The sequence below is a fragment of the Anabrus simplex genome, chromosome 3 (assembly GCF_040414725.1).
Source record: "Anabrus simplex isolate iqAnaSimp1 chromosome 3, ASM4041472v1, whole genome shotgun sequence".
NCBI lineage: Eukaryota > Metazoa > Arthropoda > Insecta > Orthoptera > Tettigoniidae > Anabrus > Anabrus simplex.
This window is the reverse complement of record NC_090267.1, coordinates 129256529-129328617: the sequence shown is the minus strand read 5'-3', so window position 1 is coordinate 129328617 and position 72089 is coordinate 129256529. Positions and strand designations below refer to the sequence as shown.

General features: G+C 42.3%; 1 long non-coding RNA gene across 1 annotated transcript; it reads right to left on the bottom strand.

Annotated features, from left to right (window-relative positions):
* Positions 1–20164: 20164 nt before the first annotated feature.
* On the bottom strand, positions 20165–40144 carry LOC136866056 (uncharacterized). Its single transcript, XR_010859483.2, has 3 exons — positions 39986–40144; positions 23211–23318; positions 20165–20331 (listed from the first exon to the last, which is right to left on the bottom strand). It is a non-coding gene; the product is annotated as an uncharacterized lncRNA (long non-coding RNA).
* Between the last annotated feature and the right edge of the window lie 31945 nt (positions 40145–72089).

Genomic DNA, 72089 nt, shown 5'->3' with positions numbered 1-72089 from the left:
CTGCCGGGAATTTAGGACTAGGGGAAGACGATTATCTTCGGTGGGAAATTTCCCACACCCCCCACCCCTCAGCGCCCCTGAAAAGTGCTGGAAGAAATGTTACTTTCTCTCGTCAACAATCAATTAGCTGAACTTAACAGCGTGGTGCTTCCTGTACTGCGTACGATATGTTTGTAGTGGAAAGTTCCGAACCATGGGGCTGAATCAGCAGGTGACAAATCCAGCCAAATGACGAATAAGAGGATGTGGTCCTGCCTAGAATCGTTAAACAAAAGGAACCGGATACGGAAACCCGTCTAACTGCTTCAGAGGAACAAGGAATTAGGTAGATTTTCTGGAATGAATGTGGATGACAGAATAAATCTGAAATATCAAAGACCTGACTGCGTCTTATATGTCTACAGTATAACACAACGCCTCAGAAATACTTAACTCTGGTTTCTGTGGCTAAAGACGGCATCAAACTACGTCAATCGGGGAACAACAACAACTACTACTAATTTGCTTTACGTCGCACCAACATAGATGGGTCATACGGCTACAATGGGATAGAGCAGGGCTAAGGAGTGGGAAGGAAGCGGCCCTGGCCTTAATTAAGATACAGTCACAGTATTTTCCCGGTGTGAAAATGGGAAACTATAGAAAACTATCTTCAGGGCTGACGACAGTGAGGTTCGAACTCCCTATCTCCCGAATGCAAGCTGTCAGCTACGTGACCTACACCATGTAGCCACTCGCATTATTATTATTATTATTATTATTATTATTATTATTATTATTATTATTATTATTATTATATCATTTAAGAAAAGGCTAGGAAAACATTAGATAGGGAATCTGCCACCTCGGCGACTACCCTAAATGCAGATCAAGATTGATTGATTGATTGATTGATTGATTGATTGATTGATTGATTGATTGATTGATCATTACCTCTGATTGCCTACCCGACGAGATGTTCGGTTCACCCGGAAGAACGTGGGTTCGATTCCCTGTCAGGAAGTCGAAAGAAACATTAGAAACGACACTTTCACTTCTGGAGAAGTTCATGGTCCTGCGAGTCACTATGCCTACAACGGAAATGAGTAGCAAGTGAACTCCTGCGGTAAAAGACGGCCGGCACTGAGATAACCATTCCATCTTATTTAATGCCGAGGTTACGGAAAATGGAATTCTTTGCCTTTCACTCTTCCAAGGACCTTCATGGCCTTCTTCTTCTTATTCCAAATTCGATCCCGATTTAAGTCGATGACATTAATGCGTCGTTAAATTTTTATTTGACACCATTTAGGTTGCTTTCTTTTCTTTCTTTCTTTCTTTCTTTCTTTCTTTCTTTCTTTCTTTCTTCTTCTTTATCAGTTTACCTTCCAGGGTCGGTTTTTCCCTCGGACTCAGTGAGGGATCCCACCTCTATCGCCTCAAGGGCAGTGTCCTGGAGCTTCAGATTCTGGGTCAGGGATACAACTGGGGAGCATGATCAGTACCTCGCCCAAGCGGTCTCACCTGCTATGCTGAACAGGGGCCTTGTGGGAATGGAAAGATTGGAACGGATAGGCAAGGAGGAGGGAAGGAAGCGGCCACCGCCTTAAGTTAGGTACAATCCCGGTATTGCCTGGAGAAGAAGTGGGAAACCAAGGAAAGACACTTCGGGGATGGCTGAGGTGGGAATCGAACCCCCTCTACTCAGTTGACCTCCCGAGGCCTCAGCCATTTAGCCATGGAGCCGGACTCGGCTAATGACTTTGACCATCATATATTTGCTTGCTGACAAGAAGTTCAACAGATTGTACAGGTACTGTACACCCAGTCCAATGTTCAACAGACAGCGGTAAACAAGAAAGTTTTGACTCCGAAGGTTATGAACTGGGTCAACATGTATTATCTGGCGGTGTAGTGCTCTCAAATCAAGTAAAGATAAACGTAATACCGGTTAAAAAGGAAGGAAGGAAGGAAGAAAGGAAGGAAGGAAGGAAGGAAGGAAAGAAGGAAGCTTGTACAGGGTCATTCATATAAACCTTTACAATTTTAATTACGTATAACTTTTGAATCAATAATAGCAAACGTAAGGGCCTCCGTGGCTCAGGCGGCAGCGCGCTGGCCTCTCACCGCTGGGTTGCGTGGTTCAAAACCCGGTCCCTCCGTGTGACATGTGTGCTGGACAAAGCGGAGGCGGGGCAGAAAAATTGGTACGGACAATGATACGGCAAATCCACTCCCAATTGTAAAATACGGTGGTGCGTGTGTAATGCTTTGGGGCTGTATGTAAGCCAGAGGTGTGGGTAACATAATATGTATTACACAAAGTGGGCAGTGATGCAGACTTTTCGTCAGTAGGCCTAGTCCTATTTTTGGATGAATCACGCTACGTAACATCCAGCAACAAAAGTACCTTTTAGGGCCAAATAAAACTCATTCTTTAGAAATGAGTAGATAAGCGCCCCTCTCATGCCCTTAGTATATGACAGTGAAGAAAACTGCCCTGTCTAGGATGTGAATCAGCTTCGACGCGGCCTGTTTTCTTAACTCTATAGGTGCATGCTTTTTACCGTCATAGCTAAGGCGAGGTTTGATGATGCTTGTTGTTTAAAGGGGCCTAACATCTAGGTCACCTGCCCCATGGCGAGGTTTAGCCGTCAATAGGAAGTTCACAGTCTATATTATGGTATCTGTTCATCGGGTAGCTCAGGTAGTAGAGCGCTGGCCTGCTGAGCTCACGTCGACGGATTCGATCCAGACTCAGTCCGTTGGTATATAAAGGGGCTCAAATACGCCAGCCTCGTGTCAGCAGATTTACCAGCACGTTAAAGAACTTTTGCGAGACAACATTCCGGCACCTCGGCGTCTTCGAAAACCATAAAAGTAGTTAATGGGACGTACAACCATTATTATTATTATTATTATTATTATTATTATTATTATTATTATTATTATTATTATTATTATTGTTACCGTGGTTTGGTGGATTAGCAGAGGTGAAAGAAGGTGCTGGGGTGAACGGGTCTCAACTTACGAAATTAAAGTTAAGATAAAATTTAACAAGGTTATATTTTCTTTGCAAAATCAAGAAATAACAAGAATGGCAGGTACATAGTAGCAAAGCAACCAATCGAGAATGTACAATTACAGTGTTACAGGATTTGGGCTCCGAGAGCCAGACACATAATTCTTGAGCAATGAGCCCAACTTTACTTATACATAAGGTTTAACAAAGGGGCCGAAAACCCCAATCATGCCCAGGAGCACTCGCTCCCTATTACTCAGAAAAGCCTGCTCGAGGCACACAGAAACCAAATTTTAAGAAAGAGCAACACGCTCTCAAAGTTCAAGCCTATCAAAAGCCACACCAAATTCTACTTTCAAGCTGTCCTCCAAGTACATGAAAACAGGAGTAAAAATACCCAACCTACTGAGGCCTATTAAGTAAAGAAACAGGTCAATTATATGGCCTCCAAAATACCAACTTGAGAGGAGGCGTCCTTGCACTCCTAATACACTTTATTTTAAACCTACTTGGCACTAGGCCGTTAATGCAAGGGCTAATCCCATCCTAAAGAGGTGACTTATATGAGAAAACGATTTACATTACATTGGAAGGGAAGGAACGGTTGTGAAAATAAGTTCACCTCAAAGCAATATGAGTGGGAGCTCGAGAGGGTTAAGCACTCTCTATCCCAATTTGTAGTTTAAAAAGATAGAATAGATACCAAGTGTCTTTACATTTTAGAGGAAAGTTACATGGTAAAAGGCTTCGGACCTTCCCCGAGAGTTAAACTGCTCAGCTAGCAAGAAAAGAAGTTATTAAAAGGCCATTACCTGGTGGTTGAACTGCTGCCCGCAGAAAGAGGCGCTTCCCGCCCCCTGCTACATACTTTACACAATGATAGATGTTACTGAAGTGGGGCGGAGACCCGAAAATCAGCAGTTTATATACCCTCGTGGAAAGTTCGAGGCGTTTCGTGAAAGATAACACCCGCCCACAAGCATTTTATTGGATAATGGCAAAAACTACTACACTAGACGAAGAAGAAACACCTTATTGGTGGAAAATTAATTACAGAAATTCCTTATTGGTCAAAGTCAAAACTGGCGGAAAGAAAGGGTTAATATTGCCAACTTAAACAATGACTGAAAGAAATTTAACAAAGAACAAACTTATGAACCCAAAATTTCTCCAAAAACACAGTTCGTTCACTTCGCACTAGGGTGCATAATTGTAGTCCTTCAGTAGTGCCATCTAGACGAGAATGTCCACACTTCTTATTACAGGCAAAACAAAAATACATCGAAAACAACACAGTTCAGAAAACTTCAAAATTTCCAAGTAGTGACATCTTCTGAGAAACTTGAGAATTAACACTGTAGTTAAAGTTCAGGCTTCCTCCAGTAGAGGAGTTTCAACAGGCGCAATGTTTGAATTAGCGGAGCGGAGGTGTACCGCCCGGTACAATTATTATTATTATTATTATTATTATTATTATTATTATTATTATTATTATTATTATTATTATTATAGGTTTAATGTACGGTCCCTGTTCTAACACAAGTGTTATTCGCAGCTGTGGTAAGACATACTGCACTACAGAGATCATTCTGGCGTTGTCCTGTGTATTTAATTCACAATCAATCAATCAATCAGTGCAAATAAGTTCTTTTCAGTGGTTTCTTTACCATCAAATGGATACCCTACATAAGACCACAGTCACTTCCTTCCCAGTCTTAGCTCCAGTTAAATGCATACCAGAAGGCATTACAGTAAAGTATGTTATCAGTCTGCACATTAATCGGAGCTGTTGACGAAAATACATCAAGCTCCCAAAAATAAACAAAGGCAACTACAGAACTGATGTTATTTAGTAGATGACATCCAATCCAATCCTCCAATTCTCGTAGCCGACTGGAGGAAAGATATGTATTTGGTTTCCAGGAATGGCCGAGGTAAAAGAGCGACGTCAGAAGGAAAACCAAATAACTTCACAAGAATTGTACACTACACCTTGGCATTGCCAAATATCGTGAAGGAATGGGATACTCCATTACTTTGTGACCTTCACCGTAACCTGCCTCCTACAGTCGTTACCTGATTCATAAAAAGGTCGTTCCGTGAGTCATAGGAAGGTCGAATGACGAATACAATCTGTTGTATGATGCTGACACTTTTTTTTTTTACTAATGGACTGTCACACCTAATGTCACTTTAGTGATATTCTAAAGTAGATAATATAGTTTATCTATAACGCACTTGATGCCTGCATTTCACCATTACAGTTTACCATAGACGTGCTGTTCAAATAGAAATCCTGATTTGTATTTAAGGAATGTTATCCGAGTAGTCAGTCCTAAAGAATGAGCGAGATCAGTAGGGCGCCTGAAGAAAAGTTGGGAGAAAAGGCAAGATCAAGTAACAATCAGTTGATAACTTATGAGATACTAGACGCGACTGATGAACGGTGGAGATACAAGAATGCGAAAAATGGGAAGTACAATTGGTGATGGTGATGATTGTTTTAAGAGGAGGTACAACTGTGAGGAGGGTGAAGGGAAATATGAAAACCTACAACCTGTTTTCCAGTCAGTGACCGGGTCAGGGGTGGAATGAATGAAGCCGTCGCACTCCTCTGGGGCAATGATTAATGACTGACAGACGAAATGTAATGATATTGGAGAGTGATGCTGCAAAGAAAAACCAGTCCCGCCTCCGCTTTGTCCAGCACAAATCTCGCATGGAGTGACCGGAATTTGAACCACGGAACCCAGCGGTGAGAGGCCGGCGCGCTACCGCCTGATCCACTGAAGCTCGGTGAAGAGAAATACTGACAAATAAAAGATGAAATAGGTAGAAGGTGCAAGACAGCCAAGAAGAATCTCGTTACAGTATCCTTTTTTATTTTCTTAGTGATAATAGGCATTGAGGCATTGCTCATTTAAGAGGAGGGGGGAGGTGCTCCTTCCGCTATTTTTTATTTATTTTTATTTATTATTTTTTGGGGGGTGGGGTGAAGAAAAATCTTATCACGCGGGTCGTATGGGGGGAATGTATTCGAAAGTCGGTGTTACGATTTTGCTTATACCACACAAATGTCAATAAAACTATAATGCATGTACAAATAAGCAATATACGATTTAAAAGAGCAAAGATGGTAAAATGTTACATGACACTGAACGTGTGACATAACACTCCTTTGTTTACATATTTACATCACGCTATACTGCCAACAACCATAGAAACACGCAGTAGTGAATACATTCCTCCATATACCGCATCCGGCGGTAGAATAGCGCCAAGTCTACGTGTGCGTCACAGTTTGCACTCTCTACTCTCATAGAGTATAGGAAAAACAATGGAAGAACACTGGATCTTCATAAAGTAATTTAATTAATAAACTTAGGTAATCGCATCTCGAACAATGGCAAAGGGAAAGAGTTTGCATGTAGAGCGACGTAATACGGCAGACAATAGAACGTCACAGTAACTATGCAGGTACACACACCTTGACATTGCCAAATATCGTGAAGGAATGGAATACTCCATTACCAGGTAACCTTCACCGTAACCTACCACCCGCAGTCGTTTCCCATTTCGTTAAGAAGGTCGTTCCGTGAGTCATAGTGCGGTCGAGTGGCGAATGGTCTTCATTGCATCATGTCGCCGCCTTTCTCTACTTATTTAGACCGTTACACCCAATGTTGCCAATTTAGTGATCTAGTTCTAGTGTTTCTATAGTTAACTTAATTTCTACATTTCCGAACTGTGACTCATTGTAATATTCTAAGTCAATTAAAAGCTCTGATTAGTAATGGAAATAATTTGTCTGCAATCATTCCCTAGTAAAAATGAAATGGCGTATGGCTTTTAATACCGGGAGTGCCCGAGGACATGTTCGGCTCGCCAGGTGCAGGTCTTTCGATTTGACTCCCGGAGGCGACTTGCGCGTCGTGATGAGGATGAAATGATGATGTAGACGACACCTACACCCAGCCCCCGTGCCAGCGAAATTAACCAATGATGGTTAAAATTCCCGACCCTGCCGGGAATCGAACCCGGGACCCCTGTGACCAAAGGCCAGCACGCTAACCATTTAGCCATGGAGCCGGACCACTCCCTAGTGGTGGCGATTATCAAGAGGAAGTACAACTACTGTATATAGTGGAAGTGGATTGTTGGTGGGCAAGCTGAACATTGATCGCTCGTGACGTAAACAACTGTATATAGTCAACCATCCACTAGTAACACTAATTAGAGGGAAAATGGAAGGGGTCCGACACTTCAAAAAATGAAGGTATCGGCCATAGAAAGGCTAGGGCCACGAATGACGTGAAAATGAAGGACTCTCTAGGCTTCGGGAAGAGTTGACCAAGAGGGGTCGGATAGGATAAATGAATGCGAGGAGCCTGTCACAAGTGGAAGTCATGCCAGGACTCAGCTACGGGCCCCATCATCGCCAACCCATACTCCCCCAAGGTAAGAGCCCCTGGGGCCCCTTTTAGTCGCCTCTCACGACAGGCAGGGGATACCGTAGTTGCTATTCTACCACCCACACCCCTAGGCGGAAATCACTTCGTAGTGGCCGGCTTTGATTAACCTCGAGAGATTTAGCAAAAACCAAGCCTTCTTCGTACCAGGCTAGGAAGCACACACCCACCTTTTGACATAAATATGTCTTATGGCTGGGGTCATTTGAACATTTGCTTTACGGAAGTTAGCGTGACGGAAGTGTAACCCTAGCAGCTGTGCAGGCTGTGATGTAAGGTATGAATGGATGGTCAGACAGTGTTACCTAGCAACCGTGCAGGCTGGTAGTCATTTGAGAGTAGCAGCCGTTGATGGATTGCCGTGAGTGAGAGACATATAATCATTCTGATTTTCGCAAAGAGAAAAGTGCTTTCTTGTTTTCTTTGTTTCTTTTTGGCCCGTCATGTAACTTCGCACTAACTCAGGTTTTCGATGACGATAACACCGGAAAGAGTTAGCATCGGGAGAGAAGCAGCTGTAGAATTAAGGCACAGCCCCACTGTTCTCCTATGGAAAACCATCTTCAGGGCTTCCGATGGTAGACTAGGGTTGAAACCCGACATCTCTCCAATGCATGATTCCAGCTACGAGGGCCGTATCAAGCAGCCAACTTGCACGGTATGGCGACACTTGGAAGAGTGGAAGGTTTTTCACACCGACTTTTCTGTTTGAAGGTGACCTGGGGACCCTCCACCCACACTCCCAAATTCAGAGCCCCTCGGCACCCTCTTATGAGAGGGAATACCGAGGGTGTATTCTACCACCCCCACCCACAGGGAGTTCTTAAAAGAGTACTCAAATAGCTTTCAAGGTCAGGTGGTGCCATAATGAGCGGTGTGGGCATCCACCATTTTATGGTAAAATCGGAGCTCGGATCATTAAGCGGTCACAGCTGGTCCATTGTCCTATAGCTCTGCAGTCCGATCGACCAACCGAGCAGAAGTGGGGAGGCCACGACTCTACCATGGCTCTATGCCCCTATATTCGGGAGACAGGGAGGGGCTAGTCCCCACCGTCCGCTGTCCTGAGAATGATTTTCCGTGGTTTTCCATTCTCCTGTACTAAGACGAATGCCGAGACATTTCCTGGTATGTGCCACAGCCGCCAACCCCCTCACCTTCTCCGAATATCTCCTTCACCATAACAAATCTCCTGGCTTGAGATCATCATCGAAAAATTGTCATTCCCCTACCTGAAGGGGAGGGGCGGGCTACCTAGTAGGAAGCCTGATAGACGGCGTCCCCGTCTAAGAGGCCCGCCTCCCTCTTCAGGGAAGGAATGGAAACATTGAGTAGTAGTAACTTACGACTGCGTCCAACTCGTTGGCTGAATCGTCAGCGTACTGGCCTTCGGTTCAGAGGGTCCCGGGTTCGATTCCTGGCCGGGTCGGGGATTTTAACCTTCATTGGTTACTTCCAGTGGCCCGGGGGCTGGGTGTTTGTGCTGTCCCCAACATCCATGCAACTCCCACACCACACATAACACTATCCTCCACCATAATAACATGCAGTTACATTCACATGGCAGATGCCGCCGACCCTCATTGGAGGGTCTGCCTTAGAAGGGCTGCACTCGGCTAGAAATAGCCACGCGAAATTCTTATTATTACTTAGGACTGCGACGTGATGGCAAGTGCCGCGATATGTCGTTCGTTTCGTCTAAGCAAGATGTATCAATATCTGTAGTAAATATATTCGTGAGAATACTTGAATATGTTTGTGAAAAATTGTGAGTGAATTGTGAACTTCGTATACATTTCCGAGATGTTTCATTATCTAAATTTGACGTTGGTTTAGGTCTGCCGAAATCGGAAACAAGTTGACAGAATGAGTCAAAAGGAATCTAACAAGCCCAAAACATTTTAGGCTTGGCGTCAGGAAGTCTAGACACAAGATAAGAAAGTCGTACGTTTACGCTTCCGTTTAGTCTACGGAAGAAGACACCCATGAAGAATCGAGAAGATGTAACGGAACTGATGAAAGATTAGACACAGTGTAGTGGTGGTGGTGGCGATTATTGTTTTAAGAGGAAGTAGAACTGGAAGCCATCCTCTCCTAACACTAGTTAGAGCCCGCCTGGGTGGCCATAATCATTAGGACGTCAAGTCCATATGGTCTGACACCGTGGTTAACCGGTTCCAGTTCCAGTTCTATATGGTCTGACACCGTGGTTAACCGGTTCCAGTTCTATATGGTCTGATACCGTGGTTAACCGGTTCCAGTTCTAGTTCTATATGGTCTGACGCCGTGGTTAACCGGTTCCATTCCCGCTGGTAGGAAAAAAAAGAAATCACCAACAGAATGTTGACCAGCAGGGATGGAGAGATGGTGGTATAGTAGTCCTAATCACTCGATTGCGCGCCAAAAGCCTGGATTCAGTTCCAAACCTCACCTCAGTGCGGGTATATGACGCTGTTGATGCTGATTCGTCCGTTGGATGAAGACGTTAAACTTTGAACAGACTCCTTGGTGCTATTCGACAGGAGTTGGCTATGTGCCGGCACCGGGATTCAGCCTCTCCCTTCCTACTACAATTTCATCTAGAGGTGGATGTTAGGAAGGGCATTCGGTCGTAAAACCTCCCTACGAAGATTCATCTCGTTTCATATCCGACCCAGTAGAGAAACAGGCAAGTGATGGATACACACAGAGGATAAAGGGAAGAGGTCCGACACTTCTAAAAATGAAGGTATCGTCAAAAGAAAGTGAAGAGCCACGAAGAGCGTGAAAATGAAAGACTCCCTTGGCCTCCATAAGGGGTCAGAAAACAACAAGAGTTGACCAAAGGAGATCCGATAGGAGAGATGAAAATGAGAAGCCTGGCACAAGTAAGTGGACTCAGTGAGATGGCAGACTCAGCTAGGGGACACGTGTTTGCTAAGCCGCGGTCCAAAGATGGAAGCCCCCGGGTCCCCTTTTAGTTACAACTGACGACAGGCAGGGGATTCTGTCGTGGATGTATCTATCGGCTCCACCCACAGGGGTGGAAATTGTGTGGTCTGACAACATTTGCGATAGGAAGGTAAGGAGTATTCTGCCCGAAAGCAGGTCCGAACCTCCGCAGAGGTGTTCCTGAGCAGGAGTTTACGCGCGGTAGGGTGGCCAGTTCCTTTCCGCTCCTCCATTCCCTTACCCCCCACCAACAGCGCGTGGCAACCCATCCAACTCCTGACCACGCCCAATGTTGCTTAACTTCAGAGATCTCACGGGATCCGGTGTTTCAACACGACTACGGCCGTTGGCTTGCGAAAGGAGAGCCAAGGCAAAAAGAGAATTTAAAAAAATCTAAATTCTGCGCATTCAGTTATTTTTAACACTCATATAACACCCACGCGATGTATTCTACGCCCAAAAGACCTGCGGCCGTGGCTGCGACGCAGCCCCTGGATATTTTATTTTATATCTTTAAAGATGTGCCGCTTTTAGTGCCGGAATGTGTCTGAGGACGAGGACTTCGGATCGCCAGGTGTAGGTTTTTTTATCATCATCAGTCCCCGTGGCAGGGGAATCAACCAATTATGGTTAAAATTCCCGACCCTGTCGGGAATCGAATCCGGAACCCCTGTGACCAAAGGCCAGCACGCTAACCATTTAGCCATGGGCCCGGACAAAGATGTGCGGTGATGATATACTTTATAAGTCACAGCTTTGCAGGCAATTTCACAAATTATTTGATGGTGTACATAAATGCATATATTTCGGGAGGGGGTGGGGGTAAATGACGTATTTTAAATTTGATTGCAAAAATGCGTATGCTACTAGTAATTAGTTATTGTCGTATCAAATTATTACTTGTCCCTTTTCCATCATCCGCAAATTACATTAATTAATTGATAAAAATCTTCTCGATAGCTGCAGTCGCTTAAGTGCGGCCAGTATCCAGTATTCGGGAGATAGTAGGTTCGAACCGCACTGTCGGCAGCCCTGAAGATGGTTTTCCGTGGTTTCCCATTTTCACACCAGGCAAATGCTGGGGCTGTACCTAAATTAAGGCCACGCCCGCTTCCTTCCCACTCCTAGACCTTTCCTGTCCCATCGTCGCCATAAGACCTATCTGTGTCGGTGCGACGTAAAGCAACTAGCAAAGAAAAAAGAAAAATCTTTGTAGTAAACTGGCTATAAAACAAAAGCAATTAGAAAACCTAGCGTGTAATGTGCGAGTCTTTTTCCTTTTGCCACGGTTTAGTGTCACACTTGATAAGGATTTCCGTGCGATGGAACAGGGAAAGAAGCGGCCTTGGCTTTAATTGAGGCACAGTCCCAGCATTTGCTTGGTGTAAACATGGGGAAACCACGAAAACCATCTTTAGAGCTGTCGATGGTCGGATTTGAGCTCACATCTCTCGAATGCAAGTTCACAGCTACGCAGCTCGTACCACGCAGCTAACTCGCCCGGTACTCATGGATGTTCTTAAACTGTTAAGATTCGGGGCGAAATTACGGAATCTCCACGAGCTGTCATACAGTCATAGAAAATCCAATCAGTACAAGGCAGGGTGATCTTCCTATGTAATGTAGCAGCCATGGTTAAAGTAGGTTTTCCCACAAGGTGACGTGCATAATCTTTGGACATTGTTGGTCCATATTTGAATGCATATTTAACTATTTGATTGTGTATACTAATCCAGGCTCTGATGATATCCGTGCAGTTTGACCACAAGTGTTTCATTTTGCGTCAGTGTAACCGTCTAGTAATTTCTAATAATTTTAAAGAGAAACAAGGCCAAAAAATAAAAAGGAAATTAAAACAGATTTTACTCGTCGATATCGATTAAAACAATAATTCCTCAATTTGGGTAGTTCTGCAGTTCAGGTGCTGGGTTGATCTACTCTGCGGTATTCTGCCACCGTGCCAATTTACTGCAGAGAATTTTCCAGTAATAATAAGGACAGCATTTTTACACACCTCTTTTTTTTTGTTCTTAAACAAGCATGCACAATAAGGAATGAATTCACCATGTCGGTTTTAAGACTATTTCTGTGGGAGGTTCTCACATTGTTGAGCTTATGAAAGGCAACGTAATTCATAATCATTTCTGCCAGAAAATCCATTATCTAACAAAATAATCTTTTCCCGCCGTTTACGTAGAAATTCTGTCAAGTTGTCAATTCTGGCGCACGCTGTGTAATCGTCTTTTGTTTTTCCATTACTGTACATCATGGGAGTTTTCTGCTGCGTAGTATGCCAATGCCAAGCTTGGGGGCAGCACAGGACGAGACTGTCGAGTTGCTGTAGAGTATCGTAACTTACTGTACAATCGAAATCACGCTGGAGATAGCGCTCAGAGCTTAAGGTTATCGTGTTTGGTTCAGTAATCCGAGCATAGGATAGGAGGGGAAAAACATGCTGGGTTGAGCTAGGAACAACAAGATTACAGAAGGCTAGATGAGGAACAGACCAAAGCATGAAATGAGCAATAGGTCATGTAAATAAGATATTATATCTGCAAGAGAACGGGCAGCAAGATCATCCAGAATGAAGAAGTTTTGGGAAAGGAAAAAGTTGTCAAGTGTTAAAAGCTGAACGTATTCTTTGAAGACCTTGTTGTATAAGGTTTGATTTTGGTGCTTCAATGTGGGTGTAAACAGTATAAATAAATAAATAAATAAATAAATAAATAAATAAATAAATAAATAAATAAATAAATAAATAAATAAATAAATAAATAAATAAATAAAAATCCTTGGCCCGGCCAGGAATAAAACTCGGGACCCTCTGAACCGAAGGCCAGTGCGCTGACCACTAAGCCAAGGAGCCGGACAAGAAGCATCTTAATTGAAATTCAAAATTTTACAATACCTTCCATTAGAAAAGGAACTCCGTAAAGTTTCGCTGTGTATAAATTGCCGACATTTACAGTACATCTTCTGACCTTAAACTGTCCGGCTCCATGGCTAAATGGTTAGCGTGCTGGTCTTTGGTCACAGGGCTCCCGGGTTTGATTCCTGGCAGGGTCGGGGATTTTATCCATAATTGGTTAATTCCCCTGGCACGCGGTCTGGGTATGTGTCGTCATCATCATCATTTCATCCTCATCACGACGCGCAGGTTGCCTACGGGAGTCAAATCAAAAGACCTGCACCTGGCGAGCCGAAGTCCTCGGACACATCCTGGCATACGCCATTTCATTTTACCTAAAACTGAACGGACTGTTGTACGGAAGAATCAATGTCAAATTTGCTATACCGGGTCTAATGCTATGCTGTATGGTAGTAAAATGTGTCTGCTTATTGTTGCATTTTCTTGATGGGTGCATTAGACTGTCTTTGCATCTGTCTCTTGGCATAGGGCAGAGCCACATGTAACTTCCACTGAAGTCGCTCTCTCAAGGCTAACAAATGATACTGGATATGGTGGTCTTTTAGGAAATAATAATAATAATTTCCGTGTTGTGTTTGTTGTTTAGGTCATCATCCATAGACTGGTTTGATGCAGCTTCCATGCCACCCTGTAAGATTTCCTTTCTACGTAACTACCACATCCTACATCTGTTTTTCATATCCATGCCTTGGCCAACAATCACCAATCTTGCCACCTAGAGTTCCCTAAAAACCTAACTGAACAAGTTCTGGGTGTCCTATCATTCTATCTCTTCTTCTAGTCAAATTTCGTAAAATCTTTCTCCTCTCGCCAATTCAATTCAATATCACTTCATTCGTGATTCAATCTATCCATTGGGGTACACGAAAGGAGCCTCCCCGAAGATTGCGATGATTTGTGATCAAGATAATAAAAGCAATCGGGCGTACCCTGGGCAACGTCAGAGAATGAATAACCTGACGGCTGATCCTTTCACAACAGAAACATCCACACCTGAGCCCTTTTCAGGGCCACAGTTAACGATTATCTCTGTTAACATAGAAGGCATTACACCAGCCAAAGAATAACTGCTACAAGAACTATGCAGGAAGCACCAGTGCCACATACTGTGCATACAGGAGACACATAGAGGTTGTGATATTCGCAGGCCAAAAATAGATGGAATGCGTCTCGCCATTGAAAGACCTCATGATAAATATGGAAGTGCTATTTTTGTTCATCCAGATATCCAGATTTCATCCACAGCATTCACAGAGGAAAACAACATTGAAATCCTTACTGTAGAAACAGCTAATTGCACCATTTCATCCCTTTATAAACCACCTGGTGTTCAATTCACTGTAAACCTACCATCCAATTTCGGAAACAAGCATGTGCAAATTGTGATCGGTGACTTCAACAGCCATAGTCCTCTCTGGGGCTATGACCATGAAGATGAGAACGGGACAGCAGTACAAGAATGGGCAGAAATAAGCCAACTGACTTTAATCCATGATGCAAAACTACCTGCATCCTTTAACAGTGGCAGGTGGAGAAGAGCTTACAATCCTGACCTCATATTTGGCAGCAGCAATATCAACCAACAATGTGTAAAATCTGTCTGTTCCCCAATACCCAATACACAGCATAGACCAATAATGTGCCAAGTATTTGCTGCTATAAGACCTCAGATGGTATCCTTTCGGAGAAGGTTTAATTTTAAGAAGGCAGACTGGTCAAGATTTGCGGAATTACTGGACGCTGAAATATCTGCTATAGAACCAGTACCCAGTTACATTCACCACAGCTGTAAAGAGATGCTCAAGGATGTCTATCCCCCGTGGCTGTCGAACATCTTATATCCCCGGGCTTACTTCAGATCAAGCCACACTACTTGCAGAATACAGCAACTTATTTGAAGAAAATCCTTTCAATGAAGCAACCGTGGAAGCAGGGAACAAGCTTATTTCCTCTATTAGAGAGACCAAAAGGGATCAGTCGATACAAACTATTGAAAACTTGGACCTGAAAAGAGACAGTCATAAAGCTTGGAGACTTCTGAGACGTCTAAGCAATGATCCAACCAAGACCACCGCACATCATAATATCACTGCTAACCAAATAGCACATCAGTTACTGCTGAACGGGAAGGCAACCCACAAATCACAAAAACCGAAACTGCAAAGAGAAGAGCATGAGGAGAGCGACGACCTAACATCATCACTCAGCATGGAAGAATTAGAGAAGGCTATCAAACAGAGTAAAAATGGAAAATCAGCTGGCTTGGATGATATACGAACTGAGCAAATTAAACACTTTGGCTTAATGACAAAGAAATGGATTCTCTAACTCTTCAATAACTGTTTGAACAGAAACCAAATTCCAAAGATATGGCGGAAGAGCCGAATGATTGCCTTGCTGAAACCTGGCAAAGAAGGGAATGATCCAAAGAATTTTAGACCAATTGCGCTACTATGTCACCTTTACAAACTGCTGGAAAGATTGATCTTAAATCGCCTATTACCTGTAATTGACCCATTACTTATACCTCAGCAATCTGGATTTCGTTCTGGTAAAAGCTGTACTGGACAGTTATTAAACCTCACACAGTTTATAGAAGATGGGTTTGAGGCTTGTAAGGTGACAGGAGTGGTATTTGTTGACTTATCAGCAGCGTACGACACTGTCAACCACCAGCTACTATTAGTGAAGGTCTACAATCTAACCAAGGACTTTAACCTAACAAGACTTATCGCCACTCTTTTGCAGAATCGCAGGTTCTTCGTTGATTTCCAAGAACAGCGTAGTCGATGGAGACTACAGAAAACCGGTCTTCCGCAAGGAAGTGTGCTGGCTCTAATTCTGTTCAATATATACACAAACGACCAACCCATATCCCCCAATTGCAGTAGCTTCTTGTATGCTGATGACCTCGCTCTAGCCACTCAGAGAAGAGATTTTGAAACAATGGAGATCACCCTCACGGATGCCCTTAATGATCTTTCTAGATATTACAGCACAAACCAGCTTAAACCGAACCCCTCAAAGACACAAGTGTGTGCTTTACATCTGAGAAACAGGGAAGCTACTCGCAAGTTAAAGATAGTATGGTCAGGAGTCGAACTGGAACACTGCGAGTCTCCAAAATATCTTGGAGTGACACTTGATAGATCTCTTACTTTCAAGAAGCACTGCATGAACTGCAAATCGAAAGTCTCCACCAGGAACAATCTTTTACGGAAACTGGCCGGATCACAGTGGGGTAGCCAACCTGAAACCATCCGAACTTCTGCAATGGCACTATACTATTCTGCGGCAGAGTATGCGTGTCCTGTCTGGTATAATTCAACATATGCCAAACAGGTGGATATAGCTCTCAATGAAACTTGCAGAATTATAACAGGTTGTTTGAAATCCACTCCAGTTGAATGGCTCTACCACCTTGCAGGAATAGCACCTCCTTCTGTTCGAAGAGAAATAGCTGCGAACAAGGAAAGAAAGACAGTGGAACAGGAAAGGACCCATCCTCTATATGGGCAAGAACCGCATCTGCAACGTTTAAAGTCAAGGAAGAGTTTTCTCAGAACTTCAAAGGAACTTAGAACCACTATTGAAAAAGCCAGGTTGCAATTATGGAGGGCTACATCCTACCTTCCTCCTGGCTGGATAAGATTTTCTGAAACTCTACCTCCTGGCTACGATGAATGGATGACCTGGAAGTCCCTGAATAGACTGAGATCTGGAGTTGGCAGATCCAAGGTTAATTTGGCAAGATGGGGCTACATAGATCAAGAAAAAATCCAAAGTGACTGCGGAGAAGACTAGACCGTCCAACATATGCTCCAGTGTCGTCTATGTCCAGCCTCCTGCACAGAAGATGAACTATATCAAGCATCAAAAAATGCATTCGAAGTGGCCAAGTTTTGGGCAAATGTAATATAGTAATTATAACTGTGTACAACATGTATGTTTCTGATACGAGAATAATAATAAACCTTCAGCATTCTCCTGTAACACAACATTTCAAAAGCTTCTATTCTCTTTCTTTCTGAGCTAGTTATTATTCATGTTTCACTTCCATACAATGGCACACTCCAGTGGTTTCCTACTTCTCCTCCAGGCAAATGCCGGGATGGTACCTAACTCAAAGCCACGGCCACTTCCTTCCCTCTTCCTTGTCGATCCCTTCCAATTTTCCCATCCACCCACAAGGCCCCTTTTCAGCATAGCAGTTGAGGCTGCCTGGGCGAGGTACTGGTTCTCTTCTCCAGTTGTATCCCCGACCCAAATATTATTACTTGGGTAGTAAAAGAATGATGGCAGAAGTAAGGACGAAATAAAATGCAGACTAGCACAAGCAAGTAAGACCTTTCTTAAGAAAAGATATTAGTTCACTTCGAAATATGAGAATAAGAAAGATGTTTTTGAAGATTCTCATCTGGAGTGTGCCATTGTATGGAAGTGAAACATGAATAATAACTAGCTCAGAAAGAAAGAGAATAGAAGCTTTTGAAATGTTGTGTTACAGGAGAATGCTGAAGGTTTATTATTATTCTCGTATCAGAAACATACATGTTGGATGGCTGAGGTGGGAATCAAACCCACCTCTACTCAGTTGACTCCCCCAGTTGATGAATTGACCCCGTTTCAGCCCATGTACCACTTTTCAAATTTTGTGGCAGAGCCGGGAATCGATCGCGGGCTTCCAGGGGTGGCAGCTAATCACACTAACCACTACACAACAGAGGCAGACTTCACCTTCTTCTCAGATTTTAATTCTTTTATTCTGTCAAAGCTTATAAATTACTTTCTTATATCTACCAATTGACTTCGTCAGCAAATAGATTTCCTTCTGTTTCTATTGTATTTAGCTCTTCGGGATGCTTTAAGAGTTGGGATGGATACTAGAATTGCTACTTTTGTCATTGAGGAGTTTCCCCCGCAGGTGAAGCTGCGATCGATTGAATTCTTTCTATTTTAGACGAATCTAATCTGTGGTCGATTCTCTTCTGCGTTTGGCATATATTTGTTTATGAGTGGGGTAAACACTAAATATGGATGCTATTTTATTTGGAAGAAGCCTCTTCTTTGTTTCTTTGTGGAACTATCACTAAAATCAGATTCAAGGAAATGCTTGCTATACACTTTCGACGGTCTGGTAACCATTAAAAAAAAAAAAAAAAAAAAAAAAAAAAAAAAAAACTAAACTTAGTTCCTTGCCTTACCTCGAAATGGCAATTTTCCACTTCTCTAGTAAGGTTGGATAAGTAAGAAACAGATGGAACATCACTTTTTTCTTTGCATTTTTTGAAGTACAACTTGGAACACAGCAATACACCATTTTTAATACTTTACTCACATTCCCATAGCGTGCACGAAATGTACATTACATGACTTGGCCCTACAGTAATTACCATATTATTGACAGTAATACCACACTACTCGTCGCTGCTGTAATACAACTAAGGTAATCTTGCCGGGCTGAGTGGCTCAGATGGTTGAGGTGCTGGACTTCTGACCGCAACTTGGCAGGTTCGATCCTGACCCAGTCCGGTGGTATTTGAAGATGTTAAAATACGTGTCGGTAGATTTACTGGCACGTAAAAGAACTCCTGCGGGACTAAATTCTGGCACCTCGGCGTCTCCGAAAACCGTAATAGTTAAGTGGGACGTAAAGACAATAATATTCATTTAAAGGTAGTTTTTGTGTTTTGGTATAGAAGTAGTCGAAGAAACAATCTATACATTTTTACTACTATCTTACATTTACATTTTGTAGCCTGATGAAGTAAGGCGGACCTCCTAGAAGGATACACATTTTCTCAGGCCAGGGAGATTTAAAGCCGTGATTTACGGTTCGGAGGTCAGGGGGTGGCGTCTGTGGCCTATAAAAAGAATGTCCCGAAATTTGTCTTAGTGCAGGAGGATGGAAATCCACGAAAAACCATTCTCAGGTTAGCTGACGGTGGGAACTCCGCCTGCCGATTGCAGAGCTGAAAGGCTAGCAAAACTAGCCGCTGTTGAGCTGAATGCCACTCTTCTTAGCCAATATAAATTATATAAACTACACAAAGTAGGGGCCGATGACCTAGATGTTAGAGCCTCTGAACAACAAGCGTCATCATCATTAAACTACAAAATAACCTAGCAGACGGAAACTAACTTACAGACGAAGAAAGATGTAACATTATTAAAGTTGTAATTACGAAAATCATTAATAAACTGCAAACATATCATACATGTAATGCGAATCTTATACCAAGTTACGGATCGAATTCACTGACAACTGACAGCAGCCCATAACCCTGGCATCTATCGGTAAGGCTACGAACCTAAAGTGTCCCGCTATTCTGGCGGAAAATCGACCGTTCTTCCAGGTCTTTGTATATTACGTAGGCAACGGCTTAAAATATGCAGCAGTTTGAAAATCAACGCCGAAGAGAGAAGGGAAATACACCTACTCCACCTGGTGACGGAACGGGTTCATAATTTAACAAAAAAAGCTCCAAACTGCTACGGGACAGTCCATGGCCAACTTGATAGGTAGTTCCAGCCTTCTACACTTGACAGAGACACAGAAATGTCTTACGGCGACGATGGGGCTGGGAAGGGTTAGGAGTGGGAAGGGAGCCTTAAGGTACAGTCCCAGCATTTGTCTGGTGCGAAAATGGGAAACCACGTAAATCCCTCTACAGGACTGCGAAGGTGAAGTTCGAAGTTCCCGAATGCAAGCGGATAGCTACTTGGGCCAAATAGCGCAGCCACTTGCTCGGTATTTTTTCTCTGAAGTTATTCGCAGAATGTTGCTAAAAAATAAAGTTTCGGGATTTTTGGGAAAAGAAATATACACATTAATTAAGTAATTAAATTAATTTATTGGAATATTATGAATTCAACTGATGCTATGTCAGAGGATTTCAAGCGAACAGTCGAGATGAAGGGAGAAATCATGATAAAGATGACAGCGAAGAATGAAGAGTGAAGAGTGAAGTACTATCCTCCATAGGGCATCGAGGACGAACCTGAAACAAAAATAAAAATGTTACAGTATTTACATGAAAAGTATTCTGAACTTCAGCTCTATCGTTAAACATGTATAATACTGGTAGTTAGCTGAGAAACGCAAGCCAAGATCGACGGCATTCCACTGTAAATTGCGTACTGAAACGCCCGTCGAGCGGCAGCGTGAAAGGCCGTCGAGATTTAGTAACAGCCCCAAAGCTCGAACTTTATCAATTATGCATGAGAAGAATTCATAATTAACAAAATGTCAGAACCGGATCTCTTCATTCTGCACTGACTACAATATTCTGAAAATGAATACTCTTTTATTTATTTATAAATATATTTTTATTGCTTACATTCCCCACCTGGGGTGAGACGGGCCATCCAGAGGCCAACACCCTCTCTCAGGCCAGGAGAGTGGGCGTGGTACAGGAAGAGAGAATGGATGGAAAGGTATTGGAATAAATTTGAGGTAATTATTTATGCTGTTATTTATTTGTTTGTTGACAATTGGTGGTGGTGATGGTTTTCATTTCTTCATCATTTTTTTTCATATATAGGCCTATATGATAGGACATATTGCAGTACAATGAATACTCATAAATAGGAATGGAAAATAACATAACGATTAGTCGACCTCAGTGGAGTAGGTGGTTAGCAGTTTTCCTTCTGTTTCCAAAATAGCGGTTTCTGTTCCAGCTGATGGAGGCATTTCACGGCATTTAAAATCCATAACAATGAATGGGCTGTTGAACATAATATTAATAATAATAATAATAATAATAATAATAATAATAATAATAATACAGTAATGCAGTAATAATAACAGCAAGTGCTCAGTGCTAATGCCAGTGAAAGGCACTTTTATAAAATAAATCGCCACCAACAACATAACAAATAAAATTGGTCTGCTTTTAACGTACCGGTATTTTTAACTAGTGTTGAAAAGCTTGAGATTACCCAATGTGCCGGAATTTTGCCGTGAAAATGTACCTTATAAAGTGTTAAATAATATGCAATACTGGCATACACAACCCACAGTCCACGGTATTGCAATATGAACGACCTACTGCGACTCTCGCCGTGGGGCAGCGTGAAAGGCCATGGATATTTAATAGCAGCCCCAAAGCTGGAGTTTTTTTAATGAACTAAACACCCTGAAATGCCGATTACTACAGACAACAGAGGTCCCAGTTCAGTACAGCATGGATTCTGCTTATTTAGCTTCCTCAGTTGTTCAGTGGTAGTGTCCCGATTCATGATCTCAAGTTCCCGGGTTCGATCCTGCGAGAGGTAGTCTATTTTTCAAGGATAGTCGATACTCTTAGTCCGACTCTTTGGCTGAATGGTCAGCGTTGAGGCCTTCTGTTCAGAGGATACCGGGTTCGATTCCCGGCCGGGTCGGGGACTTTAATCGCGTGTGATTAATTCTTCTGGCTCGGGGACTGGTTGTTTGTGTTTGTCCCAACACCGTCCTTTTCATATTCACACAACACACCACGCTACCAACCACCACAGGAACTTAGTGATTACATATCTCCACATAGGGTTGGCGTCAGGAAGGGCATCCGGCCGTAAAACACGGCCAAATTCACATGTGCTACACGATTTGCACGAAGAAGAAGAAGAAGAAGGAGGAGGTCGATACTCTTAGCATACCATTTCGCTAGAAGTCAATTTGCACCAGGTTCCTGTATATCATCTTTGCCATCTGACCTCTGAACTCATGTTCCTTCATTTCTTAGTTTTCGAGGTGTAGGGAGTATTTTGTTTCCCCCTTCCATGGCCTTTTCTTTTAGTCGTTATTTTCAGTTAAGAAAGGCTGATAATCCCACTATAATATGTAATCCATTAACAACCACCACTACCACTCATCAAGTATTGTGGATATTTGTTACTTGATTTCGTGCATAATGATTTGCATTTATTCTCAGATGTAGAGTTCTTTTTTCATTTACTATTTAGGCCTAATTTTATTTCTGTCGGTAAGTATATTTTTTGTTTTTTACTTTATGTCGCACCGACACAGATATGTCTTATGGCGACGATGGGATAGGAAATGCCTAGGAATGGGAAGGAAGCGGCCGTGGTCTTAATTAAGATACAGTCCCAGCATTTGCCTGGTGTGAAAATGGGAAACCACGGAAAACCATCTTCAGGGCTGCCGACAATGGGGCTCGAACCCACTATCTTCCGATTACTGGATACTGGCCGCACCTAGGCGACTGCAACTATCGAGCTCGGTATGCTATTGTTAGGGTGCGATTGTTTGTAATATGACTCTTCAAGACTCTTAGAGAGTTTGATTATACTCTTTGAATTTAAACACATTTAACAATCGAGGGAGGGCGTGCTTAGCACAAGTGCTCAACAGCTGCCCTTCCACCCGAACGTTTCATAAAATCGAAAGGTAACCGGTACAGATTTGGACAACGCTAATCAGACAGGAACCAACCATTACAGAGTACATTCTGGGAAAACTTAAAAAGTTAAATCAAATCCTTTGTGTTGACATTACATAGATAAAGATCGCTCATGTGCTGACATTACATAGATAAAAATCGCTCATGTGCTGACATTACATAGACAAAGATCGCTCATATAAAGGAACACTGACTAGTGGTTGAACATAAAAGTGTCTATACAAACACCGGCATTTCTTCCTCCTGAAATGGAAATTGTATTTAATATGAATAAAAATTTCTAACAAGAATAATATTTAAATAATGAATAGATTTAGGACTGGTTTCTTTTGCTTAAAATAGGCAGTGGTAAACCACACTAAAAATGCAACGAATTATTAAAAAAAAAAAAATTACGGGTTGGTTCATTCCTGCTTAATACCGTCCATTTGTGAAGAAATGGGCAGCAGATTGGAAAGTTCATCGCTGCTTACCAGTGTGGATGAGTTACTTCTTGGTCTGGTCAGAAGTGCCCTTGCTGCCGGAACATGAGCAGTTGGTGCAGTTGCAGTTGGAACCGCACTTGCAGCCGCTGCCACAGTCTGAAAATTGACAACAAAAAATCTTAAATGTTTTGGGCATGAAAATACATACACTAACTTGTGGAAGGAGGACCACAGCCATGCTCAGAACATATATTTTCATGTTGCCTCAGAAAGTCTAGTCGAGGCGGTAGAATGTTGGACATGGGTTGGATTCACGGTCAAGTAGTCAGAATATTTAGAAAATGATAGGATTATGCCCTTGAGATTTACTAACAAGGAGACCTTGCCAACGTGCCCCGATCGATTTAATCAATTTACAATATAAGTGCAGGCCATAGCTTCAATTATAAGATCAACACACATGTAATTCCGATGAAATTAAATTTGAATAGCCTTTTTCGAGAGCGTTTCACACGACCAGCATGCGACATATTCTCACAACGGGCGCGGAGCAAGGACTCCGCTTCACAAGCTCATGATCCTCCGTAGTGTTTACATTGGATTTTTTTTTCAATTTGCTTTACGTCGCACCGACACAGACAAGTCTGATGGCGAAGATAGGATAGGAAAGGACTAAGATTGGGAAGGAAGCGACCCGTGGCCTTAATTAAGGTACAGCCCCAACATTTGCCTGCTATGAAAATGGGAAACCACGGAAAACCATCTTCAGGGCTGCCGACATTGGGGTTCGAACCCAGTATCTCCCGAATGCGAGCTCACAGCTGCCCGACCCTAACCGCACGGCCACTTGTTCGGTTGTGGACTTCTCGTCAACGTTCAGTTTTGTGTTATGTTGATTACAAGCACAATCAAGATATGTGCAGCAATATTCATGTAATAATATGTATGTATGTATGTTTGTTTGTTTGTTTGTTTGTTGGGTATTCAGCCCGAAGGCTGGTTGGATCCTCAACAGGTTCACCATTAGCTGTCATAGATGGCCTAGGTGTCACTGAAGAGGCGTACTAGGGAAATGAGGAGTGAGGTAGTTTCCCGTTGCTTTCCTCACTGAGCCAAGTTGCTATTGCACATCAGTCTGCCAAGCCCACTGAAATGCGTGCACCAACCGACCCTATGAGATACATTTTCACACCATTCATAGCAGGGACTGGCTGCATAAAGAATGGCATTACTAGCGTCACTCATACCTCAGTCACTTTCATTTTGTCAAAGCCAAGGATGAGACTGAGACAGGTCAATGAAAGTAACAAATTTGATATAGCCCATACCAGAACACATAGTGCACTGTAAACACTACATCTTGCCAGCAAAGGCCTTATAATAATATTGGTTGACTAATGTGCTTATTGCCAACTGCTCCTCTGTGGAAAAATGGATGTTATGTGTAACAATACGGTAGGCTGAACGTTCAGGGCACATTCCTCACACATCATCATCATCATCATCATAGGTTCTTCTGCCATCCGGCAGGTCCAATCATGGCTGTGACCTCCATATCTCTCGATCTTGTGCCCTTTTCTTCACTTATGCATAATCTTCCTTTCTTTTTCTAATGCTGTCTAATAACTGATTTCGTCTCCTTCCTCGTTTTCCTTTTATCATCCCTTCCATTGCTACTCGTAGTAAAGTGTTGTGTCTTAGATTATGCCCTATCCAAATTTTCTTCCTATTTTGGATTACGGTCATCATTCTCCTCACTTCTCCCACTCTCTTCAGAACTTCCTCATTCGATATTCTATCTTCCCAGCTTACTCCTTCAATTCGTCTCCAAATCCATATCTCAAATGCCTCTATTCTTCTTTGTTCTTCCTTAATGTCCATGTTTCAGCGCCATATAGAGCTGTACTCCATACGTAACACCTTGCAAGTTTCTTCCTCAGATCTTTCTTTAGCGGGCCACAAAACATTTTTTTTCTTTTTTTTTCTTGTTGAACCTTTCCTTGGCTAAGGCAATTCCAACTTCTATGTCTGTTATAGAATGAAGGTCTTCAGTCACAATTCTTTCAAGATACTTAAAATTCACCTGTTGAATAATTTATCCCCCTATCTTGATTGTCGCTTTTTCACCTTTACCTCCAAGTATCATGAATTTAGTGGCCATGCGATTTAGGGACGCATTGCCGGCAGCCCTGAAGATGGCTTTCCGTGGTTTCCAATTTTCACACCAGGCAAATGCTGGAGCTGTACCTTAAATAAGGCCACGGCCACCTCCTTCCCACTCCTAGCCCTTCCCTATCCCATCATCGTCATAAGACCTATCTGTGTCGGTGCGACGTAAAGCCAAATGTAAAAAAAAAAAAAGTTTTTTGTTTATGTTCATTCGATACTATTCACACTTTTTGTTTAATTCACTCACATAAAAGAGGAAAATATGTTATATGTACATGGGTCCGGAATCGCTTTCTTTCTACATCAGAACTCATTTCCAACAAATCTGTACAGTACTTCAGTCATGGGAAAAACACAAGAACAGAACATGCCAGCATACCACATAGAACTCTTATGTGGAATGTTCAAAATGCCCTCAACATTTCATGTAAGGAAGAGTTCCATGTGGTGAAGTGAAATGGCGTATGGCTTTTAGTGCCCGGGTGTCCGAGGACATGTTCGGCTCGCCAGGTGCAGGTCTTTCGATTTGACGCCGTTAGGCGACCTGCACGTCATGTTGAGGATGAAATGATGATGAAGACGACGCATACACCCAGCCCCGTACCAGAGAAATTAACCAATGGTGGTTAAAATTCCCGACCCTGCCGGGAATTGAACCCGGGACCCTGTGACCAACGGCCAGCACGCTAACCATTTAGCCATGGAGCCGGACTTTCATGTGTGTATCTTAATGTAAAAATTTGTACGGTATTGCAATCTGAATATCAGCATAATTCACCTGTATCAGTTCCTTATATTGACACCACACACTCAGCTTCATTATGTTCTATCAGCATTTTGTAACTATAACACTTCCACAATCGGCCGATCCTGGCTACGCTACTGACGCCTACCGATACCATTTTGGTATCAACATCAGGCTGAGTAGCTCAAACAGTAGAGCGCTGGATTTCTGAACCCACGTTGACGGATTCGTTCCCGGCGTAGTACAGTCACAGTGGCATTTGAAGGTGCTCAGATTTACTAAGACAACATTCCGGGCCGGGCTGAGTGGCTCAGAAGGTTGAGGCACTGGCCTTCTGACCCCAACTTGACAGGTTCGATCCTGGCTCAGTCCGGTCGTATTGAAAGGTGCTCAAATACGTCAGCCTCGTGGCGGTAGATTTACTGACACATGAAACAACTCTTGCGAAACTAAATTCCGGCAACTCGGCGTCTGCGAAAACGGTAAAAGTAGTTAGTGGGACGTAAAGCCAATAACATTATCCATATTAATAAATGGAAGTTCGTTTGGTGCGATCTATATATACTCTCTCTCTATATATATAAATGTATATAAATTAAGGCATAAAAATCAAAACAGACGTGAATTAATGAGACCATTATAGGCATCCTGGAAACTTGAAACTTGGTAGCATACAAGCTGATGATTTCAGGATGCCTAGAAAAGTATAAAATTTTCAAAATTCTCTGAGGGGGATACGCTGGGAGTTTCAAATAGGCATAAGAACACAGTCGGTGATATTTATCCAGAACAATAACCTATAGGTTTCATGGGTTTAAAAGTTTCCTAAAGTCTTAATTTTAATCCCCTCACCCATATCAAGATGGAGGTGAACATGCATATACTTCCGTATGTCGATCTACATTTATTCAAGTCGATTTGTAGCGATCTAGAAGGGGTGTGTCTGACATTGTAATTAATAATTTTACAAATCAATAATACAATCAGTACTTCCTACATCGACTTTAACTGGTAGTAGGAATGGGGTCCTCCTCCAATGCCTGTGTACCATTGCAATTAATAATTCCCTTCTTGATTTGACTAGCAGAAGGCAAGGGAGCGTGCATTTTTTTTCAAAACTCTTTTACCTGATACTCTTTATCATTAGGTATAGGTGCCCCCTTGCAAGGATGCCACCGGTTATAAAAAAAAATTACTTATCAAAATGTGACTGACGTTACGCATAGTGAATTGTGGTGGGCAAGTGGACTTGTCGTTATCATCACAACTCCGCAACTCGCACTTTACATTGGAAACAACGACTACGGACCTTCTTATGCTTTTCCTCAGATAACGCCAACATACATGCAATTTAAAAATTCATGTACAGTAATTTACTTCGATATCCGTATACAATGTATGATACCGTAGCGAAGCGTGGGTACATTTGCTAGTTTATTACAAAATTCCAGCACCGCGACATTCCCGAAATACATAGTAAGTAATTAGTGAGGTGTAAAACCAATAATACTATGATTTACTGTACATAATTCTCTTTGGATTTTGAAGTTAATGCCTGGCTGATGTCAGGACAACATACCTAAATGAAATTACTGTGACTCGTTCATCACGATCTGTAACAAGAAGATACAATTCAATAGCTATGTCGCGGAAATTTATTTTAGACCTCGGGGTTATCTTCGTTAGCAATTACGAGGATGAGTGGTCAAGTCAAGGTCAAAACAAGCCAGTAGTACGAAGACGTATCTGTAGAAAGCTGACGACCCATGCGATGAACAAAGAAGTTGTCAGTAGTCTGGCATCCCATGCCCTTGTGACCAGAGATAAATTACATTAGTGGCATACGCAACGGAGCCCGATATGCATTAAAGAACGTTTTTAGATAAATTATAACATATTTATGAGTTTCTCAAACTGTAGAGCAAGCCCACGCTGAATCATTTATTCATATTTTAAATTCAGAAAGGCTGAAGTCATCTCCATGCAAAATAGCATCGTTCTTAACAGTGAGTAAGCTGGGACGTACTGCAAATTTGTTCATTGGCAAGGAAATTAACATGCTTGATGGAACAAAAGGTTCAGGAAATATACAGTACTTTGAAATATGCTTAGTTTTATATTAGATTACGATGTTGGTTTCACAATCAAGCCTTTCTGGTTGAATGCGATTTTTTTCAAAGTATGGGAACGTTGTTTCTAGAGTATTCTGGTATTCGTGGTACATGTGAAGAGGTAGCTCATTTGCGCTCACCACAACAATCTCAGTTCGAAACCCGGTAAATGCATCAAGTAGTAGCCTCTTATCTGTGGCCCGTTTCGACATATCTTGTAGCTTACAGATATAATATTTAAAGTCACGGAATAGTCCATCATTAGGTAGCCACATTCTCCAGATCTTTACCTCTCCAGGGGTTTTTAACTTGGGAGCGGGTAGTGGTAACTCTTCCATTATCTCCTCTGAATAGAGAATATAGGGGATGATGGCCACTTATATCCCCTCAAAACAATACCGGCCCTACATGTTTTTTACACGCATTTTTCTGTTCTCTCGAGCGATGACGAAACTGACGCACGTTCACAACACACTGAGATTTGGACACAAATACGCAGAAAGCAAGCTTTTAACGTGACTGCTGATGTCGTGATCATAGCCTAGGGACTCTCAGTTTTACATTTGCACAGAATCCTCACCATAGGGACGTGACTTTTAATTTGAAAACTCTGACGTGCATTATCCAGTGACGAAGCCCCTGGGTTACGGTGCCTCCTTCTCTGCCAACTGGTCGAGTAAAACAGAACGTCGAAAATGACACACAAGCAGCCCGAATGACCTCTCAGATAAAAATACCTGTTCACTGATATACGATTATTATTATTATTATTATTATTATTATTATTATTATTATATCACTGCAGCGTGTGGTCAGCTGATGCGGCAATGTAGTCGACTGTCCATAAGGGCTTACACCATTCTGAAAAACAGCGACGAGGACTTGAGTCCAATAAAAGATATCAAGCAAATGAACGAAGAAATCAGAAGAAATTATCAGCAGGTTCTACAAGAAACTTCGGTAGCTTCCAAGGCACCTTTGCGATAATGAGGCCGATTTGGAGATCTGGAATATCAAGTTTGTCCTGCTCTATGGTTGTGAAATCTGGAAGTCAAACAACTGATCTGGAGCCTTCAGACTTTTGTGAACAGGAGTCTGAGGAACATACCGAGGATATGGTGGCCTCAGGCCATCTCCAACGAAGAGTTGTGGGGAGGAACTTAAACACCCATAGATATAGAGGTGCACCCAGAAAGTGGAGGTGGATTGGGCACATTCTGCGACACGATATGAACAACATTGCCAGAAAAGCCCTGGAATGGAATTCTCTAGGCACAAGACGAAGAGGCAGACAGAAGAACACCTGGAGAAGAAGCGTAGAGGCGGAAGGCATTGAGAAAGGAGGGAAGACCTGGCTTGAGATTAAGGCCATGGTGCAAAACAGAGTCCGGTGGCGGAAGTTCGTCGATGTCTTATGTTCCACAGGACCCAAGACTTAAGTCAAGGAAGTTGGTAGCTTCCACCGAAGTCTCAGTCTCATTAATGGCTGTGTCAGTATGCAAGCTGCCGATGTATGCTTGGCGCTAAGTAATGCCATTCGGAGCAAAACGTGGGCGTCTGAGTGTTATGAAGGGGGCTCCTCATAGGATCCGTCGTACTGGCCCAGTGAGGTAAGCAATGGCAAACCATTTCACTCAATAGCTTGCCTAGTGCACCTCATTTTGGCGCAGCCATCAGTTTTTGCAATTTTCCTCTGGTGTTATTTGAGGATCCAACCAGCTATGGGCTGATAACCTGACAAACATGAAGAGCAAAGCTAATTCAACAGAGAACACCGTTCCGAAGTGGGTCTATATAAGTGGCAGAGTTATCCAACTGCTGCTACAGCTGCCAACACACCCCTGTTATGACGATTCAACCAATGCACTATATTTAGCTTCAACGCGACAAATGTCAAAGGACTATATAGGTTACTGCAATATCGTATTGGTTGGAAAATAAATCCCACCGTTAACATTTAAAGAAAGAAAGAAAGAAAGAAAGAAAGAAAGAAAGAAAGAAAGAAAAAGGAAGAAAAGGAAAGAAAGACAGAACACTAATTGAATTATTTTATCTACAGCATTACCACTGAATTGACATTAATCGTTTGTTAAGATACATGCAACAGTAGAACCTCTGTTATCCGAAACACTTCTAACCGAAATACTGTTTAACCCAAACGACTATAAACAAATGTGTTCATATACGGTCGGTGGATGCAGAGTGGGTTTCGGCCCTTGGGTTTCGTCCCTCAAGAGGCCACGGGTTGTCCGTGATCCAACAGCTCTGTACTCTGACCGGCCAACCGAGCAGAGGAAAGTTGGCCACGTCTCTACCGTGACTCCACGCCTCTGCATTCGGAAGACGGGCCTGGGGCACAGTCCCGGACTTCACGCCTGGTTCCACCCGTCGGCTGTCCTGAGAATGCTTTTCCGTGGTTTTCCATTCTCCTGTACTAAGGCAGTTCGTAGTATAGGCCACGGCCCCCTACCCCCTCACCTTCTCCGCACAACTCCTTCAGCGTAACAAATCTCCTGGCCTGAGAGACGGCGTCACCGTCTAAGAGGCCCGCCTCCCCATTCAGGGGAGGAATGAAAACGTTTAGTAGTTAGTAGTAGTGTTCATATATCATAACCAAGTAAGTTCATTTTATGAGAAAGGGGATGAGTAACGGAATACGTTGACTGACCTTAACTGCCTCCTTCCCTTCTCTATTGCCAACTCCGTTAGTTTTTTTCTCTTTCATTAATGCGCTAGTACCTGTCCGTGCACTGGTGATAGTATATTTTTTTGCGACGTGTTCTTAATGTGCGCCATGTCAACAAAGCAAAACGGGTCGTGATATTGATAAAAGAAAGAAATAGCAGCAGTTACAAGGAATTAACAATAGTGAGATTTTGCGTACGGTGGTAGCCGATTTTGGTGATTGTATTTCCACTGTTGCTGATTGGGTCAATATGAAAAATATAAAAAATAAGAGCATGCTTCAAAAATGCCTCACAAGAAAACAATGAAAGGCTGTCAAGATGAGAAAGTAAATGGGACTGAGCTTTTACGGTTCAGAGAACAGAGAGAGAAGGGAGTACAGTAGTTTCCGTTTATTACCATATTTTGTTAACATTGTATATGTATTGTTTTCGTGTAATTTTACCTAAAACGTCAAAAGAAGTTTCTTAACCTCAAAAAAATTGTAATTGAAAATGAAAATCCACAGCCTGTTTCTAGTCATTTGACCAGGTCAGGAATGGAATGAATGAAGCCCCATCTAGCGGCAAGAATGGGAATTGTGTCGGTTGTCGAAGCATGTCGCACTCTTCTGGGCCAATGATTAATGCATGATTAATGAAATGATAGTGGAGAGTGTTGCTAGAATGAAAGATGACAGGGAAAACCGGAGTACCCGGAGAAAAACCTGTCCCGCCTCCGCTTTGTCCAGCAAAAATCTCACATGGAGGGACCGGGATTTGAACCACGGAACCCAGCGGTGAGAGGCCGGCGCGCTGACGTCTGAGCCACGGAGGCTCAAAAATTGTAATTATTATACGAAATTTTTATTAACCGAAACCACATTCTGTCCTCCGCCTTTATTCCGGTTAACAGAGATTCTGCCGTACAATAACAAGAAAACCACTCTCAAAAACGAGCATACTACTTACTCGTTGAATGAGAGTTCATCATCTTTTTCTTCATGCGACCCAAGGTCACACAGATTCGTTTAACCCATACCGTCTACTAGTATTTCTATTACGGGTGGTTTAGCATAACGCACAACTGCTAGTCGGAAACTACTTCTTCTTCTTCTTCTTCTTCTTCTTCTTCTTCTTCTTCTTCTTCTTTTGCTATTTCCTTTACGTCGCACCGACACAGATAGGTCTTATAGCGACGATGGGATAGGAAAGGCTGAGGAGTAGGAAGGAAGCGGCCGTGGCCTTCATTAAGGTACAGACCCAGCATTTGCCTGGTGTGAAAATGGGAAAACCATCTTCAGTGCTGCCGACAGTGGGGTTCGAACCCACTATCTCCCGGATGCAAGATCATAGCCGCGAATCCCTAACTGCACGGCCAACTCGCCCGGTGGTCGGAAACTTACTACACGTAACCACGCCAATTCAGATTGTTTACTTTTCGCTTGATTGTTCACAGCAGCGAAAGCAAACGTTATTGCAAAGTGTTAACTAGTACTACCATCTGAAAAGAAAAAAGAATCAATGTCACAAATGCTTGGAGAGAGCGAGTGGTGACGCGGTTAGGATCATGTAGCTGTCAGCTTGCATTCGGGTGATAATAGGTTTGAACCCCACTGTCGGCAGCCCCGAAGATGGTTTACCGTGGTTTCCAATTTTCATACCAGACACATGCTGGGGCTGGACCTTAAATCAAGCTTACGGTAGATTCCTTCTGACTCGTAGCCTTTTCCTGTCCCACCGTCACCTTAAGACCTAGCTGTGTCGGTGTGACGTAAAAAGAGTTGTGGAAAATAAAATTAATTCCTGCTGAAATCTGCATTTTTAGGCAATTGAATAGTCCGACATTTCTTATCGCTTATCATTTCCAAACACTAGCAGCGTCAGTTGCAATGTTTCAAACCGAAAAAAGTGAATTTTTCATTACCATGCATACAAGATAGCACTGTAATACAGTAATAGGATAATTATCTGAAGATTTCCGCAACGTAGGTGTAATTATTCCTATTATAGCTTATACTTTTTTCCTTTCCTTTCCTATGTACGATACGATGGGTTTTCGTACAGGACATTTCTGTAAAATCATGCACATACATCACGTATCAACCTTTCACGACCGTAATTTGGATAAAAAATGCTTCTTCGGATCAATAAGGTACTATCAGGTTGTAAGGCCCTCCTCTGTGGTGTAGTGGTTCGTATGATTAGCTGCCACGCCCGGGGGCCCGGATTCGATTTCCGGCTCTGCCACGAAATTTGAAATCAATCAATTTATACTGATCTGCATTTAGGGCAGTTGCCCAGGTGGCAGATTCTGTTGTTTTCCTAGCCTTTTCTTGAATGACATTGGAAATTGGAAAAGTGGTTCGAGGGCTAGAACGGAGTCCACTCATCTTCGGCAGGTCAATTGAGTAGAGGAAGGTTCGATTCCCACCTCAGACATCCTCGAAGTGGTTTCCCACTTCTCCTTCAGGCAAATGCCGGGATGGTATCTAACTTAAGGCCACGGCCGCTTCATTCCTTCTTGCTTCACTATCCCTTCCGATCTACCCCCCCCCCCTATAAGGCCCTGTTCAGCATGGCAGGTGAGGCCGCCTGGTTGCGGTATTGGTCCTCCACCCCAGTTGTATCCACCAATCCAAAGTCTCACGTTCCAAGACACTGCCCTTGAGGCGGTACAGGTGGGATCTTTCGCTGAGTCAGAGAGTAAAACAAACCCTGGAGGATAAACGGATTAAGAAAGAAAAGGAAAAAGTATAGGGTATAATAGGAATAATTACACCTACGTTGCGGAAATCTTCAGATAATTATCCTATTACTGTATTGCAGTGCTATCTTGTATGCATGAATTTGAAAGAAATGTTGAAGTGATATTTATTTGTGATGCATAAAGCGCTGTCGACCAAGATCAGAGTACCTTAATGTACAAACTGTATGCATAATCACACAAATAAAAATAGGAATGAGCGCATAGTACTGTTTAATCCTCTCACATTTAATATTTTATCAAACTTAATTTGATTTATTTTCAAAATAAAATTCACCTCCCATGTACATAAAAACCCTGCGGATACCCACAACAATCATATCTATAGGTTCAATTTTTTTTCTGAGGAAAGTGTACCTGCCTGCGGGTACTCAATACGAATCACTCATTCTTTTTGAGTGACTGTACAGTGCGTCAACACAGTGTCATGCTTCTTGCACAAGAGCAAATACAACGTCGGCAGTACAAGCAAAACAAAGTCGTATCTTTGGCATTGACCTTGACTGCGTGTTCTGAATTGGAAACAATGATTCAATGTCTTGCACAAAGTTTTCTTACTGGCACCACAACTGACCGTTTACAGCTCTCCGATCTCGTAGAGCCCTGCACGGATGCGGAGAACCACGGATATCTGCGAAGTTTAGTGTCTTGGTGGATACAAACTGTATGAATTGCACGCCTTTGTGGCCTTGGCTGGGCCATCCCGTCAGTAACGAAAGTACCATAAAATTATACTTTAAAAAAAAATGTGGATATTATTGTACGTATGATTCTGTCAAGGAACAATGTACACCGTCCTGTTACATCGCACTAACTACTTTACTGTTTTTCGGAGATGACGAATTGCTGGTATTTTGCTTCATAGTTATTTTATGTGCCAGTAAATTTACAGACACGAGCTTAACGTATTCGTGCACCTTCAAACACCAATAGCCTATGCGGGATCGAGCCCACCAAGTCGGGCTCAGAAGTCTAGCGCTCTACCATCTGAGCCACTGTGCTTATACTACTTTTAAGTTAGGATAGCGAAGTGACATAAAGGTTCTTAACTCTCCTATTTCAATTACTATTTCACGTTTAAACATTTTAAATTAATATAAAGACAGAAAGTTTGTTATTTTATGTATGGGGGCTCGGGAACTATTTAACCGATTTTAATCATTCTTCCACCGTTAGGAAGCTCATTTATTCCAAATTATTAAAGGCTGTTAGCTTATCAGGGGTGCAGGTAGTTTTTAAAAGATGTAGAGCAATTAAAAGAGAATACGCTGCTGGTGGTTATAGTGGTGATTGTTGTTTTAAGAGTAACTACAACTTGGCAACCATCCTCGGCTAACACGCTGCATGTTTGCATGTTTTTTGTTTTTTTTTTGTTGCTATTTGCTTTACGTCGTACCGACACAGATAGGTCTTACGGCGACGATGGGAGAGGAAAGGCCTAGGAATGGGAAGGAAGCGGCCTTGGCCTAAATTAAGGTACAGCCCCAGCATTTGCCAGGTGTGAAAATGGGGAAACCACGGAAAACCATCTTCACGGCTGCCGACAGTGGGGTTCGAACCCACTATCTCCCGGATGCGAGCTGACAGTTGCGCGCTCCTAACCGCACGGCCAACTCGCCCGCTGCTGCATGAAATATTAGTCCTATTAAAAACCGACCCCACTAGGAATTCAATTTTCTAAAAAAAATTAATATGGATTTTTTTCATAACTCAATCAGGTTTTAAGAAAAAGAAGCCCCTTCCCATGTTTTGGTTCATGCCTTGGGTAAACTGTTAAGTCGTATCAAAAAAGGAGCACGCAGGATTTAGAATTAACATTCCTATAAAGATAATCATATGCATTGTCTTTCTAACTCTAGCAGTTTTTCCATGAGAATATGTTTTCCTGTCTTTTCTGACACCTTTTTTTATCCGATAAGAAGGCCTTACTTAAGAAAAGAAATTTGTTCACTTCCAACCTTGGTATAGTAATTAGAAAGACGTTTCTGAAGACTTTCTTCTGGAGCGTGGCATTGTATGGAATTGGGAACATGCATCATTTTCAAAAATATTTTTTTTGAAAAGTACACCAATGAAATAGTATGTAAACGTATTACATTGTGGTATGTTGCCTTGTTTTCTACCATTAAAAAAATATTTAATAGTGCTTTTCCGCAAGGCGAGTGAAACGGCCTCTGACGTAAGCGGCGCGCTGTGACGTCACGATCCAGTACCGCATGGAGCTCTACCTGCCGTTGTGCATCAGCCGTTGCTAAAAGCCGATTGTTTATTATTCATGATCGCGAATAACTTCAAAATGACAGAAGGAAGGTTCAAAACAGCACAATCAGACAATCTATCATGTGTAGATGTCATCATTCTTGAAAAATAGTGACTTTTGTGGCCGCAGAATTTCGCGGATAAAAAACAAGTTTGTAAGTGGCATCTTTTATATACGTGCAATGTACTGTTACCCATAGTATTAGGATAACAACTGAACCTGGATAGATATCACATCACTTTCAACATGTCCTTCTAGACTGATTCCCCTATTAAAGAATAACATTTGCATTTTCGGGCTTTCAGCATTAGTAAAGTAAGAAATCGGATTTCAGCACTAACATAAACATATAGGTAGCATTATAGTACTAGTCCGCTTCTGTGGTGTAGTGGTTAATGTGTGCCACTCCCGGAGGCCCGGTTTCGATTTCCGGCTCTGCCATGAAAGTTGAAAACAAATAGTACGAGGGCTGGAACGGGGTCTACTCAGCCTCGGGAGGTCAACTGAGTAGAAGGGTTTCGAATCCCACCTCAGCCATCCTCGAAGTGGTTTTTCGTATTTTCCTACTTCTCCTCCAGGCACCTAAGGCCACGGCCGTTTCCTTCCCTCTTCCTTGTCTATCCCTTCCGATCCTCCCATCCTCCAACAAGGCCCCTGTTGAGCATAACAGGTGAGGCCTCCTGGGCGAGGTAATGGCCCTCCTCACCAGTTTCATCACCATACTCAAAGTCTCACGTTCCAGGACACTGCCCTTGAAGTGGTAGAGGTGAAATCCCTCGCTGAGTCCGAGAGAAAACCGACCCTGAAGGATAAACTGATTAAGAAAGAAAGAAAGAAGGAAAGAAAGAAAGAAAGATCATAGTACTATAGGGCTATAATCTATCATTCCCAAAAAATATATATTTATGGTTGGGACAACTGGCCTACCCACTTCCGGGGCCCATGAAAGAGAATTAAATATCTTTGTGGAGGGAAAAAGTTAAACATGATAAAGGTAAATATGACTTCATCTAGTTTTCACAAGTCGGGCTGAGTGGTTCAGACGGTTGAGGTGCTGGCCTTCTGACCCCAACTTGGCAGGTTCGATCCTGGTTCAGTCCGGTGGTAGTTGAAGGCGCTCAAATACGTCAGCCTCGTGTCGGTAGATTTACTGGCACGTAAAAGAACTCCTGCAGGACAAAATTCCTGCCATCGGCGTCTCCGAAAATCGTAGAAGTAGTTAGCGGGGCGTGAAGCCAGTAACATTAATTACATTTGGCTTTTAACAAGCTGAGCATATCAGGAAAGAAAAGTGTCCTGGTGACATTTTAGTCGCTCAATACAGGAATGTCTTTGGGTGCTGTGACTTTATTTTTTTTATTTTTTTTTTTATTTTTTTTTTTGCTGTTTGCTTTACGTCACACCGTCACATAATGGCGACGATGGGACAGGAAAGGCCTAGGAATGGGAACAAAGCGGCCGTGGCCTTAGGTACAGCCTCAGCATTTACCTGGTGTGAAAATGGGAAACCACAGAAAACCATCTTCAGGGCTGCCGGCAGTGGGGTTCAAAACCCACTATCTCCCGGATGCGAGCTCGCAGCTGCGCGCTCCTAACCGCACGGCCAACTCGCGCGGTATTTTTACCCTTCGGTTTATTGACTTGGCTTGTATAACCTAAAACTTAGGCTAAGTTGGATTATATTTTAAACACCTACATCACTATTTTCACCTGTGTGCAATTATGTTATTTATTTCATTAATATTATGTTAACTATTATAATTGAGCATTGTTAACTTATAAGACTCCAACAGACAAGCATCGGTTTTGTGTAGAGTTATACATTTGTTAAATTCACGTCATTTCCTTTCATGATGTACACGCCTATTCTTCGTTACATTATAGGGTATTTAGATATAGCCTAAATTTCTTTACCAATTAAGCTCTTCAATAAAGACATACATAACTGTCCCATGCCAAGATATATTGGTAGAATTAGAGCTGTCAAAATGGTTCATAACCCCTTTGATTTATTATCTTGACATGGATCACCCAAAACATAGGTTAGGTTTGGAGAATACTTTAATAATCAGCATTATTTAATGCACCGTTTATTACTTTCATATTCCAAGATGTAATTGAAGCATTTAAATAAAGCATCATATATTAAAATTTAAAGTTTTACCACTAGAACAGCTGACGTGGAAAAGTGATTTGAAAATTCAAACAAATTCATCTTACGTTAAAATCTTCAAAAAAATAAACTGTAGACTTTTCCGATATATCACCAGCATTTCTCCAGCTCGCCAAAATCCATTTCTCCCTAGTTTTAGCGTCTTTGGAACGTTTATAAACAATTTGTTTGGGATGGTCTGCGATGTGCTATTGCACATCGGAACTCTACACCATTTATAAGTTTTTTGCCTCACTGTCTGCGCAGGATTCATTTTAAGTCTAAAATATACCACTCAGATTATTATCCAATGTATAGACCTCGAATTTAATCATACTAGACACTAACGTAAAGTAGAAATACGCGAAGTGTATCCTGCTTCTCACAGCACACTACGTGTTATTTCGTCTGCTAATTCAGTCAACCTGTACGATGACGTCAGGCCAATGAGATCGCGTACTTGCGTGACATGACATTTTCGTAGATTTTTATCATGTTTGGAGTTATTATTTGTACATTCTGATCACATTTTTGAATTCTGCATGCAATTTTGTATCAGATTAGCATATTTTTAATTAAAACCCCGGATCATGCATGTTCCCTATTGAAACATGGACGATAACTAGCTCAGAAAGAGAATGGAAACTTCTGAAATGTAGTGTTGCAGAAAAACGCGAAAGGTGAGATGGGTCGATCGAATCACGAATGAAGAGATACTGAATTGAATTGGTGAGAGAACGATTTGGTGAAATTTGACCAGAGGTTAAGATAGAAGTTCGTCTCTGTGATGTAGTGGTTAGTGTGATTAACTGCCATTCCCGGAGGGCCGGGTTCGATTTCCGGCTCTGCCACGAAATTTGAAAAGTGGTATGAGGGCTGGAACGGGGTCCACTCAGGCTCGGGAAATCATCTGAGTAGAGGAGGGTTCGATTCCCTCCTCAGCCATCCTGGAAGTGGTTTTCCGTGGTTTCCCACTTCTCCAGGCAAATGCCGGGACGGTACCTAACTTAAGGCCACGGCCACTTCCTTCCCTCTTCCTTGTCTATCCCTTCCAAACTTACCATCCCCCCACAAGGCCCCTGTTCAGCACAGCAGGTTAGGCCGCCTGGGCGAGGTACTGGTCATCCTCCCCAGTTGTATCCCCCAACCCAATGTCTCACGTTCCAGGACACTGCCCTTGAGGCGGTAGAGGTGGGATCCCTCGCTGAGTCCGAGGGAAAACCAACTCTGGAGAGTAAACAGATGAAGGAGGAGGAGAAGAAGAAAAGATAGAATGTTAGGACACTTCTTAAGACATCCAGGTTTTATTCAGTTGGTCTTTGAGGGAAGTGTGGGAGGTAAAAGCGGCATATATAGACAAAGGTATGAAAATGACAAACAGATTAGAGTAGATGTAGGATGTAGTAGTTAACGTAGACATGAAAAGGTTAGCACAGGATAGGTGACTTGGAGAGCTGCATCAAACCTGTCTATGAACTGATAAAAATATTATATTATATTATTATTAATCTTTTTTACCTTTAGGGCCTACTCTTTGCTTATGTATGAAGTATGTGGTTAATTTGTAAAAAAAAAAAGGAACCTCCTTTTTTTTCAGTAAATAGAACTTGAATTTTTTGCTTGTTGAAACACAAAATGTAACACTTAGAACACTATAAGATACCTGTGATTCATAATGTTCATAAGTGTTACATTTCGCGTTTCAACAGACTGAAAAGCCTGAATTCTATGCAGTAGTTAATTTTGAATAAATTCTCACAAATAATGAATGGGAGCTGATTCTAAACTTCGTAAATATCAAATAGCCGATTCTGATATAATATACTGTATATGACATTCTCACTACGTCCTTACACGAACAGGAACTAAGGTGGAGAACTACAGCTGACTGACTAATGCTTAATCTAAGTGAAAAACATTGAGCTATACTCTACAAACGTTCTGAATCATACTTACTTCCTCCACAGCATGGATCTGGCATCTTGATTAGTAGTCGTGTAGTTCAGCAAACACAAGACAATATCGCAATGGACAGCGATGCGAGGCTATTTATTTCTCTGGATGATTTTCCACACGAAATGGTGGGGAGAAGCAGTGATCGCTCTAGCCGACACTGCGCGTGGCTAACGTGAGTGGCGTGTGCAGAACGTGACGTCATCCCAGCTCCTCTATTGACACCTACCCAGCCAGTCCGGCCACTTGGATTGTGCGCAGCGCCACACGTGTTTTCAAGTCATACCAACCACTGGCTGAATAAAAGTATTTTATAGATAGTAATTTGAAATATCTCTCGGTAATATTTCATGAAATAATTATTGAGATCCGCGCCACATGTGTTTTCAAGTCATACCAACCACTGGCTGAATAAAAGTATTTTATAGATATTAATTTGAAATATCTCTCGTAATATTCCGTGAAATAATTGTTGAGATCCTGCTCCAGCCATCAATTACTCCATCGACTTAGCGGTTGATTGGTTGATGCACAGTCAGGGAGTAACTGCTTTATAGAACGTGGATGGAAACATCAGGTAATCAAATTAACGACTTCTTATCTCGATAACGATTTCTTACCCACATATTTCCAGTATTCCCCAAGTTTCTCCAATTCAACGACGGGCAAATGCTGAGGTCGTGCGTATATTGGGAATGCTCCCTCCCAAATTATTACAGTTCTTTCATTTACCATCTTGGAACATTGTAATTGTTAGCTACGGAGTGTTTTCTTCTCATTAGGAAACTTTGCCATCCCTCTGTCACCTTCTTGCACCTAGCCTCGGTTCATTTATATAGAGATAAAAATTGTTATCTGGTAAATGTAACCTTTACATACGCTGTTGAATAATATTATTGGTTTAATGTCCCACTACCCTACTTATACTCAAAGCTCAGTTTTTGCATAGAATTCGAACTACTAGAATACATATTCCTATTTTGAAAATTACGTATTTCCAGTCCAATGCATCCATACATCCAAATACTGATTTTACGATCCGTTGCTGTAAATCTCTTTTTTCCGGCCCCGTGGTCTACGGTTAGCGCGTCTGCCTCTTACGCGGAGGTCCCATGTTTGATTCCCGGCCAAGTCAAGGATTTTTGCCCGAAACTGAGGGGGTGGTTCGAGGTCCACTCATGCCTACGTGAAGAGCTATCTGACGATGAGTTAGTGGCCACGGTCTAGAAAGCCAATATTCGTCACGCTGTCCACGGATCATCTCGTAATCTGCAGGGTTACGGGCCGAGCAGCTGTCGCTTCGTAGGCCAGGGCTCGTCAGGGCTGTAGTGCTATAGGTTTCTAACAACATTTTTTTTTTTAATTACAATTTTCGGAAACGTCGAGATGCTGGAATGTTGTCCCTCAGAAGTTCCTTTAAGTGCCGGTAAATCTACTGACACGAGGCTGACGATCCTGCGAATTCGGGCTCACAAGGCTATCGCTTTCACTTAGTGCGGTTAACTTATGTATTTCTCTATCCTGTCTGGTGCTATTTCTTTGTAGATATAGTATTTCTCCATCTATCTCTTGGCACTGGCCAGAGCAAAATGTAGCTTCCACTGAAGTCTCAGTGCCATTTATTGCTGCGACAGTATCAGAGTTGGGAAGTAATTGAGTAAAAATAATCGGATTACTTGTAACTCAGTAATTTTTTATTGTAATCGTTACATTTTACTTCTAATTTACTGCTTGAAATACAATTCTAATCGTTACATTCTAGCAATTGATATACATCGCATGCAAGCAGAAATGATGATGAAGATAACTTCTTTCACCTTTACTCCAGAAGAACCAGTAGCTTCACCAGTGCTGGATGATTTACATTCTTATCTATCCATCTTTTGTTTAAAGTTGCTTTTACGGCGGACAGACACAGATAGGTCTTATGGCGACGATGGGACAGGAAAGGGCTAGCAGTGGAAGGGAAGCGGCCATGACCTTAATTAAGGTACAGTCCCAGCATTTGCCTGGTGTGTAAATAGGAAACCACGGAAAACCATTTTCAGGGCTGCCGGCAGTGGGATTCGAACGCACTATCTACCGAATACTGGATACTGGCCGCACTTGAGTGACTGTTGCTACCGAGCTCGGTTCCAAAGACGACATACTTTTCCCAAGGATGTTCTTAAAATTAAACGCAGGTATTCCTTCAAATGCCCTTGTAAGGCGTCTTTTCAGTAAATGCAAAGATGCAGGCCTACTTTCCGCCAAAGACGTCGAGGCTTATTCAAGAGAATTCTAAGGACCAATTGTTTTATTTGTAAAATAAAATGACATTCGGGAGACGAGTGGGTTCGAATCCCACCGTCGGCTGTCCTGAGAATGGTTTCTTGGGGTTTCCCCACGTTCACCCCAAGGCAAATGCCGGGGCAGTTCCTATCCACAGGCCACAGCCGATTCCTTCTGCATTCCTTCTACCTCATTACCTAATTTCATTGACAATTAGTCCATTAGTAATTTCATCAGCTCCTCAACTGAGGTTGGCTACAGGAAGGGCATCCAGCCGTAAAAGCATGACAATTTCATATCACCTCATCCCGTATCAGGAAACGAAACTAAGGGGTAGTGGTGGTCGTGGTGGTGGTGATTATTGTTTTAAGAGGAAGTACAACTTGGAAACCATCCTCTATATAACACTAACCAGAGAGAGAAAAGGAAGGGATCCAACACTTCGAAAAATGAAAGTATCGGCCAAACAAAGGCAAGGGCCACGAAGGGCGTGAAAATTGAAAGACTCCTTAGGCCTCGAGTACTGTAATGCCGTCGGGGTCGGAAAAGAACAAGAGTTGACCAAGAAAGGTCGGATAGGACAGATGAAAATGAAGAGCCTGGCACAAGTAAGAACTAAGGGGTAGGCATACATTTGAAACTAAAATAAAAACTATGGGAAAAGATAATTTCGCGAGTTCCAAGATATCGTGTTTAGTCTCTCCTAATGCTAAAAAAAGACACAAGATTAAGTAATATATATTCCTTGCCAACTTTTATATTATTCCAGCTCCATATCAAATTAAGTTAGCGATTTCCTTAAGACTATCGTTCTGTAAAGTGATTTTAAGTTTACTGATTGCTATTTGAAATAATAATAATAATAATAATAATAATAATAATAATAATAATAATAATAATAATAATAATAATAATGCCTTTACGTCCCACTAACTACTTTTACGGTTTTCGGAGACGCCGAAGTGACGGAATTTAGTCCCGCAGATGTTCCTTTACGTGCCAGTAAATCTACCAACACGAGGCGTATTTGATCACCTTCAAATATCACCGGACTGAGCCAGGATCGAGCCTGCCAAGTTGGGGTCAGAAGGCCAGCGCCTCAACCGTCTGAGCTATTCAGCCCGGCTGTTGGAAAAGGAAAGAAAGTTAATTTGTAATTGTAATATATTGCATAAAATAGTTCTCAGGTAAATTTAATTCAGCCCAAATACTTTCTTGTTGCACTCTTCTCATCACTGGACAGTGTGAATGTTGTTGAATGGCATTTGGAGCACAACTCGTAATATCGTCGCTGCGCCTGCAAAAACGCTATATGAAATATTTTAGATTAGAACTTTGGCCACCGGGCGAGTTGGCCGTGCGGTTAGAGTCACGGAGCTGTGAGCTTGCATCCTGGAGATAGTGGGTTCGAATTCCACTGTCGGCAGCCCTGAAGATGGTTTTCCGTAGTTTCCCATTTCCACACCAGGCAAATGCTGGGGCTGTAACTTAATTAAGGCAACGGCCGCTTCCTTGCCACTCCTCGGTCTTCCCTATCCCATCGTCGTCATAAGACCTATTTGTGTCCGTGCGACGTAAAAAAATAAAAATAAACAACTTTGCTCGGCAAAGTTCTGTCAGGAATTCTCGCTCTTTATAATCTTCATAACATATGTCTTGCGGGTCAGTATTTCTCCAGAAATATTATCACATAGCGCTTTTCGCAGGCGCAACAACGACATATTTTATAACTAGCAAATGTACCCTTGCTTTGCTGCGGTATTCTACGTTGTATACGGAGTTCTGTGTTAGTTACTCTACACGCAGCGAGTGAGATTATATTAAATTGCATGTCTTAGCGCTATCCGAGAAACAAAACGGGGAGGACCCCGTACGTTGTTTGCGATGTAAGGTGCACGTTGGGGAAATGTTGATGATAATGGCAGGTCACATTTCCTACAGCCATTCACAATCGAGTTCGGGAGTTTCTACAATAAAGACAGGCTTAGTTGCCAAGTGCCATTCACAATAGAGATGGATAGTTTTTGTGATAATGACAAGTACCATTTCCTAATGACAGTCACAATCGAGTTGGAGAGATTTGATTATAATCGAGATATATAGCGCTATCTAAAATATAGAGAATCGAGATACGACTATGAGGCATAGGACACAAGTTGGAGATCCCTTCAAATTGAGCAGTGATTGTGTAATCGGCTTTGTGAAATGACTTACTGTTTAGAAAGTTTTTACCACGAAATGAAGGACGACAAATCATTGAAATTGCCTCCATATGCCGATATTTTCTGGGGGCCTTAAAGTAATACATTTGAGCAGCCTGGAACCTTCCCTCAAACGAAAGGGTGTCCAGTGACCAAGCGAAATTATGCACATAACAAAAGTTGTTGATATGTAGCGACGTTTCACGTATAGTGCACGGATTTTACAGAAAATCAATAGTATAAGAAACAACGGAAGAAACATGTTGTGGTTTCCCTATAAATCCCCATTCTATTGAGTGATTTTTAAATCATATGCATATTTAAACCTTCCCCTGGATGATTATACTATATAATGAACTTCAGTCGAGATCTATTCAGCCGTTTCGAAGTGATGGTGGAACAGACGGAAAACAGACACGAAAGCTAAAAACCACTGAAACGGTCTTGAGTTGACCTAAATCGAATACGGCCGATCATCAGGAAGATGGATACTGACATTCTGCGAATCAGAGCGCGGAATGTTAGAAGTTTGAATCATTGTGGTAGGTTAGAGAATCTGAAAAGGGAGATGGATACACTAAAGTTAGATGTAGTTGGTATAAGTTAAGTATGATGGCAGGAAGAACAGAATTTTTGGTCAGGCGACTACCGAATTATCAAAACAAAATCAAACAGGGAAAATGCAGGAGTTGGTTTGATAATGAATAAGAAAATAGGGCAGCGGGTAAGCTACTACGACCAGCATAGTGAAAGAATTATTGTCGTCAAGATAGACACCAAACCAAGGCCCACCACAATAGTGCAGGTCTATATGGCTACTAGTTCAGTGGATGATGAGGAAATCGAAATAATATATGAAGAGATAGAAGATTTAATACAGTATGTAAAAGGTGACGAGAATCTAATTGTGATGGGAGACTGGAATGCAGTGGTTGGCCAAGGAAGATAAGGTAATACAGTAGGATAATTTGGATTGGGATAAAGGAACGAAAGAGGAAGTCGGCTGGTTGAATTCTGCACTGATCATAATTTAGTCCTTGCCAATACTTGGTTCAAACACCACAAACGACGGCTGTATACGTGGACGAGACCTGGAGACACTGGAAGGTATCAAATAGACTTCATTATGATTAGGCAGAGATTCAGAAACCAGGTGTTGGATTGCAAAACTTTTCCAGGAGTAGACGTGGACTCCGACCACAACTTGTTGGTCATGAAATGCGATCTGAAGTTGAAGAAAGTGAAGAAAGGACAGAAAGCGAAAAGATGGGGTCTAGACAAGTTGAAAGAAAAGAGTGCGAGAGATTGTTTCAAGGAACATGTTGCACAAGGACTAAATGAAAAGGCTGAAGGAAACACAATAGAGGAAGAGTTGATAGTCATGAAAAATGAAGTCAGCAGGGTTGCTGAAGAAATGTTAGGAGGGAGAATCTGTGAGAATCAGTGGGTAACTCAGGAGATAATAGACCTGATTGATGAAAGACGAAAATACAAGAATGCTAGAAATGAAGAGGGCAGAAAAGAACACAGGCGATTAAAGAATCAAGTGGATAGAAAGTGCAAGATAGCTAAGGGAGAATGGCTGAAGGAGAAGTGCAAGGATGTCAAAGGTTGTATGGTCCTGGGAAAGGTAGATGCTGCATACAGGAAAATATTTTTTTGCTAGCTGCTTTACGTCGCACCGACACAGATAGGTCTTATGGCGACGACGGGACAGGAAAGGGCTAGGAGTGGGAAAGAAGCCGCCGTGGCCTTAATTAAGGTACAGCCCCAGCATTTTCCTGGTGTGAAAATGGGAAACCACGGAAAACCATTTTCAGGGCTGCCGACAGTGGAGTTCGAACCTACTGTCTCCCGAATACTGGATACTAGACGCACTTAAGTGACTGCAGCTATCGAGCTCGGTACAGGAAAATCAAGGAATCCTTTGGAGAAAGGAAATCTAGGTGTATGAATATTAAGAGCTCAGATGGACAGCCACTTCTAGGGAAAGAAGACAAAGCAGAAAGATGGCAGGAACATATCCAACAGTTGTATCAAGATGTAGATAATTTGTTCTGGAACAAGAAGAGGCTGTTGAGACCCAATTTTGAAGTTTGACAGAGCTGTGAGCGACCTAAACAGGAACAAGACGCCTGGAATTGATGACATTCCCTCTGAATTACTGACTGCCTTAGGAAAAACCAGCATGGCATTTAGTGTGGAAGATGTATGAGACAGGGGAAGTCCCATCCGATTTTCGGCAGAATGTTGTTATACCTATTCCTAAGAAAGCCGGCACCGGGCGAGTTGGCCGTGCGTGTAGAGGCGCGCGGCTGTGAGCTTGCATCCGGGAGATAGTAGGTTCGAATCCCACTATCGGCAGCCCTGAAAATGGTTTTCCGTGGTTTCCCATTTTCACACCAGGAAAATGCTGGGGCTGTACCTTAATTAAGGCCACGGCCGCTTCCTTCCAACTCCTAGGCCTTTCCTATCCCATCGTCGCCATAAGACCTATCTGTGTCGGTGCGACGTAAAGCCCATAGCAAAAAGAAAAGAAAGCCGGTGCTGATAGGCGTGAAAACTACTGCACCATTAGTTTGGTATCTCATGCCTGCAACATTTTAACACGTATTATTTACAGAAGAATGGAAAAACAAGTAGAAGCTGAGTTGGGAGAAGATCAATTTGGCTTAAGAAGAAATGTAGGAACACGTGAAGCAATCCTGACTTTACGTCTGATCTTAGAGGATCGAATGAAGAAGGACAAGCCCACGTACATGGCATTCGTAGATCTAGAAAAGGCATTCGATATTGTTGATTGGACCAAGCTATGTAAGATGCTGAAGGTGATTGGGATCAGATACCGAGAACGAAGAATTATCTACAGTCTGTATAAAAACCAGTCTGCAGTGATAAGAATCGAGGGCTTTGAAAGAGAAGCAGCAATCCAGAAAGGAGTGAGGCAAGGCTTCAGTTTGTCCCCCCTCCTTTTCAACGTTTACATAGAACAGACAGTAAAGGAAATTAAAGAGGAATTTGGAAAGGGAATCACAATTCAAGCAGAGGAAATCAAAACCTTGAGATTTGCCAATGATATATATATATATATATTAGCTATTTGCATTACGTCGCACCGACACAGATAGGTTTTATGGCGACTATGGGATAGGAAACGCCTAGTAATGGGAAGGAAGCGGCCGTCGCCTTAATTAAGGTACAGCCCCAGCATTTGCCTGGTGTGAAAATGGGAAACCACGGAAAACCATCTTCAGGGCTGCCGACAGTGGGGCTCGAACCCACTATCTCCCGATTACTGGATACTGGCCGCACTTAAGCGACTGCAGCTATCGAGCTCGGTATATTGTTATTTTATCTGAGACTGCAGAAGATCTCGAGAAGCTGCTGAATGGTATGGACGAAATCTTGGGTAAGGAGAACAAGATGAAAATATTAGTCCAAAACAAAAGTAATGGAGTGCAGTCGAACGAAGGCAGGTGATGCAGGAAATATTAGATTAGGAAATGAAGTCATAAAGGAAGTAGATGAATATTGTTACTTGGGTAGTAAAATAACTAACGATGGCAGAAGTAAGGAGGACATAAAATGCAGACTAGCACAAGCAAGGAAGAGCTTTCTTAAGAAAATAAATTTGCTCACTTCAAACATTGATATAGGAATTAGAAAATTGTTTTTTGAAAACTTTCGTGTGGATCGTGACATTGTATGGAAGTGAAACATGGACGATAACTAGCTCAGAAAGAAATAGAATAGAAGCTTTTGAAATGTGGTGTTACAGAAGAATGCTGAAGGTGAGATTAATAATTCGAATTACGAATGAAGAGATACTGAATCGAATTGGTGAGAGGAGTTCTGTTTGGCTAAATTTGACGAGAAGAAGAGATAGAATGATAGGACACATCTTAAGACAGCCAGGACTTGTTCAGTTGGTTTTTGAAGGAAGTGTAGGTGGTAAGAACGGTAGGGGTAGACCAAGGTATGAATATGACAAGCAGATTTGAGGTGATGTAGTATGCAATAGTTACGTAGAAATGAAAAAGTTACCACAGAATAGGGTGGCATTTACAGATTGCAATGAATAGTTGTCCCTATCCATGACACGTCTACCCACAGGTTAATGTTTCCAAGAAATATTTCTAGAAACAGCGCATATTCCTGCAGTGTGACAGAATTAATTGAGAGAATATTGAACTAGACCCATTTATCTATATATTGAGGTTCATTCGATTGCTGCAATCCAGGTATTTCATTTTAACAACAAATGTCCTGTATTCTATGGATTTTATCCTTTAGTAAACGATTATGATTGTTCTGTGATGAAATTTCCAAATGCATTATAGGTACCTCTTCCGGGGTAGACCCTCGCATGCGCAGATTATAATGATGGACAGTTTCTACCTCCTTTCTTCATAGCCTGCATTCTAGGTTGCTCTTTTGAATTCCCCTTTCATTTAACTGTTGCTTCACTGGTGCGTGTGCTATGAATCACTTAAGTAGTGTTTCTTTTGTTCCTAGCATGAGCCTTTAATAAATAGTTCCCCAAGTTTAATAGCTATGGTTGCTTTCCACATTATTGTCTGGCTCCATGGCTAGATGGTTAGCGTGCTGGCCTTTGGCCACAGGAGTCCCGGGTTCGATTCCCGGCAGGGTCGGGAATTTTAACCTTAATTGGTTAATTTCGCTGGCACGGGGGCTGGGTGTATGTGTCGTCTTCATCATCATTTCATCCTCATCACGACGCGCAGGTCACCTACGGGTGTCAAATAAAAAGACCTGCATCTGGCGAGCCGAACTTGTCCTCGGACACTCCCGGCACCAAAAGCCATACGCCATTTCATTTTTTTTTTCCACTTTATTTTTAAAGGCATGGAACACTTAGGTATTGTCTGTAAACAGGATGCTGATCCTTGTTGGAAAGTTCATCAGTACCAAGCGAGTTGGTCGACCGGTTAAGGATGCGCTGCTGTGAGCTTGCATTCGGGAGATAGTAGATTCGAATCCCATTGTCGACAGCCCTGAACATGGTTTCCGATGTTTTCCCCATTTTCACACCAGACGATGCTGGGGCTGTACCTTAATTAAGGTCACAGCCGCTTCCTTTCCACTCCTAGCCTTTTCCTGTCCCATCGTCGCCGTAAGACCTGTGTGTGTCGGTGCGACGTAAAGCAAATTGTAAAAAATAGTACATATGTGCTGTCCAAGGTTCGAGGATTTCTTCTACCAGCTTAAAAATCACTTTGAGACTCCATGCGCTGATTGGCTGTCTAAGAATATAAGGACCCGTTTGTTTAAAACGAAATTTCGGATAGGGTTCCCCTTACTTTCTTGACCTGTGCGCAGATTGCTTTGCTTCGCTCTCATCCTGTGTGATAGATACCCTCCACCCCACTCCTCCTTCATTAAACTGTTGCCGAGAGGGAAAATCAAGGAGATATACTCGTATATCTGGAATGATTGTAGATGGGATTCTAGACTTTTCTCTTCCCAAACTGGGAATATCCGGCTCTAGCTTTGATGGTTTAGAACTTCCAAGATGGACTTTTTAAATAAACCCGGGAAGGTAATATACTACCTTATAAACTCCAAGTTGTCTGTTGTTTGATGAATCAAAACGAAGAGATTATCAGCCTCGGCTTATCATGCATTTTTAAGAGCGTATTAAACATATATCCTCATATGTATACCTGGTGCATTCGATGACTAAGAGGAATTAAGATCATCGTAAGCTCCACAACAGAAGAAAATAAAGATTAGTTTCTATTTTTGTTTTCCACTTCAACGTCACACTACCTCTGTGGTGTAGCGGTTAGCGTGATTAGCTGCCACCTCCGGAGGCCCAGGTTCGATTCCCGGCTCTGCCACGAAATTTGAAAAATGGTATGAGGGCTGGAACGGGGTCCACTCAGCCTCTGGAGGTCAGGCAAATGCCGGGATGCTACCTAACTCAAGGCCACGGCCGCTTTCTTCCCTCTTTCTTGCCTATCCCTTCTAATTTTCCCATCTTCCACAAGGCCCCTGTTCAGCATAGCAGGTGAGGGAGGTACTAGTTCTCCTCACCAGTTGTATCCCAGAACCAAAGTCTCACGCTCCAGGACACTGCCCTTGAGGTGGTAGCGGTGGGATCCCTCGCTGAGTCTGAGGGAAAAACCAACAGCGGAGGGTAATCGGATTAAGAAATAAAAGGGCCTCGACATTTATCCGGTGTGAAAAAAGGAAACCTCGGAAAAATACTATCACGGCTGCCGACAATGGAGCTCGAATCACCGTTTTCCGAACCCAAGTTTACAGCTACACGACCTTTATTGTGTAGCCAACACTCTCAATATGTGAAGTCGAGGAAATGAAGGCAGGGCTAATACGTAACCAATGTAAAAGGTAGTCAAAATAAATGCTATCTCTGCTTCTAGGGAAAGAGAAATATTCCGATTCATTACCTGTGAAATTTACGCTCATATCCATGAGGGTTATAGGGAGGTACATTCAGGGAAACAGGGTGCGCTAGGAAGCGGTGTTAAAAGGAACAGGGATGAAAATCAAGTAAGGATGACATAAAACTGTTAGTGCTCAACTGTAGAAGTATTGTAAAGAAAGGAATAGAATTGAGTAATTTAATAGATATATACTTACCAGATATTGTAATGGGAGTTGAATCATGGCTGAGAAATGATATAATGGATGCAGAAATTTTCTCACGGAATTGGAGGGTGTATCGTAGAGATAGGATAGGAATGGTAGGAGGGAGAGTATTCATTCTCGTGAAAGAAGAATTTGTAAGCTTCGAAAAAGTTAAAGATGATAAGCACGAAATTCTAAGGGTAAGGCTCATTTCTAAAGATAGTAGACAACTCGATGTTTTCGGAGTGTACAGACCAGGAAAGGGTAGTGCAGATGCTGATTCAGAATTATTTGATAAGATAATCAGCCATGTGGGAAACGATAAGGAAAGGAACGTGATCGTAGCGGGTGATCTCAATTTACCAAATGTCAATTGGGAAGGTAATGCGAACGACAGGAAGCATGACCAACAAATGGCAAATAAGTTAATATGGGAAGGGCACCTGATTCAGCAAGTGATGGAACCAACTAGAGGGAAGAATATTCTGGATGTGGTGCCGGTAAAGCCAGATGAGCTCTATAGAGAAACCGAAGTAATAGATGGTATTAGTGATCACGAAGCTGTTTTTGTCGTAGTTAAAAATAAATGTGAAAGAAAGGAAGGTCTTAAAAGTAGGACTGTTAGGCAGTACCACATGGCTGATAAAACAGGCATGAGGGAGTTTTTAATAAATAACTATGATCGGTGGAAAACGGTAAATAAAAATGTAAACAGACTCTGGGATGGGTTTAAAGCAATTGTTGAGGAATGTGAAAATAGGTTTGTACCTTTAAAGGTGGTAAGAAATGGTAAAGATCCACTATATTATAACAGGGAAGTAAAGAGACTAAGAAGAAGGTGCAGGTTGGAAAGAAATCGAGTTAGAAATGGCTGTGGAAGTAAGGGGGAATTCAAGGAACTTACTAGGAAATTGAATCTAGCAAAGAAGTCACCTAAGGATAACATGATGGCAAGCATAATTGGTGGCCACACTAATTTTAGTGAAAAATGGAAGAGTATGTATAGGTACTTTAAGGCAGAAACAGGTTCCAAGAAGGACATTCCAGGAATAATTAATGAACAAGGGGAGTGTGTATGCGAGGATCTTCAAAAGGCAGAAGTATTCAGTCAGCAGTATGTAAAGATTGTTGGTTACAAGGATAATGTCCAGATAGAGGAGGTGACTAATAATAAAAAAAGTATTAAAATTTACCTATGACAGCAATGACATTTACAGTAAGATTCAAAAGTTGAAAACTAGAAAAGCAGCTGGAATTGATAAGGTTTCGGGGGATATACTAAAGACAATGGGTTGGGATATAGTCCCATATCTGAAGTACTTGTTTGATTATTGTTTGCATGAAGTAACTTTGCCAAATGAATGGAGAGTTGCTATAGTAGCCTCTGTATATAAAGGAAAGGGTGATATACATAAAGCTGAAAATTACAGGCCAGCCAGTTTGACATGCATTGAATGTAAGCTTTGGGAAAGCATTCTTTCTGATTATATTAGACATGTTTGCAAAATGAATAACTGGTTTGATAGAAGGCAGTTTGGATTTAGGAAAGGTTATTCCACTGAAGCCCAACTTGTGGGATTCCAGCAGGATATAGCAGATATCCTGGATTCAGGAGGCCAAATGGACTGTATTGCGATTGACCTATCTAAGGCATTTGATAGGGTAGATCATGGAAGACTACTGGCAAAAATGAGTGCAATTGGACTAGAAAAAAAGAATGACTGAATGGGTGGCTACATTTCTAGAAAATAGAACTCAGAGAATTAGAGTAGGTGATGCTTTATCTGACCCTGTAATAATTAAGAGGGGAATTTCTCAAGGCAGTTTTATTGGACCTTTATGTTTTCTTATATATATCAATGATATGTGTAAAGAAGTGGAATCAGAGATAAGGCTTTTCGCAGATGATGTTATTCTGTACAGAGTAATAAATAAGTTACAAGATTGTGAGCAACTGCAAAATGACCTCGACAATGTTGTGAGATGGACAGTAGGCAATGGTATGATGATAAACGGGGATAAAAGTCAGGTTGTGAGTTTCACAAATAGGAAAAGTCCTCTCAGTTTTAATTACTGCGTTGATGGGGTGAAAGTTCCCTTTGGGGATCATTGTAAATACCTAGGTATTAAATAAGGAAATATCTTCATTGGGGTAATCACATAAATATGATTGTAAATAAAGGGTACAGATCTCTGCACATGGTAAATGAAAATGAAATGGCGTATGGCTAAGAGAGTATTTAGGGGTTGTAGTAAGGATGTAAAGGAGAGAGCATATTTGTCTCTGGTGAGACCCCAACTAGAGTATGGTTACAGTGTATGGGACCCTTACCAGGATTACTTGATTCAGGAACTGGAAAAAATCCAAAGAAAAGCAGCTCGATTTGTTCTGGGCGATTTCCGACAAAGAGTAGCGTTGCAAAAATGTTGCAAAGTTTGGGCTGTGAAGACTAGGGAGAAAGGAGACGAGCTGCTCGACTAAGTGGTATGTTCCGAGCTGTCAGTGGAGAGATGGCGTGGGAGGACATCAGTAGACGAATAAGTTTGGAAAGGTCACAATATGAAGATAGAGTTGGAATTCAAGAGGACAAATTGGGGCAAATATTCGTTTATAGGAAGGGGAGTTAGGGATTGGAATAACTTACCAAGGGAGATGTTCAATAAATTTCCAATTTCTATGCAATCATTTAAGAAAAGGCTAGGAAAACAACAGATAGGAAATCTGCCACCTGGGCGACTGTCCTAAATGCAGATCAATCGTGATTGATTGATGATTGAGCCTATGAATTAAAGAAGAAACCTGTTATATAGACTGAATCAATTAAAAAGTCCACCTCACATATCTCCATATTTGTTAAAGATTTCGGAATTCCGTTCATTTACGGTAAATTTAGGAAAAATGGAGAAATTGCTACAAATCGCAGCATTTAAAGGCACTAAATATGTCGTATTGGAGGATTTGATATTGCATAACCCTAATAGAAGAAGAAATATCCAGTAATGAGGCATGCTGAATCCTAGACACCTGTGGGGTTGCGAGTGCAATCTGTGTCGCACATGTGGATTTGGCCCTGGCAGATATAACTAGCAGTCACTCGCGGCTTCACCCGCATGGATTTCGTAATTTGTTCAAAGTAATCGTTCCTCGGTTCTGTACCCAGACATTATTTGAAAATCCATAAAGTATAAAACCTAAAAATTGAGTGTTATTTACCCCAGAAAGTCTTTGTAAACCACGTTTGTGGTATTGACTTTTGGGGCTAAGATGACCATGTTACACAGAACTGTAGAGGTGAGAAACAGTATTTTCTCAAGTCGAAAAAGAAAAGGTTTCTTTATTTGTAAAAGAGATTCCAAATAGATATTACCATGTCAATTACATCTTCAGTTTTTGAGATTTATAAGTATTTCCGTAAAATGAATTAACCCCTTTCGTCACCCCGACCTCACCTAAGTGGATTTTCCGAAAACAAAAAAAAAGTCATCTTTAAAGGAGATTCCAAATACGAATGTTCACGTCTGTAACGTATTTGGTTTTTGAGATATATGTATCCTCATAAAAAATAATTCAACTCCTTTTTCACTTCCTTTCACCTCCGTTAAGTGCGTTTTCCGAAAACAAGAAATACATGTTCTTGTATTTTTAAAGGACTTTCAAAATACCAAGTCTCACGTCTGTAACACGTTATGTTTTTTACATATACTGTAGATATACCGGTACTCATTTTAAAAATTCACCCGCTTTCTCAATTCTTTTCACCCCTTAAGTGGATTTTAGGAAAACAATAGATACGTGTTTCTTTATTTTTAAAGGAGATTAAACATACCAACTTTCACATCTGTAACATGTTCATTTTCCGAAATATAAGTATCCTTATAAATAGAATTCAACTCCTTTATTTATTTTCACCCTCGCCCCCCCCCCAAGTCGATTTTCCGAAAACAACAAAATACATGTTTCTTTATTTTTAAAGGAGATTCCAATACCCATCGTCACGTCTAACATATTTCGTTTTAGAGATATAAATATCCTTATGCATATAATTCAAATAATTCTCCAATTATTTCACCCCCCTAAGTCATTTTCCGAAAACTAAAGAATGCATGTGTCTTTATTTTTAAAGAAGATTCCAAATATCAATTTTCATGTCTGTAATATCTAGCGTTTTACATATAAGTATCCTCATACAAAAAACTCAACTAATTTGTCAATTCTTTTACCACCGCCCCTAAGTGGATTTTCCGAAAACAACGAAATGCGTATTTCTTTATTTTTAAATGAGACTACAAATGCCAATGTTTACCTCTGTAACATATTCAGTTTTTGAAATATCACTATTTTAATAAAAAGAATTCAAAGTCCTTTTACCCCCCTCCCCCAAATTAAGTGTTTTTTTCTGAAAACAAAATAATACATGTTTATTTTTAAAAGAGATTAAAAATACCAATTTTCACGTCTGTAGCATGTTAAGTTTGTGAGATGTTTTGTAGATATTCTTCCTTCCCTCTTCTTTGTCTATCCCTTCCAATCTTCCCATTCCCCACAAGGTCCCTGTTCAGCACAACAGGTGAGGCCTCCTGGGCACGGTTCTGGTCCTTAGCCTAGTTATATCCCCCCCCCCCCCTCGAACCCAAAGTCAAAGGCCTCAGGACTTTGCCCTTGAGGCGGTAGAGCTGAGTCCGAGCGAAAAATCAACCCTGGAGGGTAAACATATTGAGAAAGAAAGAAATTTTATTTCACATTCTTTGGCCATTTGCTCACGCATTTTGTAATTTTAAGATTTCAAGTCATTTTATAGGCCATTTCTCGGCATTTTATTAGGCTATCAAAATCCGGGCCCTGCTTGTCACAGTCATTTATAGCACCATCACAAATGTGGGAAGACCCCAGTTGAAGACAGGAGCAACATAACCTGTGCTGAAGCATCCTTAGCTCCATCTGTATCAAGTTGGAGCTAGATTGGGAAAGTAAGAGACCTTGGCCTTCGGCTAGCAAGCAAGAGAGTGCTTTCCTCTCCCCCTCCCCCCACTCCTTCACTGCGATGTAAGCAGGAAACCACAGTTAACTCCTTCAGGGACGGTGAATGACTTTTCGACCGCACTAGATTCCGACCTCAAGAGTGGAAACCAATCTGAAACTATGCTCGTGTCAATCAACTCTTCTTCCGGACGTAGTCGTTTGTCAATAACTAATAATAATAGCTCGCCCGGTGGCCATGATCGTTAAGGGGTGAAGTTTTAATGGTCTGACACCGTGCTTAGCCGGTTCGAGTCCCACTGATCGAAAATATTTCTTTCTTAATCTGTTTAACCTCCAGGGTTGGTTTTTCCCTCGGACTCAGCGAGGGATCCCACCTCTACCACCTCAAGGGCAGTGTCCTAAAGCGTGAGACTTATGGTCGGGGGATACAACGGGAGAGGAGGACCAGTACCTCGCCCAGGTGGCCTCACCTGCTATGCTGAACAGGGGCCTTCTGATGGATGGGAAGATTGGAAGGGATAGGCGAGGAAGAGGGAAGGAAGCGGTCGTGGCCTTAAGTTAGGTACCATCCCGACATTTTCCTGGAAGAGAAGTGGGAAAACACCTTCGAGGATGGCTGAGGTGGGAATCAAACCCCCTCTACTCAGATGATTTCCCGAGCCTGAGTGGACCCCGTTCCAGCCCTCGTGCCACTTTTCAAATTTCGTGGCAGGGCCGGGAATCGAACCCGGACCTCCGGGAATGGCAGCTAATCACACAAACCACTACACCACAGAGGCGGACATGAACATATTTTCACCATCAAAATGTTGGGCGGTAGGGTAGGTGAGGTGGTGGTATACAAATTCTAATCACTAGATACAATGCCACAAACCTGGATTTAATTCGAAACCTCTCCGCGATGTTCATATGGAGTGAGGTCATATATGACGCTGCTGATGGTGATTCGTCCGTCGGAAGGAGACGTTAAGACTTGACCAGATCCCTTGGTGATATTCGAAAGGGGTAGGCTATGTGCCAGCACCGGGTTTCACCGTCCCCCTTCCTATCTTTTAACCCGTCATTAATTTAATCTCTTTAACTCTTCTGATGAGATTGATTTCAGGGAGGGCATTCGGCCGTAAACATTCACTATGAAGATTCATCTCACTTCATACCCGAAGACGTAGAGAAGCGGGAAAAGGGTTGGACATGCATTAAAATAATAATAATAATAATAATAATAATAATAATAATAATAATAATAATAATAATAATAATAATAATAATAATAATAATAAGTTTGATAGTCATGCATTTTTTCCATACCATACCTTAGAAGGGAAATAATGTATTTCCCCAATAAAATTTTAAAATATATATTTTCTTATATTTTTTTAACTTTGTGAAGGATTTGAGTGATTTGAATAATCGTCCCTAACGTCTAAAACTGGGAAGGAAGCTACCGTGGCTCTGTTTCTGCGTAGACCTGTGAGACGCGTGGTTATCATGACTAGAATAACTGTTACACAGACATGCAACCTTGCTTGGATGGAAATGATCTGCGTCTTCCGAAATATGTCTAAACCCGTGGGCGGAATTTCATGAGATTTTCATAAAAATTCTCAGAATAAATTTTCCTATGACTGTTTTCTTCAAATATTGACCTGACGAGGTGAGGCACCTGGTACAGTCTAGATCCCTGAATTTATATGCCGAGTTCCGAGAAATTCTGTTGAGACGTTTACCTGTAAGAGACAAAAATTTAATTGAACCTATTTTTGACTTTTGTATATATGTAATCAGAGCTAAAAAAGAAGCAGGAGACGAAAATTTGAACTGTATAGACAAAATTATAATTGATATACACTGACTGACAGAGCAAATGCAACACCAAGGAGGAGTGGTTCGAAAGGGATGAAAGTTGGGGAAAAAACAGAGTCGGCACGGAAGAATAATTTATGTTTATTTCAAACCGATGTGCAGGTTACACAATGCGCACGGCATCGACTCAGTAGGATGTAGGACCACCACGAGCGGCGATGCACGCAGAAACACGTCGAGGTACAGAGTCAATAAGAGTGCGGATGGTGTCCTGAGGGATGGTTCTCCATTCTCTGTCAACCAATTGCCACAGTTGGTCGTCCGTACGAGGCTGGGGCAGAGTTTGCAAACGGCGTCCAATGAGATCCCACACGTGTTCGATTGGTGAGAGATCCGGAGAGTACGCTGGCCACGGAAGCATCTGTACACCTCGTAGAGCCTGTTGGGAGATGCGAGCAGTGTGTGGGCGGGCATTATCCTGCTGAAACAGAGCATTGGGCAGCCCCTGAAGGTACTGGAGTGCCACCGGCCGCAGCACATGCTGCACGTAGCGGTGGGCATTTAACGTGCCTTGAATACGCACTAGAGGTGACGTGGAATCATACGCAATAGCGCCCCAAACCATGATGCCGCGTTGTCTAGCGGTAGGGCGCTCCACAGTTACTGCCGGATTTGACCTTTCTCCACGCCGACGCCACACTCGTCTGCGGTGACTATCACTGACAGAACAGAAGCGTGACTCATCGGAGAACACGACGTTCCGCCATTCCCTCATCCAAGTCGCTCTAGCCCGGCACCATGCCAGGCGTGCACGTCTATGCTGTGGAGTCAATGGTAGTCTTCTGAGCGGTCGCCGGGAGTGCAGGCCTCCTTCAACCAATCGACGGGAAATTGTTCTGGTCGATATTGGAACAGCCAGGGTGTCTTGCACATGCTGAAGAATGGCGGTTGACGTGGCGTGCGGGGCTGCCACCGCTTGGCGGCGAATGCGCCGATCCTCGCGTGCTGACGTCACTCGGGCTGCGCCTGGACCCCTCGCACGTGCCACATATTCCTGGGCCAACCATCTTCGCCACAGGCGCTGCACCGTGGACACATCCCTATGGGTATCGGCTGCGATTTGACGAAGCGACCAACCTGCCCTTCTCAGCCCGATCACCATACCCCTCTTAAAGTCGTCTGTCTGCTGGAAATGCCTCCGTTGACGGCGGCCTGGCATTCTTAGCTATACACGTGTCCTGTGGCACACGACAACACGTTCTACAATGACTGTCGGCTGAGAAATCACGGTACGAAGTGGGCCATTCGCCAACGCCGTGTCCCATTTACCGTTCGCTACGTGCGCAGCACAGCGGCGCATTTCACATCATGAGCATACCTCAGTGACGTCAGTCTACCCTGTAATTGGCATAAAGTTCTGACCACTCCTTCTTGGTGTTGCATTTGCTCTGTCAGACAGTGTATATCACGTGGTATTTAAACTGAAGACGAGCGACAAAGCCAAGAGCTGAGAAATGAGTCTGCTTTCAAGACCGCAAAAGAAGTTACAAATCGTTATTCTTAATATTACTAACATAGAGAAAATAATGTTTTTAATTTTACGTCTCACTAATTACTTCTACGGTTTTCTGAGACGCTGAGGTGCCGTAATTTTTTCTCGCAGGAGTTTCTACGTACTTTTAAATGGAACGACACGGGGCTAACGTATTTGAGCACCTTCACATACCACCGGACAGACCAGGATCGAACCTGCCAACTTGTGTTCAGACAGCCAGAGCCTCTCAGCCCGGCAACAGAGATAACTTAGCCAAATCATTATACTTACGATTATCACATTATATTTTCCAAGATATCAGGATTCAGTGAATCCTTATAACCAAGATTTGTGAAGTATACTCTGTCTGGGCAATACAACGTCTCACCGACACAGATAGGTCTTATGGCGACGATGGGACAGGTAAAGGCTAGGAATGGGAAGGAAGCGGCCGTGGACTGAAGGTACAGCATCAGCATTTGCCTGGTGTGAAAATGGGAAGCCATGGAAAACTATCTTCAGGGATGCTGACAGTGGGGTTCGAACCCATTATCTCCCGAATGCAAGCTCACAGCTGCGCACCCCTAATGCACGGCAAACTCGTTCGGGTTTGGAAAAACTTCGCCCATCGGTCTATTACACTCCTTAATATTGCTCTCAAATGTTTGACTAAATCTCTTTGATATATTCCTCTGAAAATAATTTTTCTCTTACAATTTTTTACAACGCCAATATTTAATAAGTGGTTTTTTGTTCCATAACCTCAATAGTGACTTACCCACAAAATTCACATTTAAACACTCAAGTAACTTAGGTATATTAATTGCGTGAGTGCAGAATCAAGAAGAGAACGTCCATCCAGTGATCACGGAATTATATTCAAAACGAGTTGTAGTAAACGGCTGTGCATTTTGTAGGTTGTTATCAATTCAAGTGTAAAGCTACAGCAATACAAACACATCCTCAATGACACAGAGTATAATGTAACACAAATTTATCCACCCAAAGATCTTCGGATAATATGTGGAGATATGTGGAGAATTAGGTTAGGCAAGAGAGTAGAGACGTGCTTCATTCACCCATAGACGTGGGTTCGATTCGTTAGGAATTCGAAAAATTTAGAAGCAAGATTTTCACTTCTGGAAGGGGACATGTACCTGAGGTTCAGCCAGCCTACATAAAAAATGTGTGTCAGGTTAACTTCTATATGCAAAGGCGGCCGAGCATAAAGCTAACCACTATCCCACTTAGAAGGGATGGTCGCCATGTGGTATTCTAGAAAAGTGTTCAAATTTTAGGGATTTTCCCTTCATTAAAAAATATTTTAGCCCTGTTTGATCGTTTATGCCATCGGACCTTATTTTGCTCAAAATTTAACGTTTAAAATCTATCCTCAAACTTTTGTCGGAAATATAAGCGGGAATAAGACTGCTTGGTCCGCCTCTGTGGTGTAGTGGTTAGTGCGATTAGCTGCCACCCCCAGAGGCCCGGGTTCGATTCCCGCCTCTGCCACGAAATTTGAAAAGCGGTACGAGGGCTGGAACGGGGTCTACTCAGCCTCGGGAGGTCAACTGAGTAGAGGTGGGTTCGATTCTCACCTCAGCCATCCTGGAAGTGGTTTTCCGTGGTTTCCCACTTCTCCTCCAGGCAAATGCCGGGATAGTACCTAACTTAAGGCCACGGCCGGTTCCTTCCCTCTTCCTTGCCTGTCCCTTCCAATCTTCCCATCCCTCCACAAGGCCCCTGTTCAGCATAGCAGGTGAGACCACCTGGGCGATGTACTGGTCATTCTCCCCAGTTGTTTCCCCAGACCCAAAGTCTGAAGCTCCAGGACACTGCCCTTGAGGCGGTAGAGGTGGGATCCCTCGCTGAGTCCGAGGGTAAAACCGACCCTGGAAGGTAAACAGATTAAGAAGAAGAAGAAGAAGAATAAATTTGCTGTGGTTTCTTGTTTTAGAGCATTTGCAATATTTTAAATCATTATTCGCCCTTGTCGCTTGAACGTGTCGTAAATTTTATTCGTTACCGTCGCCGGCCGCGTTGCATTTAAATTCCAAGCGACAAGGACGAATAATGATTTAAAATATTGATTATAGCTCTAAAACAAAAGAAACTACAGCAAATAAATGATAGAAAAAGGTCAAATAAATTAAGGGATGTATCAGTAAAAAAAAAAAAAAATTAACAAAGGTCGGACTAAACCTTCAGTTCCCACCGTCAAGGCGCCAACGACTACGCCACGGAGAAAAGTCGGAAATATACGCGGGAATAAGACTACAAACGTTTGAGGATAGATTTTAAACGTTAACTTTTGAACAAAGTAAAGCCTATTGACAAAAACGCTCGAACTGGGCTAAAATACTTTTTATAATGAAGGACAAATCGTCAAAATTTGTACACTTTTCTAGAAAACCATATGGCAACCTCCCCTTGTTAGTGCCGATGCTATGAAAAGTGGAAACTTTTAACTTCTACTTCTTCAAGGACCTTCATAGCCCGTTCAAAGTATAAGACTTTGTTTACCTTTGTAACAATAGTAGTTTGGTTAGTGTGATTAGCTGCCACCCTTGGAGGCCCGGGTTCGATTCCCGGCTTTGCCCGGGAATTTGAAAAGTGGTACGAAGGCTGGAACGGGGTCCACTCAGCCTCGGGATGTCAAATGAGTAGAGGTGGGTTCCATTCCCACCTCAGCCATCCTGGAAGTGGTTTTCCGTGGTTTCCCACTTCTCCTCCAGGCAAATGCCGGGATAGTACCTAACTTAAGGCCACGGCCGGTTCCTTCCCTCTTCCTTGTCTATCCCTTCCAATCTTCCCATCCCCCACAAGGCCCCTGTTCAGCATAGCAGGTGAGGCCACCTGGGTGAGTTACTGGTCATTCTCCCCAGTTGTATCCCCCGACCCAGAGTCTTAAGCTCCAGGACACTGTCCTTGAGGTGGTAGAGGTGGGATCCCTCGCTGAGTCCGAGGGAAAAACCAACCCTGGAGGGTAAGCAGATTAAGAAGAAGAGCAATACTAGTTGCCTCGATGGAGGTGGATTCAACCGCGATCAAAGTCGTCCACTGTTTGAAGGATGGATGAAAGCAAAGGAATTCCACTTTATAAACGTTATCATGTCGAAACGCTTTTATAGCGCAGAGTACAATCGATAGGTCACTAGCTTTCGAAACCATTTTATAAATTGCTGCATCGCTGCTGGGTAGGAGCATAGTCGAAATGTCCAAATTGATACGCAGGCATCTCTTATGGCAGTACTTGCTGTAAGAAAGTATGTAACCCAGATCATATACCACCACCACCAGTGGCGCACACAAGGGGCGGGAGTTGTTACCGGGTTGAACATCTGATTGTCCCTTTTCTAATTGAAATATAAAAATAATTTGCAGAAAACGTAATTTCAATTACTTTCTTTCTTAATGCGTTTACCCTCCAAGGTTTTTCCCCCTCGGATTCTGCGAGGGATCTCACCTGTACCGCCTCAAGGGCAGTGTCCTGCAACTTGAGACTTGGGTCGGGGATTACAACTGGGAAGAAGGACCAGTACCACGCCCAGGCGGCCTCACCTGCCATACTGAACAGGAGCTTGTGGGAGGATGGGAAGCGGCCGTGGCCTTAAGTTAGGTGCTATCCCGGCATTTGCCTGGAGGAGAAGTGGGAAACCACGGAAAACCACTTCGAGGATGGCTGAGGAGGGAATCGAAACCCCCTCTAATCAGTTGACCTCCCGAGGCTGAGTGGACTCCGTTCCAGCCCTCGCACCACTTTTCAAATTTCTTGGCAGAGCCGGGAATCGAATCCAGGCCTCCCGGGGTGGCAGTTAATCACACTAACCACTACACCACAGAGGCGGGATTTCAATTACCATGGGACTTAAGATGCATCGGAACGCCACAATGTTATCTAAAAGCAGAAATGTCTAATGACGACGTTTCTCTCATATTTAACCACTTGTAAATGTCAACCGACTGACCGGGCGAGTTGGCCGTGCGCGTAGAGGCGCGCGGCTGTGAGCTTGCATCCGGGAGATAGTAGGTTCGAATCCCACTATCGGCAGCCCTGAAGATGGTTTTCCGTGGTTTCCCATTTTCACACCAGGAAAATGCTGGGGCTGTACCTTAATTAAGGCCACGGCCGCTTCCTTCCAACTCCTAGGCCTTTCCTACCCCATCGTCACCATAAGACCTATCTGTGTCGGTGCGACGTAAAGCCCCTAGCAAAAAAATAAAAAATAAAAAAATCAACCGACTGAGCCTAGATTCGATGAAACAACCTGGAACATTGAAAGTGACTATAATATCAAATGAACTCCCAAATCTCTACAGCTATTTGTTGGAAATTCTGGAGGGTTCAGGACGTAACCTTAGCAGACCCGCATCTGGCAAGTCTAATGAGGGCAGGGTCCCCCTATGTTGTTGACCTGACCCTCAGAAGATCGTGGCAGTTCAAGCGGTCAGAGCCCTTTTGTTACACGTCGTTGGTTTCTTCTATTCCGTTAGAATAACGTTGCACACAGTGATAAGCAGTTGTTCTGTACGATATCTGAACGATGTGCATTATTACAGGATTTACATGAAATGCACAGTGATGAAACGAAATGTCGTATGGCTTTTAGTGCCGCGATATCCCAGGACGGGTTCGGTTCGCCAGGTGCAGGTCTTTCCATTTGACTCCCGTAGGCGACCTGCGCGTCGTGATGAGGATGAAATGATGATGAAGACAACACATACACCCAGCCCCCGTGCCATTGGAATTAACCAATTAAGGTTAAAATCCCCGACCCGGCCGGGAATCGAACCCGAGACCCTCTGAACCGAAGGCCAGTACGCTGACCGTTCAGCCAACGAGTCGGACATGCACAGTGATTAAAATATTCAATTGGATAAAAACGATGCATGGTGATAAAATTAATAAGTAATAAATGCATGATTAAGCAAAATACAATTTCCTGAAAGCTTCCACGAAAGAACTGCTCGATACAGAAGACCAAATCGCTTTATATACATCTGGCTTCTCTTCTTCTTGTGCCAGCTCGTCACAGATGGTTAGCAAATATCATATCCCATGATATTATCGGTCGGGGACTGTCTCAGGGATGGGTGTTTGAGTTTGTCCCAACACTTTGCTCTTCCTATTCAGACAACACATTATTCTACCAACCACCACAGAAACGCGCAATAGTGCTGACATCCCTCCATATAGGGTTGGCGTAAAGAAGGGCATTCGGTCGTAAAACAGGGCCAAATCCACATGTGCGATACTGTTTGCACCCTTGACCTCACAAAAGTGGGAAAATAGGCGATTTTTTCCTCTTTTTCGTTTCCCTAATCAGAGTTACCGTATCATGAATTCGGAACACTCCCGTGATGTATTCTGCCCAGGTCCACGTTTCTGTGATCAGTTGTGTCAGGCTGTATTTGTCATTTCGGAAGATGCGAGCGAATACCCTGCTTCCCTGCGTTTTGCGACGGTTAAGACTATTATGATTTCCCAGCACGACAGAGTACGTATCTCCTCGTGGATAACATCTGCCTAAGGGATCATTCATTATGAGAGGCGACATTTACCACGGGCCTAGATGTGGGGGAGTGGAGAATACCTAAATATACCACTGCATATAGTAGTAGTATAATTTGTTTCAGTGACTGTTTAGTTTTACAACTTAGTGCTGGAAAGGGAGAATTTACGACACGTGTGTTGACGTACGCCAAGATCATGAAGTTTGTTCACTGAAGAAAATATTTCAGTGTGACATTAGTATACTGATGACAGTGCAGTTGCCAAACATTCTGACGATGTATGTGCACATTTAGTCATACCTTATTTACTTGGCTTCCGTGTTATTCTGGAATCATCAAGATAGGAAGCATTTATATCGTATTTCAAATTGGCACATACCCTTCAGAATTTGACTTGATGACTCACCTTGCAACCTTCCACTCCACCAAGTTATGATCAAAGCTGTTCGTGAAGAAGAAAAGGAAGGAAAAGAAGATACAATTGAAATTGTACAAAACAAATTTGTCACTCCCCTTTCTTATAAAATAACTAAGAATTATCCTAAATTCGATACTACTAATCCTGGATAAAAAGTAATTGTTGGTTTTTCATTTATCAACAGTCCGGCTCGATGGGTAAATGGTTAGCGTGCTGGCCTTTGGTCACAGGGATCTCGGGTTCGATTCCCGGCAGAATCGGGAATTTTAACCATAATTGGTTAATTCCCCTGACACGGGGACTGGGTGTCTGTGTCGTCTTCATTATCATTTCATCCTCATCACGACGCACAGGTCGCCTATGGGCGTCAAATCAAAAGACCTGCACCTGGCGAGCCTAAGTCCACGGATACAAAAAAGTCATACGCCATTTCATTTCATTTTTCATTTATCAACAAATTATTTCTGGATTTTAGGCAAGTGTCTATTTAATTCGTTGAAGCGTGGAAAATAACTATGTTCACGATTCATGTCAATTGAGAGCCACTGGAAGCGTTTCATAGCACCTGAAATGACCTGAAATAAGAGTTAGTGCCCATTTTTAACATAGCCTAAAAGCATCTAAAATACCTGTATTTGACCATATTAAAATTCTGCTCGTTCTTTGAGGAAAACACATATGTTCTTAATGCCTTCTTAAACTGAAACATTGTTTCTATTTTCCCGTGCTGCAGATGGTGTAATGCAGCTGTATCAATAATGCTGATGTCAGCTGAACAGCACAAAACGACTGTAACAGACAGATACAGACAATAGCATGCTATAATGAGTGATTATGTAACTCGTGCTTGGATCTCATTTGAAATACGGCATCACTTTGAAATGAGGAGCGGTAAAGCCTTGGGTTAAATTCCCCGTCAACAAGCCGATAGAAACGAGATTTCCGCTTCCGGAGAGGCACATGGCTCTGAGGTTTACTCAACCTACACTAAAAATGAGTACCAGAGCAATTCCTGGGAACAAAGGCAGCGGGACTTGGAGCTAACCATTCTATGCCACTAAGTACCGAGGCTACGGAGAGTGGAAACCTTTTCCTGCTAGACCCTTCATAGCCTGGCTATGCTTTTTACCACTGTGAAATGCCTCTGCCGACATTGTTATTTCCCTTCCAGATTCTCACCTGATCTTCGTAAACCCCGTCTTGGTGGCCGTTAACGCGTTAGTCTTTACAGTCTGACACTGAAGTTAGCAGATGTAGTCAATAGATGCAATGAAAAGGAAGTCACTTCAGGTCAACTACGTACTGCCATCTTGCATTTGACCGAATAAAAAAATTACAGATAATACAACAACGTATCCAAATAATAGTCCCAGACGTTAAGAGAGAATGCACAAGTCATAGTCAGAGAGAATGCAGAAGTTATCAGTTTCAATCTCCCACACCCTCCCCATGCTGGTCGAACTCCAGTTGGATGACCAGTTGCACTGGACATAAAATCTAAGTCCGTCAGTCGTGCGGAGTATCAGTGTCCTGATGTGACCATCTCGTCATTGTAACTCTGGCATGAGTGCTTTCTCCCACACATGACGACGGTGTGAGTCGTTTTGTAGAACTACATATCCCACTCGTAAGGGAACTGCTCTTCCATGTGTCTGCTGGACATGATGGTAGTTTCTTAGTTCCAAGAGATATTCTTTGGTTCATCTTTTTATAAGGTTGCCTGTTGTTGAAGTCGGAATTTTCGTTTCAAGTCTTTGTGTAGAAGTGGTTCAAGTCCAGTAGGGATATAAGTCTATCATCTTCCGAGGTTTAGGAAGTGAGCAGGAGTTAAAGTGGTAGGACCTTCATCCTGGAGTAATGGACATTAATTTATTGCGGCCTCCACACTGGCCAGAATTGTGTTAAGTGTTTCATGGTCCACTTGTCTGCGTCCTAAGACCTTTCTGATACACTGCTTAACTGTGCCAATCATACGCTCCCAGAGATAGAAAGCGTCGTGATGCAGTTTTAAGTTTCTCAGTATGGTCCTTGATGTTTGTTATTTGCTCACAGTCTTGGGCCCAGTGTCTTCGTTTACCGCAGAATACACAGAATGGCTCCAGTGTCCCTTTATTATCTGTTAAATGTTTTGTTGATTTTGTGTTGACGTGGAATGTAGCGGTAGTAGGAAGAAATGTTTCTTCAGGAGGTAAATCACCTCGAATTTTCTTCGCTATGAGAGCGCCTTCAACCTCGTCATTAAAAAATTCCATCAGTTTGGAAATATTGCCTTCGGAGAGTTTTTCTTTCTTCGTGAAAATTATCCAACGGCGGCAGATGTCTTCCGAGAAAGCCCGGAGAATTTTGGGTGCGAAAATTCGTCCGTATTTTTTTTACATTCTCTCCCAGAGCCATCAGAGCTTGTAAGCGACGATTGTATTCCATGTAAATGTGATGGGTTTGAGATTATCAAGAAGATATGTGTGTCTGTACAATTATATAATGATCATCATATTTATATTGCAAAATTCGTTTGGTTTCTTCATAATTTCCTGCAGTGATGGCGATACCATCAACTAGAAGTTTAGCTTCTCACTCCAGGTAACCTCTCAAGAAAACATGTTTATCAATTGTAGATACTGTTTGAATCTTGTCCACAGATGATTGGAACTGTTTCCAAAAGCGAGAGTACGTTTCGACGTTACCGTCCAAAGGCTCAAGTTTGATAGAGGGCAGTTTTACTGAATGTGTGATTGAAGAGGGTACTGTATTGGGGGCATTAATATTGAGAGAAGATGTCGAAATGGCTATACTTTTGTTTGGCAGTGTCAGTATACTCCTCACATTTTTCGATATCAGATTCAAACTCTTGATGCGAAAGAAGGTCGTGTATTACGTCATCTATGCTAATAAGTTTGTCTAGCGTCTCTTGGAGTCTCTCTCGGTAATATTGATATTCGTTCAATGGTGTAGTGTCACTGAAGCTGTTAATAGCAGTAATAAATCGTGCAGCATTTGCCCATTCCCTAGTGCGTTTCCGTTTCAAGTTATGTAATCCATCTAATGAAGCTTCTGTCATTTTGTTAGTGAATGAAAGCGGAACAATGAACATGTTATCGTTTGAACGACGAGAAGATGGTTACTGCTGAATTAGCTTAACTACCGAGTTCCTGAAGAAATTGATTGTGGGTTATGTTTTGGGAGGTGCAGTAAATGGCGGCGATAAATATCTCGTGAACGATATGTAATTAACGAAAGAATGTAATATACGAAATAGATTGCTTTTCCTAAAAATGGACCAAATATACTGGAAATTCTAAGTCTAGCAAGTAGCAATGCTAAAACGAGCAAGATACTTCCCTTTATCTGGCCGTAGTCTGCAGCTGTATGTTCCTCCAAGTCGTCGAGTACAATATAACCTTAATGCGTTTCTTTATGTTGAATCAAAAATATATAGTATGTTAGTTTGTTCATTTAATCCCGGGTTTCGGCACCAAAATTTTAGAGAATAGGTAAAATGAAAAGGAAATCACATCAGGTCAACTATGTACTACCATCTTGTATTTCAGCGAATCTAAAAATTACAGATGATACAACAACGTATCCAAATCATAGTTCCAGACCTTCAGAGAGAATACACAAATTCAGTTTCAATCTCCCACTGCAGATTAAGTCCTGTTGCTGGAAAAAAACATTTTCCATCAGAACTTTGGCCAGCATGATACGAGAGGTGGTGCTATACAATTTCTAATAGCTATGTTGCGAGGCAGAATTCAGGGTTCAATTCCAAATCTTTCCGCGGTGTTCATATGAAGTGAGGGCATATAAAGCTGTTGGCGATTCGCCGTCGGATGGAGGCGTTAAGCCTTGAGCAGCCCCTTGGTATTATTCGATAGGAGAAGGCTATGTGCTGACACCGGGTTTTACCCTTTCCCTACCTTATTACCACCATCACCACACCCAGACGCGCAGGCAGACGTAGCCGTCAACTAGAAAGACCTGCACTAGGCCTCTCCGGAACCCACACATCACCTGTTCGTTTTACACAAAGAGTCTCCCAAGTGGCCGCGCTGGTCACTTAACTATCAGCTTGCAGTGGGTTAGAACCCCACTGTCGGCAACCCTGAAGATGTTTTTTTTCCGTCGTTTCTCATTTTCACACCAGTCGCTTCCTTCCCAATCCTAGCCCTTTCCTATCCCATCATCACCACAAGACCTATCGCTGTCTCGGTGTCGGTGCGACGTAAATCATTTTAAAAGAAGTATCCACACAGATCTTGTAGACGGCACTACCGGTCACAATATAGGAATTTTGAGAGGGTTGGCATCAGGAAGGGCATCTGGCCGTAAAACAGGTCCAGTCCACTATGGTGTGGAAAAGCGGAAGAAGTAAAAGGAGCAGCAGCAGCAGCAGTAAGCAATGAAAGAATGCACGACTCTTAGATTGTTTATGGTAGTGCAAGGGATTTCGGGTTAAGAAGCACACGCGAGTTCTACAGACAAGCATTTCACGCAAAAATGAAAACATACCTAGCTTATCTTAGTAAAAATAATCAATTGTTGTTGTTATACCTCTACAAAAGAAGGAAAAGAAGTGGAAGAAGAATATTGGGCAATTAGTATTTTCTGTTTTCATTTTAAAAATTTGTCTTCACTGTACTGGTGAACCCGAGTTCCCTCTGACATGGTATCCACTTAGAAAATCTTAGATACATCGAACACGCCGGCTACGGAAGAATGGAAAACGGCTAGGATTAGGAAGGTAGTAGCCGTGGCTTCAGGCAACTCTTGTTCTTCTCCGACCTGGACGATATTAGGTCTTTAAGTTCTTTCATCTCCTAGTGAATGTCGCGATGGGGTCAACTGTACGTGCCACCATCACGCAACTCTCAAACGAAGTCACCCCTCTACAGACTACGAGTCCCCTTTAGAATTAAGCTTCCTTCATCCGAAAACTCGGCGGTAAGTGGGATAGAGTGGTACGATGTCGGCATGTAAGAGGTCTCTGTGTTTAGATTACAAAATTCAAAAACAGAGCATTGACAAGTTTTTTTGCCATATGGTGGTGAAACTGGAATGTCGAAATTGACACTCAGACAGCTTGATTGGCGTCAATTCACAATGACTGTAAACTGTAACTAGGATATTTTTATTATTCAATCAATCAATCAATCAATCAATCAATCAATCAATCAATCAATCAATCAATCAATCAATCAATCAATCAATCAATCAATCAATCAATCAATCAATCAATCAATCAATCAATCAATCAATCAATCAATACTGATCTGCATTTAGGGCAGTCGCCCAGGTGGCAGATTCCCTATCTGTTGCTTTCCTAGCCTTTTTCGAAATGATTTCAAAGAAATTGGAAATTTATTGAACATCTCCCTTGGTAAGTTGTTCCAATCCCTAACTCCCCTTCCTATAAATGAATATTTGCCCCAGTTTGTCCTCTTGAATTCCAACTTTATCTTCATATTGTGATCTTTCCTACTTTTATAAACGCCATTCAAACCTATTCGTCTACTAATGTCATTCCACGCCATCTCTCCGCTGACAGCTCGGAACATACCACTTAGTCGAGCAGCTCTTCTTCTTTCTCTCAATTCTTCCCAACCCAAACATTGCAACATTTTTGTAACGCTACTCTTTTGTCGGAAATCACCCAGAACAAATCGAGCTGCTTTTCTTTGGATTTTTTCCAGTTCTTGAATCAGGTAATCCTGGTGAGGGTCCCATACACTGGAACCATACTCTAGTTGGGGTCTTACCAGAGACTTATATGCACTCTCCTTTACATCCTTACTACAACCCCTAAACACCCTCATAACCATGTGTAGAGATCGGTACCCTTTATTTACAATCCCATTTATGTGATTACCCCAGTGAAGATCTTTCCTTATATTAACACCTAGATACTTACAATTATTATTATTATTATTATTATTATTATTATTATTATTATTATTATTATTATTATTATTATTAACTTCAGAGATACCTGTAGTCGAAGCTTTTACCTCTAATAATCCAGGTGCTTTCAAGGCTTGAACCGAGATGGTCTTGTGTCGTGTGAAGCTCTTGAATACATCCCGTTATGTAATCTTACGTTTCAGTTAGTTTATTTTTCCACCAATCGACCAATGTTGAAGAGTTTATGACCAGAATCTAAATATTTGCTGATTGACGTAATGCGTAGATAAGATTTTTATTTTATGAGATAGTCATAATGTAAAGGAATTCTCAAGGACCGGATGAGACAAAACCTTTCTAGGTATATATATATATATATATAAAAGAACATGACTTGACTGACTGACTGACTGACTGACTGACTGACTGACTGACTGACTGACTCATCATCGCCGAGCCAAAACTACTGGACATAAAGAAATGAAATTTTGGGGATACATTTATATTACAATGTGGTGTTCACTAAGGGAGGATTTTCGTCGCTAAAGGGGTGAAAAAGGGGGTGAATTTTTAAAATGAGTGTATCTATATCTCAATTACTCAACATTTCAAAGATGTGAAAATTGGTATTTCGAATCTCCTTAAAATAAGGAAAAACGTATGTTTTTGTTTTCAGAAAATCCTCTTGGGAGGTGGTGGAAAAAATGTTAAAATGGGTTGAATACTTTTTAGAAGGATACTTATATATAAACAAACTGAAGATGTTACAGACATGAAAATTTGTATTTGGAATCACCTTTAAAAATATTGAAACACGTATTTTTTGTTTTCGGAAAAACCACTTAAGGGGGGATTAAAAAGGACTGAAAAAG